Raw genomic sequence first — 71,758 nt, 5'->3', positions numbered from 1 at the left:
CACAGGAATCAACTACACACAGAACCTAGCCAACGGTCACACCGCGCACACCGCGCATGACACTGGTCAGACTGTTCCCTCTGTGTCAGCTAGACTGTGCCCTTTGTCGGCTAGACTGTGCCTCCTGTGGCCGGTCTGACCGTTTCACTGACTGCCGATCAGACTGGGTCCATGGCCAATCAGACTGGCACCCTGGAGCTTTCTCAAGATTTTTGTGCCACGTCTAATAGTACTGATTTTGATTGTTATTCATCTCCCATTAATAATGTTAGTCATGTTAATTATTCCACATACACATGCTATTTGCACCAATAATTATGAGACAATCCAAAATCATAGAGTACATGGATTGGCACGAGACAAGCATTATGGACAGCAGGGGGTTTGCTCTTAAGATCCTGTTATGCTCACACACTTTAGGCCATTAGATCAAGATGATAATGTTGGTGTGAAAACCCAAATTTAGTCGTTAACACATAATCAATTAAGTCCTGAAGTTTCTCAAGATACACATGAATGCACCATAATTAGGGAAGCTTGCATAATTGAGCCAAAAAAAAAAGGCTACTCGAAGGCCTTATCTTTATTTTTTTATATATATTCCCATATCCTCGTGATTTCAAGGTGCTTGAATTCTTAAAATTTAGCGGCCAGGATAATATGATCATATATAAACACCTAGGCTTTTGCTTGGTTTACTTCATTGCCTGCAAATTCTATCTACACTTGGGCTCAACTAGAGTGCAAATTTCATGATTATTTTTATACTAGTGAAACCAAGCTTTATATTATCTAAGTTAAACGTCAGTTAAGGAAGAATATGATGAATCTGTTACTGATTATTTTAAGAGGTTTAGAGATGCTGGAAACCGATGTTCTAGTTTGAATATAACTTAAAGAATATTCAAGCTCCTGGTCATCTGAATTGGATCCAGAAAAGTAAGTGAACTATGAAAGTTAAGGTTTTTAGATGGTTGCTTCTGATTGACAGATTAAATGCCCAAGATATGCTAGATAGAAAGCATTGTGCATCTCTGAACAGTTATTTAACTTGTGTTCTATGTTCTTCTGGAACTAGAGAAACCTTCGTGCATCTTTTCTTTCAGCTCTCAGAGTTGGGCTCAATTTGGAATAGTCTGGGATGTATCTATTGCTTTTGAGCAAATGTTGCTTCAAGCAAAACAAACTTATAGGTCTTCGCACTTTGTTGAAAAAATTCTCTATGCGGCTTGGAACATTTGGAAGCAGAGAAATGGGCATAAATTATCTTTGATGGTGTGATTCCATCTGTTTCTTCTTCTTGGAGAGCTTTCTTTAAGATTACTTGTAGAAGATAGGAATTTTCTTTCAAACTGGTTAAACCTGTTGTAAATTTATTCTTTTGATCTTTTAATAAATTTATTTACTATGGGGGATTCCCCTACAGTGTTTTTTTTCCAAAAAAAATATAACTTAAAGAGATTTTTGCATTACTTAAAAAATTATTTTTCCTGGCGGCCAAAATAGGTTTTCACACCGCTAGAGACCAAAGGCCAGTGATAATATAGTATTTTCGCTGGCATTTGCCAACTGCCAGCGTCGATCCACTTTCATTGGCAGTGTTCGTAAGGTAGCCGCCAGCGAAAATGAATTTGCAAAGGCGGCTATGTTGTATAATCCGCCAGTGATAATCCTAACCCGCGCTAAAAAAAGACGGAGCGACGCTGCTCCGTCCGCCTCTGTCAACCGAAAATTCACAAATCCACAATTTAAATCCATCACATTTAACGAATCCATTACAGTTAATAAATCCAGAAATCCATCACAGTTAACAAATCCACAAATCCACAAATCAACACAATTTACATCACAATTTACAACAATAAATTTATGTTCACAGGTTTTCAACTGGATCAATCCACATCTCCATTCAAACTAATCGGACTAACCAGATTGGATCGTTGTCGCCGTCGTCGAGAGACGAAGATCGAGCGCCACCGCCGCCCGTTAGATCTAGGATAGGGGAGGGGGTTAGAGGAAGCCGCTGGAACCTTCGAGGCCCAGCCGTCATCGTCGTGGCAGTCACCGTTGGATCCACCGCGACCGCCACTCTCATTCGCCGCCCGCCGCCGTATCAGTCCACTCCACTGTCACCGCCGATGCCCTCTGCTCGTGCTCCTCCAGGTTGCAGATCCGTTACCCACGCCCCTCTAGGCCGCAGGATCCGCCGCCCACACCCCTCCCGGCCATAGCTCCGCCCACCACGCCACTCCCTGCCACCAGATCCACCTCTTCCACCGAGACCGCCCCTCTCCTTCACCGCCCACCGTCGTATCCGTCCCCTTCCCTTCGCCTGCCAACCACGACTCCCTGGGCCGCCAGATCCGTCGCCCGTGGACCGAGTCGCCGCACCACGAGCTTCGTCGCTGCTCCCTTTGCGGCCGGGCACCACAAGCTTCGCCCGTGCTCCTCCCCATCGCCAGATCTGCCTTCCGTGTGCCTTGTCGCCGCCCACGTGCCTCCACACCGCCATCGCTGGTACCATTGCAGTCTTGCAGCTCCGTTCTTCTCCAAGGCCCAGCACCGAAGAGGAGAGGAGCTAGAGGCGGCCGGGTATGGGAGGAGTGGAGAGGGAGGCGGTAAGTGGTGGGTGGTGGGCTGTGGGGTTTTTAATAACGCGGTTGATTTTTTTTCTGTGGGCGGTGCTCTCTATGTACTTTTTTGCTATCGAAGCTACTTAGCAACCGCTAGAGAAAATTCGATTTTTGCTGGCGGTCACTAAAGAGGACCGCTTGCAAAACGACTTCTATTTTTACAAGCGGTCCTCTTAACCCGGCCACCAGCGAAGTTCTATTTTTACTGGTGGTTAAATTTTCACTGGCGGTTTTCACTTATGGCTGCTAGAGAGAAAAAAAGTCAACGCCATGAAAAATCGATTTTGTAGTAGAGTTGTTTCTATTAAAGAGAGATTGAATGTTTGAATGTTTCCTGATGTTAATCATGTGTTGCATGAAGCTCTTGCTCAGGAAATCCGAGTGGATGACAATAGTTTACGTCCTAGCTTAGATGATAATGCAATAACAAGTATAGCTAAACCAAGTGATGATTCGGATTGTGTTACTAGCTTAGACAATAATGCAACTAAAAATATAGAACGAAGTTCGGATTGTATTACAAATGAAAATAATATAATATTATCACCTAAGACCGAACCATAGATCGGTCATGTGAGCATTGGAAAAGAGAGTCTAAAGCAACATCGCATACATCTGAAAGGCCGTATCGTAAACATGTAGATTTGGTTCCATACCCGCAAGGATTAGATGTGCCCAATTTCACAAAATTTATAGGTGAGAATGCTACACCTACAATGCAGCATATTGACCAATTTATACACAAAATAGTCTGGAAATTTAGCTAAATTTATGGGCGTGACAATTAGAACAACCCAGTAATCGCTAGGACAATTTTCCCAATGTGGACCACTTCTCCAGCACCAGTGGGATGCCCCTCTATTTGGTGCACGCCGCTCTTTCTTGGCTCCATGTTATCGTGATTTCGGCCGAGGATATGCGGACATCACCCAAAAGCTAGGAGAGCTTGATCTCTGGACTAATGAGATGTAGAACACGCTGGATCAGCATGTCCAGGAGACCTACACATGGCAGTAGCATACCGATGGCCTATTGGCAAACATCAGCGCCACCATGAACCAAAGTCACGCTGACTTGATGGCCTACTTCCACTCGTAGAGATTCAATCCTTATGATAGACTATGAGCAAGAAGCTAGCTTGGGGAAGGGCCCAAGGTAAGTTGTATATTTTATTTCTTTGAATTGCATCTTAAAAAAGATAAAAATTTGTAAAATATAAAAAATACCAAAAATATTTGCTTTCCATACGTGGTAAGACTGCTCTAGTGCTCATGGTTGAAATGATGAATAGTTGCCCTGTTTTATTTCCCTCTAATGCTTAGTTTTACAACCTAGTCTTCACCTAAGTTTCTGAGTTTGTTGGACAAAAAATTTTACCTTGAACTTGAAACTTGTGGGTTGCATATGCATGATCTAAGTCTAGGTTGTTGTGTGGATCTGAGATGGTGAAATAGAGTTGCTATGGTCTTACTTCGGAGTGATACTTGACTTCTGAATGATTTAAGTTTTCAAAAGAATGAAAATTTATAAGTTTCTCAATGATGACAAATTCCTGCCAAAGCCATATGATGATTATATCGCAAAAGCCTTTACACATATAATGCTTGCTATTGCATTGAGCTTTTTCAAATTATTGTGACCCTTGTGAGATTCTTTACATTCTTTACACATATAATCATCATACGTGCACGTACCCACAATATATGCATGACCTCAACACTAGAGGTTAGCAAAAACATACCATGCACCCACCATAGTTGCTTTACCTCCACACTGGAGGTTAGCAACATCTCATCGAACAAATAAAATGCTCCATTACATCAGCCAAAAATATCTCACTTTATATATGCAAAAGAGATGGCTGTGATAAAAACAACGAGAAGGCGATAGAGAATAGAAAATATTCTCAAGCACTGTGGAAAAAAAAAGAGTAGTTGCAAAAGAAGTGAATGCTCATCAACGTTCTTGATCTGCATGAGAAAAAAATAGTTAGAAAAAAATGTCATATCTCAAAGTAGGAATAAAATATAGTCAATATATGACAAAGAGTACCACATACCACTTTCTACCATATAGCCACACACTTTGCACATCTTGATCAGATTGTATGATTTGTTTTCTCCTTGATCCTCTTTTCGATTTTGCAATATATGTGATGCAAGAGTATTGCCTAATTATTTTCCCCACCTTGAGCTTCACATATAAACCTTTTAGAGGTAGGATGAAAAAGAGGCAACACAATGTCTTGGTGAGGAATTATACACATTAAGCGATATGAGAGTGTCATTGGAGGAACTCTTATTTTATTTAGGAAAAACTACGAATTACCCCCCCCCCCCCCAACTATCATGGTCGACCGAATTACCCCCTAAACTCGAAAACCAGACATTCTTCACCCCCAACTAAAATAACCCCCCCCCCCCTAAAGCACTGTTTTGAGCTGTTTTTGACTTGAGCTTGGACACATGGCGCCAACGTGGCAATCCAGTCAGCAAAGAAATAAAAAAAAAACTACTGGAGCCACCTGTCATCTCTCTCCCCTCCCCAATCCCTCTGCTCTCTCTCTTTCTCGCTCGCTTGGGTGGCCGATAGCGGAGGCAGAGCTCGGGAGGAAGACGGGGTGCGACGCTGCGGCGGGGGAAAGGCAGCGGCCGCAGCAGCAGCTGAGGGGCGAGCTCCGCCGGTGGAGGAGGCGGAGGCAGAGAGAACTCAGGCAGTCGGCGGTGGAGGCAGGGCGAGCTCGGGTGACTGGCGTCGTCACGGAGGACATTGCCGTGCAGGAGACAGGGGTGGGGGACAAGCACGGCGGCCATTCACAGTGCTGGCAGGGAGAGTCGCCGAGGAAGCTCGAAACGGCGGCATGCTTGTCGATTCCTTCCCGCGAGATCCGTCGTGGGCTGCGATTCCTCCACTGACAAATACTTGCGCGGCATCGGCGTTTGTGGCTCGCCGGCGTCAAGATGGAACTCATAGAAGATCACCGACGTGAAGGAGAAGATGGAGAACGACGAGTGGATGCGCTCCGGCGCTGACGAGGCCGTGCGCGCGACTCTGCCGCCGCCGCCACTGCCGCAGCGCGGCAAGAGCGACTCCCGCGCACGCGACGACAGCACGCCGACGGCGCACACCCCCACGTTGAAGATGACGAACCAAACTGCGGTCGATCCTAGCATCAGCCACACCGGCAGCGGCCACCACCGCCAAGTTTGGGCCTCCACGCCACTCTCAACCCAGCTCCTCCCAGCGCCGCCGCTGCCGACGCCGAGGACGAGGGCAAGGGTGATGCCGAGGATGATGCGCAGTTGTGCTGCATCGTGCAGGCATCCGATGGAGGTGCAGCCGAGGTGCCCTCTGCCCCCTCGCCGTCCCTCTCCATCGTCGCTGCCGTGGCCTCCATCCCGACGGTCGCGCCCAGCCCGCTCTCCCCGTCGCCATCCCCACTCCTCGCGCCAACGCCTACCTCAACCCTCGCCTCACGGCCGCCGCCGCTGTCCACCGCCCGCCCCTGCGCACTGTCGTTCGCCGCCCACCCGTCCGCGTTGCGCTGCTGCCATGCGCACATGCGCCCGCGCGTGAGAGATAGAGAGATAGAGATTGGGAAGAGGTAGGGAGGAGATATGACAAGTGGGTCCCACCAACTTTTTTTAAAGAATATGCTGACTGGATTGCCACGCGTAAGCCACATAGGACAAAACTGCTCTAGGTTAGGTTGAGGGGGGTAATTCGTCCGGTATTGAAAGTTTAGGGTGTGCAATGTTTGGTTTTCGGGTTCAGGGGGTTAATTCGGTCGACCGCAATAGTTCGGGGGGGGGGGGTAATTCGTACTTTTTCCTTTTATTTATAAAATTCTTGAAAACCTCTAGAAATAAAGTTAAACAAAGAGTAAGTGATTGTGCTCTATGATTCGTTCTGTCTCTCAATTACCCAAGATGAGGAGAAGCTAAAAGCCCCAACGGGAGTAAGGTAAGAAAGGTAAAAGTACAATTGCCAATTTGTTTAATTTCTAGGTAGAAGGGTACGTTGTAGGCATGGTACTATTGTGGCATAAAACATGGTAGCAACTCCTGATCAACAACCTAAATTTTATCTTTACTTGAGGAGGAGCAAAAGTTTAGCTTGAGGGTGTTGTTAACGGTTGTTAAGTATCGGTTTTGACCGTTAACTACCTTAGAACAAATAAAGGGAGAACTAACATTTCTTACACGTATATTAGTACTAAATAATGTAGTTCCACTTGTTCTTGGAGAAATACTATGTATGCAGGGGTATGCTACAAATTAAGGAGAAATTGCAATGGCATGCGAAGAAACACACTTCCGACGAATCACGTGAGAGCACATGGATTAATGGGCATACAAGTCAGATCAAATAAAGCTAAAGTGGGGCCAAACCACAGTGCACCATTCTAGGGGTTCACACGTCAGCTCTTGAAGAAAGGCGATTGAGAGGGGTGGGGCCCAGGGTTCGGCCAAACCGCCATCACCTCCTCTCATATCCACCCTCCACGTGGCGCTTCATGGTTGCTTCCCGATGACGATTGTGCGAGTTACCGGCCTTCCCGTCATAAGCAACTATAAAAGGAAATCACTTCTTCTCTCTCAAAGCACACACTCAAGGAGCAATTCTCTCATTCCACATATTGTAGTTAGGCTTAAAGTAATCTTCGGTCCTCTTGTCTTCTCGGAGATTCCAGTATGTCTTCAGTACTTTACTCTTCTTGTAAGACTATAGTTGCATTAAAAAATTATCTTATTTACTTATTAGTGTTCATAGTTGATATATTAGTTTATTAATTTTGTGTTCTACAAACAAATTGTACTTCATTTAACTGTTTCACTTGATTATGCTAGTCGATCTATGCCATGGTAACGGTCCAATACTAATGGGTTGCACTAGCTCTAACTCATGACATTATTTATTAGCATAAACATGGTGTTTAGGTTAGTTAAATTCCATTGGATGCGGGTATACCCCACGGAAAGTGAGTTAGGCGGCAGGTGATGACAACTCTATCCGTCCTTTGTATTCCTCCACTTCTAGGTATGACATAAGAGTTTGTAAAATGTCATTACCATGTTGGCAGGCTAGCAGGGAGTGGTCTCTCAGTTGTACCAGGGTGCGCAGAACTAAGTCCTAGCCTTGTAAGCATGTATTTGTTAAGTGTAAACTGGATAGTAATATAGAAGTACAAATGAACCTTAGATCTCTTTAGTCCATCTTCACTGCCAAGTGTATCATTATTAGAGACGAATCTTCTGTGTCACACTAGCCTACTATTTATTATTATCTTAACCCATGTTTAGATTTTTGGTATATTAATTATAGCATGGTTACGATTTATGAATATATAATCCAACTCTGTATACCGCCGCATTCCCAGCAGAAAAAACAAATATGTACCCTTGGGATACTCCTAGATGAAAGGCTATAGCGGTATCTGTGCGCTTGCGGATTTATCTATGATCTTAACAAATACCAACACTATATATATAAGAATAGAATTCAATCAAGGACAACAACGGATGATAGGCTTAAGCTAGAGAGGATTCATATGGATTAATTAACTGTACTTAAGTTGAGGTAAAACTCTATCGATTGCTTTGGACACCGGCTCTCCCATGATCTGCCAAGTTGAGCCGGCCTACCTAATTTTCTACGAAGCACACAACAAACGAAGGTAACCACTAATCTAGACACCATGCCTAAGTTATCAATTACTACTCTAGTCTCGCGTAGAAACTTCATTCTTTATGGAGAGTGCTAGTACTAGAGTACTTAATATAATAGTAAGCAACAAACCCACGACGATGAGAATGTACCTCACTTACGTAAGTCAATTAAGTACGAAAAGGAAATCTCGAACACTTAGTTTATTAAAGAAGTATTCACTGAGGTACCGAAGAGGAAAGCACGCCAATAACTCCAGCACTCCTCCGGAACCTTTCTCACTCTCTACCCTTTTTCTCCACACAACTAAAATGATGCCTAATGTATGAAAGTGAGTTGTACTCTATTTTGTTGTGTGTTTGGAAGTGAAATTAGCTCATCCTTTTATAGCAGCTTAATGGTTGGTTGTAGGTCGGTAGTTAAGTCGGTAAACACTCACAACCACCATCGTCAACCAATAGGAGATCGCCACATGATCGAAAGCTGACAGTTAGGGGTGCCAACCCTGTTTCGTCCGAACCAAGCAAACAACCTCTAGCTAGGACCTCTCTTCTATGTCTGACAAGTCGGCCCATATGGCGGTGCACTATGGATTAGGTCAATTTCAGTCGTTTTGGACTGTCATGTGGGCCCTTCCAATCCTTGTGCTCCCATATGATTGGTCGAAGGTACATTTAATTCCTGGGTGAGTGCTAGAACTAATATGATAGATGTGCTCGGGCTCCTGAGAAAGAGGCCACTTGACATACTTGGGGTAGTGCCCCAAGGGTATTCCCTATCGCTTTTTCATAATTTTCTCTCTCCAAAATCGAACGGAAACAATAAAAAAGAGAGGCGATGTTCATCGGCAAATATCTATTTTTTTGATAGTGTCTTCCCTTAAAACTTGATTTTTGCGAAGTCTTCCGGCTAAAACCATGAAATCAAAGTGCCTTGTAACAAATTTAATTTGCCTAAATACAAAAAAGATCGAATGGAGATAGCATTAAACTTGCTCCATACGAATCATATTAGTTGGACCGTAACTCATAGAAAAAGTTGCAAGTTGGTTGACCTATCAACCCTCTTATGTTGACCCGTAAACCCTGTTATGCATTAAGGATTAAGTACCCGGCAGATCGTCACTACTCACGAATGCATAAATTTCCGGTACGTAGGATGGGATGAGATGGTCAGAAACGGGCTCACCACGTCGCCCAACCTGCCGCGATCGAGCCATTGGCCGGCGATGCACGCGCTTTGACACAGCCGCCCGCCGCCCCCCGGCCCGCCCCCGCTCTTTAATAAAAACCGGCCGCCCCCTGTCAAAGGTGTCAAAGTGTCAAGTGCATCAGAGCTAAGCTAGCGGTCACCCAGTCAGCTCACCCCGAGACGCACCAGGGGATCTATCGGATCATGGCAGGTGGGAGATCGGGATCGCGGGAGTTGCCGGAGACGCCGACGTGGGCGGTGGCCGTCGTCTGCGCCGTCCTCGTGCTCGTCTCCGTCGCCATGGAGCACGGCCTCCACAACCTCAGCCATGTACGCGCGCGCGCACGCGGTGTGCTCATTTCTCGAGTTAATTTGGTTGTTGTTGTTGTTGTGACATCTCAATTAACATCCGATCCTGGTCGATCGATCGCCCTGTGGTGGCGCTACTGCTTGCATTGCAGTGGTTCCGTAGGCGGCAGAAGAAGGCCATGGGCGACGCCCTCGACAAGATCAAAGCAGGTCACCCTCACCCTCAGCTCACCCTCAGCTAGCTATTACTCCCTCCATCCCTAAATATTTGACGCTGTTGACTTTTTTAAATATGTTTAACCGTTCGTCTTATTCAAAAAATTTAAATAATTATTAATTCTTTTTCTACCATTTGATTCATTGCTAAATATACTATTATGTATACATATATTTTTACATATTTCACCAAAGTTTTTAAATAAGACGAATGGTTAAACATGTTTAAAAAAGTTAACGCGTCAAACATTTAGGGAAGAAGGGAGTATTATATTGCTGCTCCCCTCTAGTCACTTTGCTGCCTCCCTCGTCATTTTTTCAAGTATTTTATGCAAGACTGGGTCCTCCAAATCAAACGTCACAAATAAGCCGTTTATAGTTTCCTTTCGCTTTTTAAGAGGGGACTACTTCTATTTAATCATGAAGGAAACTACCAGTCGGATGTCCGATTACTTAAAAAAAATTCGGGTGACTAATTTTTTTGGTTGATCATCGGTGAAATATTAGGTTATATATGTTGAAAAAAAATCAGCCACAAACAATGAAATATTTTGTGAAACACATATTAGACACGTTGAAACGTATCATTGTTACGTATAAAACATCGAATGTTAACAGATTAAAACATATGTTTTTCTTTCATCAGAATATAATCATGTGATATATTATTGTAAAGATATAATTACAACGAATACAACGGTGTGATCGGATTATATATATATTAGTAGTTTAAGAGAAAAATCATTTTAAAGATTACTAGATACATGCACGTATAGATGGATGAAGTGGAGAGAGATTAGAGATAAGTAGTATATGAATTTTGTGAAACACACTTAAGACATATGTTCAAACATACTGCTATTATGTATGAAATATTGAGTTTTAACGGTTTAAAACACATATTCTTTTAATTAGAATGTAATAATATGATATCTTGTTGTAAAATTTAATTACATCTAATATAACAGTGTGATTAGATTGTATGTTGGATAACATGCCCATCGGTTGGCTTATTTAGGGAATAAGCCAAACGGTATATTTACAAATGAAAAATAATTTGTAAATAAAACTTTTATGTATGTGTTCTTAACGATCTAGCAGCAAAGGCTGAAAAATAAACTTCAATGAAAAATCTCAAAATCAACTATTAAAATTCAAATTTTGGCTTATAAGTATAGTTCCTAACTAGTTTAGAAGAAAAAATATTTAAAGCGGGGAAGAGGAAAAGGAATAAACTAATAGCTAAATTATTGCATGCATGTAGCGATTTGAGGACGACCGAGTTGTTTTGTCTGGATCAGCCGACCGAGACAGAGCAATCTTCTTTAATCATAAATAACCAGAAAAACCATACCAGTTCATCACAATGGACCGAGTCAGAGTCATTACATATTTTTCATTGTTGCGCACAGGATTCACCATGTTCTTATGGGAAATATTTTTAACTCTCAAATGGTTATGATTTTGAACTCTCATTTTTGAGAGAGAATTAACAAGCGAGCGAGCAATCAGGCCAAAAAGGGAGAAAGAAAAATTATTTTTGTTAATTTGTTTTTTTAAGGTAGGGTGGAGGAGTCATTACATGATTTTTTTTTATATTCCCTCGTTGATTATATGCTGTTCAAATGGTTATGATTTTTTTTAAAAAAATAACAACAATACAAATTAGTATGTGATAGATCATTTCACGAGCATGTAGGATTAAATTTAACTTCTGTAAATTACAAAACAAACAAGTTTAACTGTTAATATACATTAAATTTGTTTTTTTTCAACTTAGGAATTGAATTTTATGTATATATTTGTAAAATGATATATTAATCTATTTCTTAAAAAAATAATTATTTAGATGACACGCAAACTAGAAAACCACCGCAGAAGTTCTCATATTTCTTGTCCTATTTGCACTTGCAGAGCTGATGCTGCTGGGCTTCATATCCCTGCTTCTCACCGTGGCACAGGCGCCCATCTCCAAGATCTGCATCCCCAAGTCGGCTGCCAACATCTTGTTGCCGTGCAAGGCAGGCCAAGATGCCATCGAAGAAGAAGCAGCAAGTGGTCGCCGGTCCTTGGCCGGCGCCGGCGGCGGGGACTACTGCTCGAAATTCGATGTGAGAATAACACCAGCTGCCGGCAAGCACAACCTCGATGCAATAACTAATTTAACTATAATTGATTTTTCTTGGGTTTTCTGCAGGGCAAGGTGGCGCTGATGTCGGCAAAGAGCATGCACCAGCTGCACATTTTCATCTTCGTGCTCGCGGTGTTCCATGTTACCTACTGCATCATCACCATGGGTTTAGGGCGCCTCAAAGTGAGTTTGTCGTTCTGTCCCTCATGCGCATGTTTTCTCTAGTTCTAGCAAGATTGTCAGTCCTTCAAATGGATTGTTTCGACAAGAAACCCAATTTATTAATTTGCCAGTAAATATATAATAATTGGTCTTTCTTGGTTTTAGATGAAGAAATGGAAGAAGTGGGAGTCAGAGACCAACTCATTGGAGTATCAGTTCGCAATCGGTAGTGAATTAAGAATCTCCCTAACTATTTCATTTCAGAACCTTTATGATAATGTCTTGAAAGAGGAGGAGCAAATCAGCTGAAAAATATGATCGATCCATGCAGATCCTTCACGATTCAGGTTCACGCATCAGACGTCGTTCGTGAAGCGGCATCTGGGATCATTCTCAAGCACCCCTGGGCTCAGATGGATCGTGAGTTATCAATCTCCGAATACATGCTTGTTTTTTATTCTTGCAACTGGCCTAGCTGTTCCAATTCAATCCATATTTTTTGAAAAAAAAAATATTCATGCCGTGTTTGTTGTTAGGTAGCATTCTTCAGGCAGTTCTTTGGGTCCGTCACCAAGGTGGACTACCTGACCATGCGGCAAGGCTTCATCAATGTATATACTAATCAAACCTGACCAATTCAACATTGATGATGCAAACAGAGACCAGGTTTTTTCTTCGAGTGTGCATTGAGTAATGGTTTTAGCTTCTTCTCTTTTGCAGGCGCATTTGTCGCAGAATAGCAAGTTCGACTTCCACAAATACATCAAGAGGTCTTTGGAGGACGACTTCAAAGTTGTCGTTGGCATCAGGTCCGTCCTCGCTTTATTAATTATAGGACTCTTATATTCAACATTTTTTTTATAAAGAAACATATTTAGTCTCCAGTTGTGTATGTGTATGTGGATCTTGACACATTTGGCTGGTTTTGCAGCCTCCCTCTGTGGTTCGTCGGAATCCTTGTACTCTTCCTCGATATCCACGGTAGTCCTTGTCCTATTTCATTCTGTTTTTTACTCTCAAAACCTTGTTCTGAATTGGTCTTATAATCACCATCGATTTTTTTTCAACTTTTTCCCCGCGTGTAGGTCTTGGCACACTTATTTGGATCTCTTTTGTTCCTCTCATCGTAAGAGCGAAATTTCCCTGTCCAAAGAAACAGTTAACATAATTAATTATGCTTTAATTTATCATGAAAATTAATATGATCATATACCTAATGAACAAACATTCATGTGAATGCCACCGTTGTCTCAGATCGTCTTGTTAGTTGGGACCAAGCTAGAGATGGTGATCATGGAGATGGCCCAAGAGATACAGGACAGGGCCACTGTGATCCAGGGAGCACCTGTGGTTGAACCAAACAACAAGTACTTCTGGTTCAACCGCCCTGACTGGGTCTTGTTCTTCATACACCTGACACTCTTCCATGTACATGTTTAAAACCTAAACCTTGCTGCTCAACTACAAATAGTACTTTATCTTTCACAATTAACACCTAATTAACTAACATAGCATCCATCCATTTGTGGCTACTGATCGATGGGACGACGGATCGATCATCACCAGAACGCATTTCAGATGGCGCATTTCGTATGGACTATGGTGTGTATGCTACTTGCTTAGTTGTTGCCATTATCAGTTCTTAAGCAAATTAAGTGTGATGCATGCACTGACTAATGAGACAAAAAATGACACAGCTTGTTCATCGATCTGGTTGTTTTGTGTGTGACAGGCAACACCTGGTCTGAAGAAATGCTTCCATGAAAATATTTGGCTGAGCATCGTGGAAGTCATTGTGGGGATCTCTCTTCAGGTGCTATGCAGCTACATCACCTTCCCGCTCTACGCGCTCGTCACACAGGTGAACAAGCCATTCACAAATTCTATTAGCCGTTTCTTAATTGATGACTTTTTTCTGTTAATTTTTAGACACACGTTTTGACCATTTATCTTATTAAAAATATTTATGTAATTATCATTTGAGTTGTTTTATCATTAAAAGTACTTTTTAAATAATTTATATTTTGTATTTGTACAATTCTTTTAATAAGATAATGGTCAAACATGTGTCCAAAAGTTAACAGCATCATCTATTAAGAAAATGAGGGGGTTTTTTTTGGAATTTTGCAAAATTTGTTCAAAATCAGTCCAAAACCTTTTTTTTGTTTCGAAATTTCAGTTTCACTACCAGTCCCCATAAAATGTCTTTTCTTTATTTCCACAATATTGAACCCATGAGATGCCCTTTGTGTTGGTATGTGTTTTGGCCATCACTTGCAGATGGGATCGAACATGAAGAAGACAATCTTCGAGGAGCAAACGATGAAGGCGCTGATGAACTGGAGGAAGAAGGCGATGGAGAAGAAGAAGGTCCGGGACGCCGACGCGTTCCTGGCGCAGATGAGCGTCGACTTCGCGACGCCGGCGTCGAGCCGGTCCGCGTCGCCGGTGCACCTGCTGCAGGATCACAGGGCAAGGTCGGACGACCCGCCGAGCCCAATCACGGTGGCCTCACCACCGGCACCGGAGGAGGACATGTACCCGGTGCCGGCGGCGGCTGCGTCTCGCCAGCTGCTAGACGACCCGCCGGACAGGAGTTGGATGGCATCCTCGTCGGCCGACATCGCCGATTCTGATTTTTCCTTCAGCGCACAACGGTGACGGGGGCGATCGGTTTCTGTATTGATGCTGTACCAAACATAGGAGTTTAATATATATATAATTGTTACGGTAAAATCTAATTATTGTGCGCGCACTTATATTAGTCTTATAGCGCGACTGGTTCGTGATTAGACAAGGTGATGCATGCTGTTTAGTTATAAAGGATATCAGCGCAGCTAAAAAAACTTACTCCCTAATAGATGACGTCGTTAATTTTTAACATCATTTGTCTTATTAAAAAAATTTATGCAAATGTATAAAACATAAATCATGCTTAAAGTACTTTTAGTGTACTTTTAGTGATAAAACAACTTACAACAAAATAAATTATAGTTACCTAATTTTTTTTAATAAATCGAATGGACACAAAAAGTCAAATATGTCATATATTAAAAAGGAGGTAGTATATCTTTTAAACTAGGTATTATTTTTTAATCCAATTACATCGATAAACCACCCATCTCTCCTCCCACATGGGTCCCACGAGCCCCACGGATTAACTCTTTGCGCATGCACTACTAGTACAGTACTAGTAGTACTCCGTACTATACTACTGCCTGCCATATACTACTGCATGCACTAGTAGTATAGGAGGAGTACAAGCACTACTAGTCTACTATTGTCACGATCAGAAAATGACTACTCCTGCCTTGATGATGCTATTTGCATCAAATCGAAGTTAAAGTTGCCAATGCCCATGAGCAAGAGAAAATGACTTGATTCTCTATTGTTATATGTGATCCTATGTGACCTGATGATAAACGGTCTTGTTTCAAGGTAAAATGCGTGAGTATATGAGTCGTATCTAGGTATCATATCTGGTACCTACATGTATCACGAGGTACCAGACATGATACCTGGGTATCATGTATGATACTTATAAGTATCATGTCTGGTACCTACATGTATCACGACTGATACCTAGGTATCATGTATGATACTTATAAGTATCAGACTTGGTAACTACATATATTATGATCGGTACCTAGGTATCATGTCTAGTACATATAAGTATCAGATCTGGTATCTACATGTATCATGTCTGGTACTTACATGTATCACGACTGATACTTGGGTATAATATACGATACTTATAAGTATCAGACTTGGTAACTACATGTATCACGACCGATACCTAGGTATTATGTCTAGTACATATAAGTATCAGACCCGGTACCTACAGGTATCAACATAATATATATATGTATCATGCTTAGTACCACAAATACCAGAGATAATAGGTATCATACGTGATACCTTGGTATCAGACTGGGTATATGTTAAAACTGAGACCCACATATACCAGCTGATATGTGCTTGGTTTGCTACCCACATGTATCATGATAGATACTTTACGATACTTTCGAGGTACTATTATAGATAATCATATTTTGACATGTAAAAAATAGTATCATAATATAAGATACTGAGGTACCAGCCCAACCACTGAGTATAGCTATAATAACAATAACATGTCGTATAGCTAAGCACGCAATTATAGAGGAGTTTGTAGTTATGTGTGACCAAAAGGATAGGCATTCATATAATCTATGGGTGCATGAGTGAGGAGCACTTGTCATGTCATGCATGGCAGATGCGCAGAGTAGTAATTAGCTAGTGTATTTGTGTATGTGAATTGCTTCCAAAAAAAATATACAGTATCCACGACCAGCACTAGCACATGCACGCAAGCTAGTGCACGCCCGCCATGTGCATTAGGGTTGAGGTGTCCGACTAATGATTATGCCGTTCTAACGGTATACCGTGGGTTAGCAAGCCTCTAAATTAATGGGGCATTTGTAAATTTGCCACCGTTTTTTTTAATTTTGCAAAGATGCCACTCGAATGACAGTTCTAGTGGTATTTTTGCAATTTTCTAGTGGCAGTCTTGCAATAATGATTAAAAGCAGTGGTAAATTTATAATTGCACCTAAATTAATTTGTGCTTCAGTTTGTCCTGCTGCATATGAACCATGTTTGAAAAACATCCTGTGCATGAAGATATGATTGCATACATATATGAGGAGAAAAACACTACTAGGTTAAAAAAGAACTGAATGCTAAGAAAACACTACTAAGGTTCAGTTGTATCATCAGACTCTGCATAGATAGTATCATCTTAACCATCGATCATTATGAATGAAAAAAATGAGAGAGCTCAATTACTGATGCATACCTGCAATAGGGCCATAAGGCACTTAGATAGCTATGCGCAGTTTGCATGGAGATGCTAGTTAAACTTACCCATATGAGAAGCTCACTCAACCTAGCATAATAAACTCTGTCTAGTTGGACGTCTCAACATGAACAACATGAGCGTAATAAACTGTCTAGTAGCTTTTTCCAAAGTAAAACTGGTAGATAGTGCATCAAAACTTGCTATGACCTAAATAATATGATTTCATAACTATGACCTAAGTAATATGATTCGATAATTATGACCTAAGTAATATGATTTCATAATTGCTCTCATCTACATACCACATTAGCTTGATTAATACGTAGCAAAATTTCAAAAACTGACAAAAAAAACAAGACAAATATGACACACCGACAAAATACAAAACATAACCTTTATGGTTCATATATCATGAAGGTGCACATATAATAGATTAACAGGTGCATACATACATAAAGTTCACCTATAATATATTTAGCGCACACAAATGACAAGGTCATACCATGGATCAACGTGTCCACACATGGTTTAGCACACAGCCAACAGGTCCATAGTCCTACAGATGATAGTTGCATACATGGCCCCGTTCGAATTTTCAAACTGCTAAAATTCTGGATTAAAGTGTCACGTTTTTCAAACTGCTAAACAGTGTGTTTTGTGTGAAAACTTTTTATATGAAAGTTGTTCTAAAATATCAGATTAATCCATTTTTCAAGTTTGTAATAATTAAAACTTAATTAATCACATGTTATTACCACCTCATTTTACGTGAAACACTTAATCTTCATCTTCATCTTCGGGAGATTCAAACACCATCATATAGATACATACATAGGAAAAAATCCATATTGCCCCATCAATGTAGCAGCAAGCTACATGTTTCATTTTGGCCACACGCCAGCTGCCCTTTCCGTCAGCATCATTGCCATTTTCATCAGCGCTCTTAGCTAGCTCACCTTGAAAGGCCACAATGGCATCATTAACGATTTCCTCCATGCTAACCAATATATTAATTTCACGAAATAGAAATTCTGAATCTACCAAACTTCTCAGTACTATTATGCTATATATTATGCTAGCTTTCTAATGGGTTCCCTATTAATAGTGTTCTTCAATCTCATTAATAGTACTATGGCTTGAATTTTCTCTTTGATAAGTACGATTCATGTCCCCAAAAAAAAAAAGAGAAGTACCATTCATGGTAAAATACACCAGTTGTCTCTATGAATTTCCAAATTTAAGGTCATATATTATATATTTCACATACTTTTACTTAATTATACTCATGTAACCGAAGCATACTTTCACTTAATTATACAAGTTCAATACTTTTCTTTTGCAATACTTAAGAATATATTAAATATTAATGCTAAAAGAGTAAAGGTAGTACTCGACCAGTACCAAACTTCTCAGTGAAGCATCACGAGTTAGCACAAGGTATTGTCCGGTACTATCAGGATATATTATGCTAGCTTTCTAATGGGTTCCCTATTAATAGTGTTCTTCAATCTCATTAATAGTACTATGGCTTGAATTTTCTCTTTGACAAGTACGATTCATATCCCCGAAAAAAAAGAAGAGAGAAGTACCATTCATGGTAAAATACACCAGTTGTCTCTATGAATTTTCAAATTTAAGGCCACATATCATACATTTCACATACTTTCACTTAATTATACTCATGTAACCGAAGCATACTTTCACTTAATTATACAAGTTCAATACTTTTCTTTTGCAATACTTAAGAATATATTAAATATTAATGCTAAAAGAGTAAAGGTAGTACTCGACCAGTAAATGTTGTATAACAAAACGGCTTTGCTAGAATTGTCTCGCCACTTTTTCTGCCTCATTACAGTCAGTTCTTGTTCGGTCAGATTTTTTCCAAGATTAGTGCTGCTTCGTGTGAGTAGCTTTCGCACGTACTGTTGCGCAACAACTACAAGCCAGGTAGGTAGTTATTTATATATTTATATAAATTTACACCATAGTTACACCCCACTTAGTTATGTAATTAGTATGTAATTTTAGGACTTACATATGTAATTTTAGGACTTGCATTGTAGATGCACTAAAATCACATATGTAATTTAGGGACTTATAATGTAAATATATGTCGACTATTTTTTGGTAAAAAATATGGCGCCGTAAATATAGTTACTCCCTATAAAAAAAATCACGACAGGACATGACATGCCGCAACTATCAAAAACAAAGCAAGCTTTGCTAGCAAGCGTATTGAATTACTGAACTAGTTCTACCTCCACAATTGCAAACAATCCTTTTTTTTTACTTTTGCTAGTTATATGCCCGCACATTGTAATGGATCAGACGCATATTGATATAACTAAGAAAATACTCGCGCGTTGCAACGGGTGAAAGTTATTTTAATATTTTAATCTTGTTATTGTTACACAGTTTAGTTAAGTTGAAATTCACTGTAGGAATTCGCTTGGATATATATTATTCTAGAAAATCATGAGCGATAATTAGGAGTCCGATTATCTCAAGTTTGCTTGCTAGTTTTTTAAAAAAGATTTCTTATACGACTCCTTCTGTATTTTTAAAAGCGAACGAACTTTAAAACCCGACTCAAATACATATCTACCAAAGTATCGGTGAAAACATTTTAATTTTTATAATAGTAGATATTAGGGGTAGACTAAAAGCTCGCATGTTAATAGGCCAAGCTGATATAATTAGAGAGATGATGGTTACTTTTTCATGCATACACATTGCACGTGTGGAGAACTCTGCATTTAAGATGGTAGAGATATACTTCTTTTACCATGACTGATTTTGATTGCAATACTTGTATGTTCGTTCTTTGACCATTATATATATGCACTCTGCTACTGGTTTAGGACCCATTTGAATAGTATCGATGAAAAAGCAGAGGAATAGAAAAATCACAGAATTCTAAAAGGAATACAATTGTAAAACAGAGAATTGTGAAACACAAGAAAAACACAGAAATAACCGTTTGATTGAACGACAGAAAAAACACGGAAATCAGATGAGAGAGATAGACCCAGAGAAAATTTTCCAAAAAGTTAAACCTCTTGCTAACTTTCCAAATATACATATGATTACCCATTCCATAGGATTTTTAAAGAATTGGATAGAATTCAATCATTTGTTTCAAAGACCTTCATAAGATTTTTTTTCCCCCATAGGATTAAAATCCTCCAAAATTCCTACATTTTTCCAACAAATCAAGGGGGCCCTTAGGAAAGATGATTTGGTATTTTTCTAGTACCAAGCTTTTAACTTTGGTATAGATTGAAATATCCTGTACAAATGAAAATAACTATAATTTCACCTTGCTAAAATAATTACAAATTACAAAGATACACCAGGCCTGACTTCGAACAAAATACAAATAATTTTGCTAACCAAATTCAAAATTGGGGAACTGATTTTACAGCGGGGGTTACAAGTGCATTGTGCATATCATTGTTGTCGGGTATCCTCTCTTCGTAACCTTTCATCTTTTTTGGGCAATGCATTGATCTGCTCCTCGAGCTGTAATGTAGAGAATACATCCAATATTTAGACAAAATAACACGGTGTTCATGATTCCAAATCTAAATTGGAGTTTAAAAATAGATTTACCTGAGTGTTTTTGAGCTTTAATCTCTGAACTTCCTCAGCAAGTTCGGTGACACTGGAAATATTTCATAAACTTCAGTCAAGTATTCATAAATATGCAAAAAGTTACTCCTACAAGAAATATTTTATACCTTTGCTGCAAGTTGGCGATGTACGACTGCAGTTCCTTCTCTCTGAAATGTACTCCAGATGGCTGCACATATATCCGCACTTATTATACTAACTCTGAATAAACACATAGGAGGAAACCTCATGTTTGTGCAACACTAAAATGAACCTAAAATTGAAATTACTACCACACGGCATGGTTATCTCTGAGCTGCTTAACTATCTAAAGTTTACACCTGAAGACCAAATGACAGTATAACCCACAGTTCGTGATACACACCTGAGATGAACCAGTTGTACTTGCATCAGCAGCATCTGTCAGAAACATGTCCCATTAAAACCATAACATCAGTATACTAATGAAATTATCTCTTTAAAGTCTAACAAAAGTAATTTTATCATACATACCAGATATTTCCTCAATTGAAGAAATCAGTCTACTTATCACTTCCTGTCAAAACAAAGAATTGTGAAAATTCTGAACAATTCTTGCCAAGTGAAATAACAAGTGTGTGAATACCTTTTGCATAGTATTTTGCTGTATCATGAATTGTAGTGTTGGAAGAATTGTCGATGGATGGACAGTTGATCGTGTTACTCCGATTGGTAAATTTGAGCACCTACTGCTGCTTGCGGATGAAGCTACCTAAGACATTTGTAATTGTCAAACTAATGTGAAAAAAATATTTGCACTTTACTAATTAAGCCTGACAAAAATATTAATATCAGAATAGCAAAAAAGGCCTTGGTGATAAATCCTTTTGAGGATTACCATGCAGGGACTGTGAGAAATAAATTTGAAGGAACAGCAATAAATAACATGAATCAGAAAACAGAATCCCATTTCTGCATCTTTTCTTTTGCAGTCAGAGAGCAGGCAAAACATGCTTGTCTCTTTGCAAGTCAACTAGCAAACTGATCAAATAATATTTCAGCAGCCATTGCTATATAGCAGCTGAAAATCATGAAACAAACAAAAGTTTCAAGAAAATATTTGTGTCCTCTTGCCCTCCACTTCAAAAGTCTTAAACATTGCCAATCACTACAGGTATCAATTAAATGATATTCGAATATGTTTTGACATAATATAAATTGTAGCAGTTAAAGGCATGCTTAGCATAAATATAAATAATTAAAAATCAAAGTCCTGAACTGCAACATACTGTGCTTAATTAATACTCCCTCCGTCCTATAAAAAACGAACCTAGTACCGGATGTGACGCGTATGTCCATATTCATAGTACTAGGATGTGTCAGATTCGTAGTACTAGGATGTCACATTTGGTACTAGGTTTTTTATGGGACGGAGGGAGTATTGATCAAAATAGTCAATGCATATGACGTCCCTCCATGTTAGTTTCATGTGACTGCTCAATTAACAAACCAGTACCTTTTGAGCAATACTATCTGATGTAACCTGAAAACGCCCCCTTCGCTGGATAACTTTTCCTTCGGATTGCTCCTCAGGTTCAACTGCTCTCAAAAACAGTCATAACAAGCCAAATTACATCAATGACAAATAAAAGAGACAGGTTTAAAGCTTTTTCTTGCTATTCTAAAAAAAGAAAAACTGTAATGTGTTAGTTGATAGAGTTCATGATTATCTTACCAGGCAGATGTGCGCGTGGATCTTTCATTTGGCGGAATAAAGGCCCACTGCGGTTCCTGTTGCATGTATTTTTCTGATGACACTCATTCCTAAATCAGAAAAGAAGCAAAAAAAAAAAATAGCATGTGTTACACCGACTAGAATATTAGACAATATGGGATATGTTAGTACGATATGATAAGAAGCAAAATGAGAGTGAAATATTAAGACTACAGTAGGAGGCCACGAAAAAGAACCAAAGGTTTTTTTTACAAGTGTTACTTTTGTCAAATATGTACATGTAAATCCATGCTTCATTCTTTCTTTTTTTTTTTTGGTTCTATCATGTTTTCTAGGTCCAATCTAAATTCCCATAGTAGTTTTTTTAGCCTATTCAGCATATCATAAACATGATTTTACAGGGCAAAGAGTACTTTGCCTATACAAATTGAATTGAGATTGTCGCATAGCTATCTAAAATGCACAATACAATATAAATCTTCTCACAATAATGACCAATTTCAATAGTTTGACTTCACTAGCATAAAAAAAAATGCATGCTAAGATCCCACATTTTTCATGCAGGTATTTCAAAATTTGAAGTGAACACTACAGTTCTCATATGGGCGAAGTAAAATCCATGTGTATAGAACTGATCCTTTTCGTTTCCGCCTAGCAGGATTACCATCCCCAATCTCGACAAGACCTAGTTTGGCCATGTGTAGCATGATGAAGGATCGCAATGCAAACCAGGCAGAATGACAGGGACAAAGTTGTGGCACAAGGTGAGCACAGTATCATAGGCACTAGGCACAAGCTTTTGAAACTGTACCTGACAACTCGTTTAATCTTAAATAAAAAGAACCACAGCTTGGTCCATCTTGTTTTCTATAAACATTGATTTATCAAGGAATCAAAGAAAAAAATACTAGACTGTCAACTGCAGAACACAGAGAATTAACCCTTGAATTCATGCAACCACCCACACACTTGATACACACACAGAGAGAGCTGGTCCACACAAACTGAGCTAGTTTAACACTGTTTCAGTTCTAGGCGCTAAATAATCTATCAAATCATTTTAAAATATATTTTTGAACTGAACAAAGCTTAATGCAAATAATCACTTGGATAATCAAGTTTGCTAACCACCAACAAAACTGTAAGCTGGTCAGCTGACTAGTTCACGTGATGACCTGATTTGGAAAAAAGAAAGCATGGGATGCAGTGGAACTTGTCCTCCTGTGGCAGCGGATCAAGTGAGCACATTGACAGAGGAATGAGATGACTCATGAGCTAGGCAAGCTCAGCGCTCAGCTAGGTGCTGCAGCAGAGCCTGCTGTATGCCACTGCAAATGGTTGCATCATCTAAGAGTTTGCATCAACGAAATAGAGTGGTCATTGTGCTTGGTTGGTAACTAGCAATGACTTGATTCAAAAAAAAATCTGTTCACTTTAAGGCATGTTTATATGTTCTCTTTGTAGGAGTGGGGTGGGGGGATTATCGAACTTAAACTAAGTTAAGCACATACTTCAGACTTGAGATGAAAACACAATCATAAGTTATCTGTTCAACAATAAATAAAGAAAACAAAGGAAATTAATTCACCTTGCTGGGTCATTGCCAACATTCCTGTAAGGAGAAAGAACATGTTCAGGTATCAGGGAACCACTTAAGAACTTGTGGGACCCACTATTGACCAAATTTGATGGTACAGAGGCACTTCTTTCCAAACTTTCACCATTACAGTTGGCACTTTTATGATTCTCAATTTGTTGGAACTGCTGCATAGGTGATGTAGATTCCATATTTGGTTGCTCCCTCAAATCAGTAGCAGTAGGGGGATCATCATCCCCACAAACATCAAAGCAAGATCTGTGTCACTGTAGTCAGTAAAGATTCTTCACAGCTCACAATTTTTTTATATCGAAGAGAACAAAAAATGCAAAATTGACAGCACATCAATACAGCGAACCAAAACAATTTAACGCGGCCACTCCAGTTCAAAATTATACTACTTCAGAATGGAGCAGTAGGATTCACACACTACAAGTACTAATTTATTTGCAAGCTACTCCCTCCGTCCCATAAAAAACAAATCTAGGAGCAGATGTGACACATTCTATTTCTACGAATATGGACAGATGTATGTCCAGATTCATAGTAATAGGATGTATCACATCCGGTACTAGGTTGGTTTTTTATGGGACAGAAGGAGTACACAACAAATTCATTATTACAAATGTGGTGCAATTAAGATACTTCACACCAATATATTTAGCAATTAAGATTTTCTTTTTCCTATTGAAACATGGCTCCATTGTTACCATATCACCTGATTGGGGTTAAGTTACCAAACTCTCAGATTGACTGCGAAATATTGATAAATCTAATGTAAATGAAGGTTCAAAAAGCAAGGAAATTATTGTTCAGGGTTCTGACAATTCAAACATGACAAGTAGATTATTTAAACAATAAGCTATAAACCACATCATTCCACAATATCAAAGGTTCTTCAAACATGATCGGAAAATGTTGCAAAAGACATGGATTTACTACTAACTTTAGTGCCTCAAGGGGGCGGCTGGGGAAAGAAGAGGCGAGAGCACCATCCAGATCTTCGACCTCTTGTATCTCATCCTGTAAAATTTAGAGTAAAGCTATAATGCAATAGATTTGTTGTTTCCAGCTAGCTCATGGGGTCTTAGTTGCATAAATAAGACGATGGGACCTCGGTACCTCAGGCCTTGCAGAAGCAACAAGGTTAGCCCGTCCATGGTAAATATTTTCTGGTTCATTAGCTTCTTGTAAACCATCCTTGAATTTGCTGTTAACACCATCTAAATGGCACGTTCCGTTTGTATTGTCTATCTGCGGAAGAACAAAATTTCAGGATTAGAAAAGGTTCACTGCAAACAAAAGTTACGGCTTAATTATAGCCCATGACTTCAAAATTTCAGTAGTAAAGATTTAGCACTTCGAATCAAATTCTTACAAGGGCGGCTGCATTTTTCAAGTCCTCCAGATTGAAGTTCCAACCACTGATTCCTCGTATGTACTCTTTCTGAAAAGCAAAAGTCAGTAATAGCCTATTGGTCAATAATACTTGAATCTATATGCACCGTGCAATTCATGACTACAATAAGTCATTTCTATACAACACAGTAAAATATATAAATGTGAGATATGAGCTTACTTATGGTCAAAATATGAGCTTGCTATTAGCTAACTATAGTTCTTATTATTATTTAAAAATATATATATTTGCCACAGTTGTAGAAATGCAGTCACCATTTAGATAATAAATCCAATAAAACTCAACTCAATCTAGCACATGTAGAAAGGAAATGATGAAAAACAAGCTAGCAAAACTATTTGTTTAATGATATCATTAAATCAAGAAATGTGGATGAACAGATCAACAACTTTAACATATATATCTATCTCTAGTCTTTGCTTCAACATAGGCAAAACCTAGATCTCTCATCACATGTTAACTCCAATGACATGAGATCTCTAGAAAATTTCACTGACTACTCCATGGAATGGCTAGAAATCAAGTCATTTTAGGACAGTGTCACAGAGAGAGTAGTATTCTGACAATATTATTTCTTAGAACAAAAGAGCAGCATCTAACCTGTGATAGTTGCTCCTTGCTCTCTGAACCAAGCTTATTACTAAGAAGCAAGTCAGCCTCTTTTCCCTGCAATTGAGTATAATAAAGATTAGACAAGTCAAATCAAATTGAATGCCATCTCATAAATAGTGATTTGCACCTTCAATGTCCTAAAGCGTTCACCCAGCGGGGGGAGGCCGTCAAGAATACTTCGTGCAAGAAATTCAGCTGTACGTGCATGCTTAAAAAAAGAATGCTTCAAGAGCTTTTCTGAAGATGGACGCTTGCGTGGATCCTTGACTAAGCAAGTTGCAACCAAATCCTTGAAAGACTACAAAAAAGAATAGTTATGATTAATATACAGTCTAAGTCGTCGACAAAAGGAACATGGTGAATACAACAAACCTTTGAAAATCGCTTGTCCCTCTCATAGTCTAGACCTGGTGGTGCATTTTGCAAGGTCATAAGCAATACCTACAATGTGATAAATGTACCGCTATCGTTATCTAACATCATGGAAATTTATTAAGAATAAGAAAACAAACTATACTTCAGTGCTAACCTTCATTGGAGGGTACTTTGAAAATGGAGCATGACCATGTGCTAGTTCCAATGCCGTTATACCAAAGGACCAAATGTCAGCTCTATGTTTTGAACATGATGACAAAAGGAAAACTTAATCAGTTGTGGTAGCTTAACAAATCAGATTTAGATTGCCAGTTATGAACTTACTTGTAATCATAACCATGCAGTTGTTGCATAACTTCTGGAGCCATCCTGCAAAAAGTATGGGGTTACACAATCTTAACATAAATATGTTTACATAAAATATAATAATGCAACGACTGGCATTCAAACTTCAAACTTCTTAAGTTTTTGGTCAACAATTTGGCTAACATATGTAGCCTGTAGGGTAGTGAAATAAAAGTTGTTCCACTAGATTTGTATTTCAATGTGATCTCAAATGGTCATGACTTTGTATCAATAACTACATACTGGAACAATCATGGTCAAAGTTCAATTAAAAGGACCACACAAAGTTAATTCATATTTTGTAAAAGTGAATGGAGGGAGTATCAGCAGAATATTCACCAGCAAGGGGTCCCTACAAAAGTGTTTCGTGCTCTTTGCCTATTCCCAGTATCAAACATGCAGGCTGACACTCCAAAGTCTCCTAGCTTGACAGCTCCATTTGTATCTATTAGGATATTTCCAGCCTGAAATGATTAGTCATGTGAAACAATCAGAAGGTATGCATGCATATGATAAAAGTAATTAAACAAGTTTAAACATCTAGGTTATAATAAACTAGTGACATCTAAATATCCACTAATGGCTTTTAGTTCACATAGAATCCATGCCCAATCTTCTGCTAGTAGCCTAGTACAAATTGTTAAGACATAATATTAAGATGAACAGTACTCTGTGGGGGACTTTGTTTAGAATAATTACTATAATATTGGACCATTATAGGTATTTTCATTCTTTTTTGAGAATAAAGCCCATCTAAGATTCAGATGTGGCACTAAACTTCTGGGTGCATAACCATCCCAAGGTGAGGCATATGCGAGTCAGTGATTGTTCCCAAGCCTTAAATCACACTGGCTGTCAATTAGCTGTACCCTCAATATAACACAGGAGCAACAAAAATGTGATGCCTCATGTCTCTCCATTAATCATGTGTCATCCCAATGTCTCTAAGTCTAAAACATGGACAGGTGAAATGTGATTGAATTTCATATTGAGTCCAGTGCAACGCATTATGCAAATTCTGTGCTGCTACATATTATGCTTCCACTCTAATAGAATGGTGGAGATTCAATATTACCTTTACATCTCTGTGAATATGCCCTTGGGAGTGTAGGTAGACAAGAGCTTTAAGAACCTCCCGCAAAAGAGTTGCAATGACTGGCTCCTCAAACCCATCTGGAAAAGAAGTTTTCATAATGTGCAGAGCAGATCCAGCGGCCATGTAAGGCATAATAACCCAAAGCTGATGACCATTTGTAAACGAGCAATATGCTCGAAGAAGATTTGGATGATCAATCAAGCTCATGGTTTGTACTTCTCGTCTTATCCCATCCTAAAGAATGGCAATTCCGTAAGGATAGAAACACAAGCTCACCAAAATGAAGCAGCTGATTTGAAGTTAGTATGTTTAGTGACAGGAAAAGCAATGAACTGAAGGAGGTGATACTATGCACTTGTGGCACAAAAAGAAATGCTACTTTCTCAGTAGCTTATAACATTTCCATCTATATTTCAAAGGACAATTTTTTTTATCTTAACACGAAAAGCCATGTTCCAAGTAAGGAAGTTTAGATTGTTACAAAAGTTAGTTCACTAAAAGATCAAAAGTCAAACTTTTTTTAAGATAAGTTATTTGAACGATGCCATTTGCAGGAATAACATATCCTGATATCCAGCACTTAAACCATATCACTGAAGGTAGAAAAATAGTTGTTCTGGAAAGAATGACCAAATTGTAGGAAGCCTAGTCTCAACCAATGTCGTAAAAATCGGCCAGAATGGCTGCTTACTTTGACGCTTATAAGTACGCAGAGTCGCAGAGGAGAACATCACAAACCAGCGAATTGGAAAGGAATTAGCTTGTGTGAATGCCAAAACAGCCACCTCACCTGATTAACCGACCAATTCCATGCAATTGCTTGATTAAACTGGTAATCCCCAACTAAGCCCAGAAACCCACTGAGCGATCCTGAATCAGCCCGATAACTAGCGGCCCAATTAGATGGCAAAACCAGCTACTTTGTCTACCTTGCATCTCTAGAACAGATAAGAATTTCTATCCCATCCCATTCATTGGATTCTACATCATAACGGGAGAGTATTACAAGTAAGTCTCATAATATGACAATACAACGTGTGCAGATATCTGATATCTTTAATACTCTAACCGCATCAATTATCAAATATAAACATATATTGGGATAAACACAAAATTAGTATAACTCGAATTATTTGTTAGTATTCTATTCATTTGGCAGTACCATGTCTGTCTAATAACTGCTAATCCATACTCTATAACACTTGTTGGTTTCAACAGGACTCTTCATGAATACTCTTCAAGGATTTATTATTAATCTACTTTCAGCATAAGGTGCGTACAATGAGAAAGCATGCGCAAGCTCTGATAAAAATCACTACCACATTTCACCAATAAAGTAAAGCATGGATATTATGTTATGCTTAACTTGTAAATATTTTGACAAATTTGTATCATATGTGTGCTTCCATTCTACTTGGGACAGTAGAAACTCACTCAAAAAATTGATGTTTAAAATAAAATGTGTTGAATATTGGTTCATCAGGGTAAATACCACACAGAGGATAACCAGGCAATGCCGGGTGCAGGTTGAAAAGACTAAACTAATTCATTTTCATTACTTAATGAATGACAGACAACCTTCACCAGGCAATGTCAGGTGCAGGTTGAAAAGACTAAACTAACGCATTTCCATTACTTAATCCAAATGACACACAACCTCTTCTTATAAAGAGGGGAGTCCATAATAATGCAACCTAAAAAAAGAAAGAATCTAAACAAACACTGATCCAACTAACTTACAATTAAAAAGGTTTAACTCTCATGTAGTAAAGTGTTACAGTGACAACTTAGAATAGTACTACAATGGCCCCTAACAAATACAAGGTATGTTCTGCTCAAATGATCGAATCATGTCAATATGTCATAAATATTCTGCAAGAACAAACTGAGCCTTCTGTTGAGATAGACATCCTTGGAAATGAGCTACATCTATTTATTTTTGTTGGCATCAATGTTTCTCTTCTTGTTTCATGCATAATAGAATGTCATGCATGTCAAGAATATAAAGCAGTAATAGGACAGTACAGTAGAAAGCGATTAGCAAGAAAAAAGTGAACCCATGTTCACAAAGAGCATCTGAGAATCGACAAAACAAATAAATATTCGAAATTTGTATTGCTTAAAATTAGGAAAGTATATAATACAAGTAAAAAATTGCTTTTGTAAAAAAAAGAAATTATTTTGTTGGGGGAAATAGATCAACAAGGCAATGCTATACAAAATGAAATTTGGCACAAAAAATGAACAAAGGACAAAACACTCACCAGGTCATTACTGCACTTCTCAAGGTCAAGAACTTTAATGGCAACTTCAATATTAAGTGGGATACAAAGAGCTTTGTACACCGTAGCACTAACACCATCTCCAACTTCCTCACATAATTTATATTCTTTGGGATCTGTTGGAAATCTCCTTGCATGCTCCATGGCTCAAATTCAAAGAGCATCATGCGCAATAACCACAGAGTTACAATTACCATAGCACACAGAAGCAGAAGGCAATAGCACGAACACCTTGTAGCAGCGACAGAGAACAACCAGCAGCATGACTAAGTCTATAGGCGAATGTACAGTCCAATATAGTTCTTAATTATCCAGTCTATCTTTCAAGCATCCTTTGGTCCAAGGTGTTGTATTGCCAAACACGATAGTTAAGTAGAAACCACAAAAGCTACCGAAATGGCTAGCAGCAAGCGTACTTTGGCAGTCCAGCAGTAGTACACGCTGCAAATAAAAGGTAGTCATATTCAGCATCATGTATACACCTAAGAAAGAGAAACCAACAGCTGTAACACTAGAGAAACTACAGAACCTACTTGCCCTGATAGAGAACATAAAAAGAAAATCACGAGAATACAAACTGATTGGAAGGCCACGCTTAAGCCAGCTAGCCATAGACCAAGTTCATCAACTCAACGATCGATCACACCGTCCTAGCTTAAATGGATCTTCCGTTCAGTTCAGTTCAGTTCAGCAAACCCAAGCTCAAGGAAACATGAGGCATTTACTTAGACGACGGGCTATACTCCAAACTCCTCTTTCTAAACTCAGCACTCCGATCAAGCTAATCGCCCCATCCATGACAAGAATCGCTAACGCCTTTAGTTCACTCTGCCAATACTACTAAGCTGAGCTAGCACAAAGCTCAGGGTTATACACTCGTCGTCCCCTAGCAGCAAGCAAGCAAGCCATAGCCACTAAGCTCTAATCTGGAAATCACGATCGAGCTACAAGGGCCACGCCCTTTCCGGCATCAGGCCGTAAAAAGTCGAGCTACCCCGGAATCGAAGCGCCGCGAGCGAGCAAGCAGAGCACCAAGCGAGCCGATGCCACGTCAGCATCGTTACCTGCAACGCGCTTCGGGGCGGCGGGGTTCCCCACCGGCGAGGGGGGAGGAGGACCGCAGAGACGGCGGCGGCGGCAGCGGATCTCGGGTGCCACGAGCTGGATGAAAAGCAAGGGGGCGGATCTGAGCAGAGGAGAAGCTACAGAATCGGGGGCGATCGAGCAGATCCGGGAGGAGGTGGAGTACCCTTCTGCGGCTGCTGCGGCGGGCGGCGGCGGTGGCGGAGGGGGACGACGCCGACGAGAGGGAGGCGAGGAGGAGGAGGCAGCGTAACGTGGGGAGAGGTGTCGACGGAGGAAGAGAAGGTGGAGTGGGGGTCTTCCCCGCGAGATTTTCTGTGGCTGCCCTGTGGCCGAGTGGCATCTGGACCGGACATTTTCAGGAAAGAGGCTTTTTATTTTATTTTATTTTATTTTAAACAAACACAGTACATGCACTCTCTGCACCTATGAGCAACAGGTGTATGGCTACCTCATCTATCAGTAAAAGAATAATTAATCATAAATGAAAGCATTCTATCATTAAAAGAATAATTAATCATACATAAAAGCATCCGTGTTAAAACTAGAATGTAAACTTGGATGGGCTGATTCTATCATTGAAAAACTTGACCAGTTAAGTTAATCTCACTTCGTTTTTTTATTTTTATTTTTTTCTTCCCCTGGGTTTGGTTGGGGAATATTTCTTGGTGATGGATTCGCTTGTGCTGCATGTGGCATGTGGTGTCGACCAGGATCTCGATTGATTCTCGCGTCATGGTCGCCGGCGGGGCGGCCTACACTGCAACTGAGCTAAACCAAGCGATTGTGTTGTGCTAGCTCCTGTTGTTCTTGGTGACCCTACAATTATATTTTTCTCAAAGGAATTATTGCACTAGCCGTACTTGTAAAAGCTTTCCACTTTATTCATCATACTATGACAACCATTTGCTCACGTTTTTAGAAGTAAGTGCTACCTTCGTTCTAAAAAGACTGCATTTTACACAGTTCATGTTTAATATTTGTCTGTCCATCTTATTTGAAAAAAAATATGATTAGTATTTTTATTGTTATTAGATGATAAAATATGAATAGTACTTTAGGTGTGATTATTTTTTAAAAAAAATTATAAATATTTTAGATAAGATAGGCGGTCAAACATTGGACATGAAAACTCACCACTGCACTTAAAATGGGACGGAGGTAGTATTTCTCAAGAAAAACAATTTCTTCTAATATATTGTTTAGATCAATTGTTTTAACCTCTTTATTAGGTTTATTTCTCAAAATATTTAATTTATTCCTTCCTATATTTAAAGTAGATAATTCGTATGAATAATATGGTGAATACTCTGTTCCAAACGTTACCTTAGGCTAGATGCAATGTGAAATCGAACCAACCGCTACGTAACTGAATAGAGGGTGATGATTTGTTGATCTGAACAAAGATTTTGTCCGCTTTTACCTAGTTCCATTAATATGGGTGGGGTAAAATCATGTGCGTGGGTTGCATTGTTTAGTCGTTCCTTCCATCCCATGTTAGAGATGTTCTTGTATAGACTTTTCAGATGATATGATTATATTACCATATATTATTTATTGTGAGATTAAAGGTTTGAGTATCTAAGACAATCTTCGACTGCCCTAGGTGCAATGTGAAATCAAACCAACAGCTACATAATCGCAGATGATGATTTGCTGGTTCAATCCAACATTTTGTTTTATTTTACCTAGTTCCATGAATGGCACGCTACAAGTAATTTAGTTAATGAGTAGCATAAATCATATGTGTTGTGGGTTTCATTGTTTGTTGTTCCTTCCATCTCATGCCGGAGACATTTTTATAGGAGTACATAGATTTCACGGACTACATGATTATATTACTATATATCATTCATCATGAGATCAAAGTTGGAGATCTAAACAAATTATTATGTAATGGAATGGTTGTTGCCCAATCTCCTTCTCCTTCATCTTAAAAGGTGTATCTTTTTGCTTACAAGCTTATAGATAAATGCAGGTAGGCACCACATCGTGTTGCAATTTTGTTAGCACAACCTACAAGCTACCATGCTTAAACCAATTTTGTTGTCACAATAGTTTTCTATTCCCTCTGTTTCAGAATATAAGTCGTTTTGACTTTAATCAATGTCAAATTACTTCAAAATTGACTAAATTTGTAGATAAATATGGTAATATTTACAACACAATTGAAATATTTTTATAATATATTTATCTTGAATTAAAAATGTTACCACTTTTTCCATAAACTTAATCAAACTTGAAATAGTTTGACTTTGATCGAATCAAAACGACTTATAATCTGAAAAGGGGAGTATTTCAATTTTAGTTTCTCCATTGAGCCACTTTAGTTTCCAAGTTTAGAAACGAGAGAGTTTTATGCGAACACAGTCATATTACCCTTGGTTTATAACCCTTCCATTTGATTTTTATAAAGCTATTTTAAAACACTAATAAAATACAATGTGCACAATACATCCATTCGCTCTTCTTTTCGAAAAATGAACTTTCCATTCTTGGAGGTAAAGCCATACTAGCTGGTACTATGCGGAAGGTATCACGTATTCAGATGACAACATTTGGATTGTTACTAGTGGTTCTACGCGAGGAACAAAGGGTAATTAAATGAGCAAAATCTTACAACATGGACCCATCACAAACCGTGGCATATATTGTTTGGTTACTTTGTCAAACCACACCTTGGGCAAGGTTACGTTTTGCCGCAGCTAGTATTAAAAAATGCATTTTGCTACCCTGTCATTTTTCAAAAATGCATTTTGCTAGCCGCAACTCAGCCAACACTACAACAAACCTTTGATATATAGGGTCCTAGCTATGAGTAAAACTTGTGGCTAGCCATAATAACTATGATAATGAACCAAATAATTGCCAAAGAAACAGTGTCAACAAAGTTGAGGTGTCCGACCAAATATAAATAGATAACTGGAGTAATAAAAGGAAGTTTGGTTTGTAATTCAATATAGAATTCCCATTTCAAGTAATGTTATGCTTGAGTAATACTCCCTCCGTCCCTAAATATTTGACGCCGTTGACTTTTTTAAACATGTTTGACCGTTCGTCTTATTTAAAAACTTTTGTGAATATTATTAAAAAAAACTTGAGTAGTAGTATATTTAACAATGAATCAAATGATAGGAAAAGAATTAATAATTACTTAAATTTTTTTAATAAGATGAACGGTCAAACATGTTTAAAAAAGTTATAGGCGTCAAATATTTAGGGACGGAGGGAGTATTAATTGTAGAAATATTCAAAATAATTCTAAAAATAATGAGATATTATATGCCATGTTCCAGGGATGAACAGAATCGATATAATGTTTTTACTATTTCCCCAATGATAGAGAAAACATTTTTTCTAATAGAAATAGGCTTAAAGTTACTGTATTTATGTATTTTCAATGTTTTATGCATTTTTAAATTACTGATCTTTCCTTCTTCATTGAAGTTTTACATTCGGATAAATTTAAAATGTAAAAAATTTAGTTGTATCCCTCTCATAGATCCGTATGTATAAGTCAAGTGAGGTAACAAGTGGCATATAATTAAGGAATTATCGAGTACTCACTTTGTCCCTAAATAAGTGTTATTTTAGTCAAAAATTTATCCCTAAAAGAATTTAGCTTTAGAGTGGTGTAGTAGACCACTTTACATCATTTTCTTTTTATTTGTAGTCATTAACTAAACCAATAGTGTTCCTTCATCCTCCTTGTTTCTTCCCCTCCTCATTTTCTCTTCATATTAGTAATAAATGTGTCAGGGTTACGGATAAGATATACCCTTTACCCTTGGATGTATGTTGTATACCGATACAGTATACCTGCGCGTATACGGATGTTTCCTATAATCCATCACGTAACAGAAACGGAGTCCACGGATGGAAGGAGTCCTACTCGGACAGAACTGGGTCGTTACTATATCGTGTGGGGTCCGATATCTCCGAGTTCTACTTGGAGATCAACTGACCCGCGGTATAAAAAGGACCCCCCGGGAGGACCTAAGGCATCGAATCTCACCGCCAACACAACGACCACAGCCTACGAAGTCGGAGCCTACAGGAGCCAAGTTCCGGGTGATCTAGTCGGACCAACTCAACTATGGTATTGTCGATATCATCGAGTTCTGCTATTCCCTTTGTAATATGTGGTTTCCACCATATAATCCCATACCAACTGGATTAGAGCTATTACCTATCAAGGGGCCTGAACCAGTATAATCCTTGTCTTCTATTTGCTTGATGTCGTATTACGTAGATCCTCGTACCAGCGTACTCCAATACCCTCTATATCCGGTCTACGGGTATCCACCGTCAACAGTGGCGCGCCAGGTAGGGGAACTTGGTGCTCAAGGTTCTACTACTATGTCATCAAGCTTCGTCGACAACAGCGTCAACCCCGGCATCAACCAAGGAGTTTCTACTTCAACAATGCTGGTGTGGACTCAAGTCAGCGAAATCGTCTTCCCGGTTTACACCACGGTGCCGATCTCAACTGGTCCATCAATGACCAGAAGCGAGAACGCCGTGGTTACAACCCTGGACGGCTCCATGTCGAAGGATCCTCCCGCAGAAGTGGAGAACGGAACATCGACGACATCCGAGCCTGAGAAGGATCCTAATGCGGCCAAATCTTGTCCTTCCGACGAGAATCACGAGCCGACAAGGACAACTTCCGAGGTGACAAAGTCCTGGTGTCATATCCACAAAACCAGGAAACACACCTTACAAGCTTGCTGGGTATTTCTCGACGCACAAGCTGAGATTCGTGCCTGCAAAGAGCGTGGAATTCAACGTACTTCTCCAACCCGTGATGTCTATTGTCCTATTCACAAGACAAAGAATCACGACCTCTCAAGCTGCAAGGTTCTTCTCAGCGCCATGAGGACGTCACCTCCTCCAGCAATCACAGATCTCTCTTAGAGATGCGGACAAGGAACGAGGAGCGACAGTTATCTCAGATCGATTCATCGGGGTAATCGACATCGATCCCCACGAGCCGTCAGTACTACACTTGCTCGAAGACCAGGCCTCATCATCAACGAGTACACCACGTGATGTGTTCGCTATCGATGGGACTAGCACGTCTGCGCACGCTAACGTAGAAGCGGAGGATCAAGTGGTTACACCAGCCCAGCACATCAGGGCTATCAACGCAATACTGAGGGAAACCCCTTATGATCCCGTTCTGAACGATGATCTCGCACAGTGGACAGAACGACTACAGGAATTAGTGGCTAACCTCAGTAACGCATTCGAAGAGGCCGCCACCGGAGTACTGCCAGAGCAACCGCCAACTGGCGGTGCCAATGGAAAACTACCTGGGCAACGGGCATCATCTCGTCAAGCCACTCCTCCACCTCACGGCACCAGTGATCTCCATGACCATTTGAATGTCCGCCGAGAAGCATGACGCGCGCGAGACAACAAAAACCGTTCCCGGCATCGCGTCTCTTCGCGACGTCGAGAGAACGAAGAACGAGGAGGACACCCGAGCGAGAACCAAGACCGTGATAACCGCCACGATTGCGAACAGCAGATGCCGGGCGATACTGGTCGAGGACGTCGCCATAACGATGACGACGTCGAAGATCGGCGCCGGGACAACAACGGTGGGCGACGACAAGATTCTCGAAAACCCAGACGTCATCCTCGTAATCGTACCCCGGAACCAAGTGACTCATCATCATCGTCATCATCGTCATCATCCTCGTCATTAGACATGCATCCACGGAGGACATACGATCACCGACAACCTGCCGCCCCCGGTGGCGGGTGTAGAGCTTTCAGTCGTGCTCTACGAGATGTCCGATGGCCTGAGAGATTTCGACCGGGAGCAATAGAGAAGTACGATGGGAGCACCGACCCTAAGGAGTTCCTTCAGGTCTATTCCGCAGTATTCTACGCTGCCGGAGCAGACGACAACGCATTGGCAAATTATTTGTCGGTGACGTTGAAAGGATCTGCACGTTCATGGCTAGTCCACCTCCCACCATACTCGATTTCTTCATGGGCAGATCTGTGGCAGCAGTTCGTCGCTAACTTCCAAGGAACATACAAACGCCACGCGATCGAAGACGACCTACATGCGTTGACACAGAATCCGGGCGAATCATTGAGGTACTACGTTCGGCGCTTTAATGAGTGCAGAAATACGATCCCCGAGATCACTGATGCCTCCGTGATCCGCGCTTTCAAGACTGGTGTCAGAGATCACTACACCACCCAGGAGTTGGCGACAAGACGGATAACGACTGCTCGAAAACTATTCGAGATTGTCGATCGATGCGCTCACGCGGACGACACACTGAGACGCAAGAACGACAAGCCGAAGACAGGGGGAGAGAAGAAACCAGCCAAAGACGCACCGGAATCAAGCAAGAAGAAGAGTCGCAAGAGTGGGAAAAAGAAAGCTCAAATGGAAGTCCTCGCAGCAGAATACGCGGACCTGCCCAAACACCCAGACCCATAAGGCGACGACATGAAGAAAATATGATGCCCTATACACAAATCGGACAAGCACTCCTTAGAAGCTTGTTTCGTTTTCAAAAAATCACTCACAAAGCAACTCGCATTGGGGAAGGGCAAGCGAGTACCTGTAGTCGAGAAGGCCGCGGAAGCAGCCACTCAGGACTCGGACTCAGCATACCCAGATTCCGATCTCTATGTCTCGCACATCTTCGGAGGTTCTATGGCGTACTCTTCGAAGCGAGAGTACAAGAAAGTGGAGCGCGAAGTTTGTTCGACATGGCAGGGGGCTGCGCCCAAGATGAAGTGGTCCGAACAGAAGATCGAATTCTCAGAGGAAGACTACCCCAAGACTGCTGTCATTCCAGGACGATATCCAATCGTGGTCGAGCCCACTATTCGGAATATCAAGGTCGCATGGGTTCTCATCGATGGCGGCAGCTCCATCAACCTTCTTTTCGCCAGCACCTTGGACGCGGTGGGAATCCCACGAAGCGAGTTGACACCTACTGATCAACCTTTCCACGGAATCACTCCTCAGTCATCGTCCAAGCCATTGGGCAAGATTACGTTGCCTGTGACTTTCGGCCAAGCAAACAACTTCCGAACAGAGCAGATCACCTTTGATGTCGCTGAATTTGATACAGCATACAATGCCATCATCGGGAGAATTGCACTCGCGAAGTTCATGGCCGCATCTCACCACGCATACCAAGTGCTCAAGATGCTCGGGCCGAAGGGAACAATCACTATTCAGGGGAACGCAAAGCTGGCGGTGCAGTGCGACAAGCGGAGCCTCGACATGGTCGAGCACACGTCCAACCCACCCGCCACAACTGAGCCACCCAAGAAAAGTGAGCAAAACAAACAAGACGCCGAAGCCAGACGGCGCAATCAAGATCGTTCCACTCTCCAGCGCCAACCCCGACAAGACCGTCAAGATCAGGGCATCACCGAACGAGAAATAGGAACTCGCGCTCATCACCTTCCTCTGCGACAATGCAGACGTGTTCGCTTGGCAGCCGTGCGACATGCCCGGGGTACCCAGGGAGGTGATTGAGCACAAACTCATGGTGCGACCCGATGCCAAGCCAGTAAAACAAAAACTGCGGAGATTTGCACCAGACCGGAAACAAGCCATACGAGAAGAGCTCGACAAGCTTCTCAAAGCTGGCTTCATCAGAGAGGTTCTCCATCCAGAGTGGCTAGCCGATCCAGTCATGGTGCGCAAGGCCAACGGGAAGTGGAGGATGTGTGTCGACTTCACCGACCTCAACAAGGCGTGTCCCAAGGATCACTTCCCTCTTCCTCGAATAGACCAATTGGTAGACTCAACAGCTGGTTGTGAGTTGTTAAGCTTTCTTGACGCCTACTCTGGCTACCACCAAATCAGCATGGCGAAAGAGGACGAGGAGAAGACAACATTCATCATGCCATTCGGTGTATTCTGCTATGTCAAGATGCCGTTTGGACTCATAACCACAGGAAATACTTTCCAACGCACGGTCTAAGGGGCACTTAACGATCAACTTGGGAACAATGTCGAGGCCTATGTCGATGACATTGTTGTCAAGACCAAGACAAGCGACTCATTGATTGACGATTTCCGGGAAACGTTCGACAACCTCCGACGATATCGCCTCATGCTCAATCCAGAGAAGTGCACGTTCGGAGTACCATCGGGCAAGCTGCTCGGGTTCCTCGTTTCTGGAAGAGGGATCTATGCAAATCCCGAGAAGATCAAGGCAATCGAGAACATGAAGTCACCCACAAGACTCAAGGAAATCCAGAAGCTAACTGGATGCATGGCGGCACTGAGCAGATTCGTCGCTAGGATGGGAGAACGAGGACAACCCTTCTTCGCTCTGTTGAAGAAACAAGACAAATTTGTATGGACACAGGAAGTCGAAGATGCGTTCATCGCACTCAAATGCTACCTGTCAAATCCTCCTGTACTTGTTGCTCCCCAACCTAATAAAGAATTATTCCTCTATATTGCCGCCACACCATATTCTGTGAGTACCGTCATTGTTGTCGAGAGAGAGAATGTGCAAAGACCAGTTTATTACGTCAGCGAAGCTCTCCATGACGCAAAGACAAGATACCCACAGATCCAAAAGCTGCTTTACACAGTAATCATGAGATCAAGAAAGCTACGCCACTACTTCCAAGCCCACAGGGTCACAGTTGTTTCCTCCTTCCCTCTTGGTGAAGTCATGAGAAACAAAGACGTTGTCGGCCGCATCGCGAAATGGGTAATCGAGCTAAGCCAGTTTGATGTCCACTTTGTGCCACGAACAGCCATCAAGTCCCAGGTCCTCGCCGATTTCGTAGCTGATTGGACTATGCCTGAAAACAGGCCGGACAGTCAAACCGACAGCGAAACATGGACAATGGCGTTCGACGGCGCACTCAACAGCCAAGGAGCAGGGGCAAGGTTCATCTTGACATCACCTTCGGGAGACCAGTTCAAGCATGCAATTCACCTCAACTTTAGGGCGACCAACAACACAGCCGAGTACGAAGGTCTACTCGCGGAGATAAGAGCAGCAGCCGCACTAGGAGTCAAGCGACTAATCGTGAAAGGAGATTCCGAACTAGTCGCAAACCAGGTGCACAAAGACTACAAGTGCTCTAGCCCCGAGCTATCCAAGTACCTCACAGAAGTCAGGAAGCAGGAGAAAAGGTTTGACGGGATCAAAGTCCGACACGTATATCACAAGGACAACATCGAACCAGACGACCTAGCACGGCGTGCGTCTAGACGAGAGCCACTCGAACCTGGCACCTTCCTGGACGTCCTGACAAAACCACAAACGGCGAAGATAGCACAGTTGTCCCCGACATCGGCTCGGGGGCTACAGAGGCAGAACGCGCTGTTGCCGACATCGAGACCACAGATGACTGGCGGACCCCACTCATCAATTTCCTGAGTAGTGACGAGTTGCCCGAAGATGATGCAAAAGCCGAGAAAATAACCCGACAAGCCAAGATTTACTATTTGATCGGCAACGATCTATACAAGAAGGCGCCAAACGGGGTACTTCTCAAATGCATCTCGCTCGATGACGGCAAACATCTACTCCTCGACATACACGAAGGGATCTGTGGGTCACACGCCGCCAGTCGCACTTTGGTCAGAAAAGCTTTTCGACAAAGGTTTTCTGGCCAACTGCGCTCAAAGACGCTTGCGACATGGTTAAGCGGTGTGAAGCCTGTCAATTTCACAGCAAACACACAAGGCTACCAGCGCAAGCACTCCAGACTATCCCCCTTACTTGGTCGTTCTCGTGCTGGGGGCTCGACATACTTAGACCATTCCCACGAGGACAGGGCGGCTACAGGTTTCTATTCGTGGCGGTTCACCAAGTGGATTGAAGCGACGCCCACTAGGGAAATCAAGGCCGACAACGCCATTAAGTTTATTAAAGGGATATTCTGCAGATATGGATTGCCCCACCGCATCATAACAGACAACGGCTCCCAGTTCATCAGTGCTGACTTCCAGGATTACTGCATCAGATTGGGAGTCAAGATCTGCTTTGCCTCGGTTCCTCACCCTCAGAGCAATGGACAGGTCAAGAGGGCAAACGACATAGTACTCCAAGGAATCAAGACCCATGTCTACGACAGATTGATGTCACATGACAAGAAGTGGGTTGAAGAACTCCCCTCTGTACTATGGGTTATGCGTACCACACCGACAACGTCCAACAAGGACACACCCTTCTTCCTCATGTATAGCTCAGAAGCCATGCTCCCCACTAAGCTACGACATCAGAGCACACGAGTATAGAAGTACTCTGACGAGGATCAAGAGGAGCAGCAAAGCGACGATGTGAATCTACTCGAGGAGCATCGAGAAAGAGTTGCCGTCAGAGCAGCCAGCTACCAACAGGCCCTTTGCCGATACCACGAGAAGCGCATCAGAGCACGCACGCTTTCGATCGGCGATTACGTCCTCCGAAAGGTTCAAAGCCAAGCAGGGCGTAACAAGCTCTCACCCAAGTGGGAAGGACCATACACGATCACGCAAGTCTTGCGGCCAGTTGCATTCAAGATTGCAGACGACGATGGTCGCGAGTTAGCAAATTCCTGGAACATTGATCAATTACGTAAATTTTATGTATAAATCAATAGTATCCATACTTGTAAGACATCTTACGACTTCAATAAAGTTGATTTCAGGTACAGACTACGATCAAAGTGTTATTTCCTGACGATCCCTTACCACGACGACACCTAGCGTTGAAACCTATCCTCATGTCCCTTTACGCCGTCTTGACAAGGCCTCTGAGGAACCTAAGGGAACTTCGGCTGGGGACGCCCAGAGCGAATAAGGTCTTGTCGGATCATGTAGAGACAAACGACCATGTAAGATCTGGTCATGTAAGAGTTCTCGCCGTGCGTATTAACCAATCAGAAACTAAGTTTTCCAACTTCACGGCTGGGGGCTAGGGTCAGTGCTTTTTCAACCGAGGCAGGTCAAGGGTCCAAGAGCCTTATCCTCCGAGAACGTTTCTCCGACGACAAGGCTGGGGGCTTGGGAGAGTGTATGACTCAAGTGACTGATCGAAGTCGCGAAATGAGAAAACACTCACACAGCACATCCAAAGTAAGAAAACTTAGTTAGATAGATCCCTTTTCTATTTCACGAGTACTTCTTACAATTCATAATTGCTCCAAAATATATTACACGTCTCCTTGAGATAATTTTTACAGGATATAAAGACTACCAGGAAGGCCAACGCCAGTCCATGGACTGGAAGACTTTCTCTTTAAGCGGTGCCATCGACTTCGCCAGATTATCTATCTCTGCGGGAGTCCTCCGAGAACATGAAAACCCTTCGTGGAGGAACTCGAGGTGCAGCTGCAGGCAGTGAGCTCGGATACAGGCCAGCACATGCCCTCCAGCATATCGGCTCGATCGACGACACTCCTGCTTCAGGGCCTCGTCGATACGCTTGCCGATGCCTTCAAGCTGAGCGTAGGCCCCGTTCAACCACAAGATATACCCAGCCGCCGACTCCTCGGGATTCCAACGGGGTACTCGGAGCTCTCTGCAGACTCCAGCCATCGTTGTACAACAGCTCCTGAGGTATGAGTTGAACCACACCTCGCGACCTCGGAGTGCTTCCACGGCTTGGTCTTTCTTCACTTCCACCATAGTCCTCTCAAGTTCGGCCACCTCGAACTTTGTCTTCCAATATTGGATTCGACGATCTTGGTCGGCCAACGCACTCTCGAGGTCTGCTCAACACGGAAATGACTAAGTCAAGTCGTTCTCCTCTTTCGAGAACACAGCAAATTAAGTCGATTCGAACAAAAGAATAAAGGAGATGAAGACTAAAGTACCAACCTAAGGAAGTTGTACCAACCTAAGGCTTTGATCGACATCGTCCCGCGGCACATACGGCTCAAGCGCAAGTGCCGAAACGACTACCGGCGACTTAGGTTGCCCACGCTGCTAGACATCCTCGATATCAACATCTCTACAACGACAACAAAGTACTCGGAATCGCCATGCTAAAGAAAATGAAGGAAACAACTGCATACACAAAGGCAGTTTAAACCTACGAAAGTTTTACAGGCATAATTGATTAAAGAGTACAAGGGAAATAAAATCCTACTCTTCAAAAAGGGGGAGAATAGACTCCCCCAAGTCACCGACTTCTTCCATCACGCCCTTGCGTGCGTCATTGGGGGTCCCCTGATCCAGAATCCTTTGGAGGTCGAGGTCAGGGTACGCCAGCTTCACGCACGCGAGGACGTGGCACGCCCCGGTGTAGATCCCATTTGACGTCTCCTCACCGATCCTGGCCGCATGCTTGGAGGGGATCTCCTCCATCACCACAGCCAGCTCCGCGAGCGAGGACGTCAGCAAGAACTCGTCGGGGGTTGCCGGGATGGTGGTCGTGACACCGCAGTCCCCGGCGAGTTGGTGTAGGCCGGTGTAAGACACCCGCAGCAAGCCGCGGATCTTCGACAGGTTGTTCTCGAGCTTCGACATCTGCTCGAGTCCCTACTGTTGCCTTTCATTGCCAGCCACCAACTCCCTCATCTTGAGGAGGTCCTCGCAGGTCTCTGACAGATAGCACGCCAGCTGCTCGGCGCGTTGAGTTGCCGATGACGCCGCCACCCTGGCTTCCTCAATCTCGCGGCCCACGCCGCGAGCTCCAGCCTGGAGGATGTGCTCCATCTCAGCTTGGAGCTCCCCCTAGGTGAGGGCATCAATAGGCGGGCCTCGAGCGGGCACAAGACCGCCAGCTGGTCCACTCAGCGTCGCCTCCCGATCCCTAGTTGTGACCACGACATCCGTCGAGGTCACCACAGGAGACACGTTGGAGGTTGCGCCGGACCCGTCTTGCGCCGCCTTCGCCCGCGCCGCCCTGTAAAGGATTTCTGCGATTTCATGAAGACAGGCAAGCAAGACTTCCAAAACATCTACTTACTTCTCGCCAAGCGTCACCAGCCTTTGCCTTCGCTAGGGCGGGGGAGACGCATCCGAGGCCTAAGCAAGATGGCACGATATGAGGTCAAAATATTCCGACTACATGATTAAGAAACAAGAGAGGCTTACCGACGGAGTAGGCGCTTTCCGACGGTTTCCGAGTACAGAGGAGAACTTCCTTCCTTTCTTCGGAACGTTGCTGCCACTCGTCGTAGTAGTAGCAGCAGCAGCAATGTCGGATGCCTCCTTGGCATGGCCCTCCTTTAACGACGCTGCCGCCTGGTGGTCCGCGAGCGGCCCAATGACATCCGTCAGAGGGAGAGCCTGCATACATGAAGTCACAATGCGATCCCAGGAAAGCAGAAGTAAAGGAGTCGTCAAATACACTCACGTTGATCACAGCCATGCAATCGGCCTTCCCCTTCTTGCAAATGGGGACGGGGATGTTGCTCGCCGTTGTAGGACCGCTGATCATCACTTGACTGGCACGGCGCTCCACGATTTCGCTGTTCAAACCTGTAGGATCGAGAACCAGCACTCGATAAGTCAGGAGGAACATGCACATAAAGACTGAAATCTGAAATACAAGAAAAATACCCCGAGGAGAAACCCGGGTCGCGTCCTCCGGCCCTGAATAATCAAAGGCAGGATGGGCTCGGGCCTGGAGCGGTTGGATCCGCCTACCGATGAAGTCGGCAGCGACTTCATACCCCGACAACCCTCGTACTCGGAGGTCATCGATAATGTCGATGAAAGACTGAAGGGAGGGAGTTAGGGCAGGTTTCGCGGTCCACTCCGGAATCTTGTCTGGTTGCTCCTCAGGAACAACAAAGACTGGATCCGAGTTCTCTATCTGGAGATAGAACCACCTCGCCCGCCATTTGCTACGAGAAGAGGGGCACTGGAAGGGGATGTATCGCGACTTCAGGCCATCCCGAAGTCGGAAACCGACACATCTGGATACCTTTTTCGGTTCCATCCAGCGCAACTCATAGTAAAAGCGAAAGAGATCAAGAAATGGCTCTACCCCAATGTAGGCCTAACAAAGATAAGAGAAGATACTGAGGAAGGCGATGCAATTGGGGTTCAGATGGAGCAAGGAAAGGCCATAAAAATTCAAGACAAGAAGAAGAAACTCGGAGGGCGGAGGAAGAAAACCGCAAAGAATGTAATCCTCAACCGCAACCATGCGGCCCAGGACAGGTTCGGGTTTAGTACCTCCTGTTTCTCTCTCCATGGTCCCGCGACCAAGGAGGAAACCGTCGTCCTACAGCTTCTTCAGGGACGCATTGGTGGAGGTGGACTTGTCGAGATCCATCACCGCCAGAGATCGCCGGAGAACAAGACAAGATGAGAAAGCTAGGGTTTTTTCTGCGGGAGCGGAGAAGACGAGGGGCGCTTGGAGGCTCGGAAGTTTTGCAGCAAACGGACTTCAAAATGGATCCCCAAAACTCCCTTAAATAAATGCACTACCGACGGTGCGAATTCCAAGGAAAGGAGAGAGAAGGCCGCTGGAAATTTTTGGATCCGTTACGCGCAGCAGTTTTCGGACTTCAATTTAAATTCACTCATGACCGTTGAACTTCGTGCAAAGTTATCGATAACTCTATGTCTCTACGGTTCTCATACCGAGATCGACCTGTTGAGAGTGATAACGATTCCGACATCAGAAGTCACGATCGGTCACATGAGTTCATTTAAGCAGAAGTCGGGGGCTATTGCCAGGGTTACATATAAGGTATACCCTTTACCCTTGGATGTATGTTGTATACCGATACGGTTAGGGATGACAATTTTACCCATGGGTCCGGGTATTCGTGGATACCCGACCCGATGGGCACGGGCTGGGTGTGACTTTTTACCCATGGGCACGCCCGCCCGAGACCCGAAGACGTTATGGGCAATAGGTGGGTTTCATTTTTTACCCGTGGGTAACCCATGCCCGACCTGATACATATGTATTAGCTAATTTTGACTCATTTCTTAATTCTTATACCATTTCTCTCGGTTCATTTGTGATGCTAACTGATACTAAGTTGTGATGTAATTCAAATTATTGTTGATAAACGATAATTTGGTAAATTATTGATTTTATTTCTCTTTGTTAAGTTACATATCTTTTAAGTTATTATTCATGTGAGATCCATTGGGTACCCGCCGGACATACCCGCGCCCGCCGGGCATGGGTACGGGTACGAAGTTTTGCCCGCTAACTCTAATGGGTAGGGTTTGGGTGGGCAATGTCGGGCATCGGGTCGGGCATGGTTTTGCTCTACCCGTGCCCGACCCGACCCATTGTCATCCCTAGATACGGTATACCTGCGCGTATACGGATGTTTCCTGTACACGTTAAGGAAATCCGTCACGTAACAGAAATGGAGTCCACGGATGGAAGGAGTCCTACTCGGACAGAACTGGGTCGTTACTATATCGTGTGGGGTCCGATATCTCCGAGTTCTACTTAGAGATCAACTGACCCACGGTATAAAAGGGACCCCCCGGGAGGACCTAAGGAATCGAATCTCACCGCCAACACAACGACCACAGCCTACGAAGTCGGAGCCTATAGGAGCCAAGTTGCCGGGTGATCTAGTCGGAGCAACTCGACTACGGTATTGTCGGTATCATCGAGTTCTGCTATTCTCTTTGTAATCTGTGGTTTCCACCATATAATCCCATACCAACTGGATTAGAGCTATTACCTATCAAGGGGCCTGAACCAGTATAATCCTTGTCTTCTATTTGCTTGATGTCGTATCACGTAGATCCTCGTACCAGCGTACCCTAATACCCTCTATATCCAGTCTACGGGTATCCACCGTCGACAAAATGGTCTAGTAGTTCTTTAACCTCTTTCTTAATATTTCCTTGACTTGCTAAAACTACACTAGGAACTATACAACACACTCACCATAGACAGATGAGCTAGCCTCTATCAGGCATGCTATGTTTCTTCCCAACTAATGGGCTGCGGAGGCAGTTATTTTTGTTGCAAGTTCTAGCGAAACGAAAGTATGGAGCCAAATAAATTCTAACTTATGCCACTTTTTTTGCCCTTTGGTAACTGAATAGTACTATCTAGATGAATGGTTTGGTACCAATTGTTGCTAATACTATCGATTTTTGAGTTATACCCAGTAGTGATCTCTACTAAATTTGGTAGCATGAAAACTTGTCTAGGTTTTGACAGTAACAACATTGGTAGGTTATAAAATAAAAGGCACTCCAAAATGCGATAAGTTTGGATACTGAAATTCTATTAGAAGAAAGGTGAGGAAGGTGGATCAACAAGTGGAGACAGATCATGGGCGCAGGAGAGAGAAAGGAGGAGTGGGTCGTATTCAGCCCACTTGAGATCATAAGGGAGTTTCTTTTAGTTATTCTGTTGTAAAAAAACTTTGATAAAGGTTTTAATTGTTCTATCAGTGTCCTAGGTTTGAGATATCCTACACACACACACTTAACTTGGTGGGACCACCATAGATCAAGTGATTTTATACGAAAACAAACCTTCATACACATAGATAAAGTCTAAAGTAGATAGGGAAGGAGTCCCAGATAAGGAAAGAAATGTTGAGTCTTTTGTAGGCATGGTCAGGACTACTCTGATCTGATTATATGCATACTTGTCTTGTAGTTTTACTTCGATAAAGGAGAACCCAAGGGTATAAATGTAAGTCCCCTAGGAGGAGAGAAGAGAATGTGTTAGAAACTAGTAAGCCAAGAGAGATCTAGAGCCACCTCCAATCTCGTTGAGTCAATACCCGAGAAAATTAACAATAGCTAGCCGCTGACCACCATTCCCGAGCTCTGCGCCAATAGATTGGTAGATTAGATTAGGTTTTCCTCCCTATAGTTTGTACTTGTAAGAGATTGATATATGATGGCAACACTGACCTCCAGTAAACAGGACTAGGGCTATTACCCATCTTGGGGGTTGGATAAAAATCCATGTCTCCTTGGCTCTTTCTCAGTTTCATTTATATCCTCAAATTAGCTGTTCCTTACGTCCTTAAAGATATGGCATATATATAGGTATGTATTTAGTGATGTATAGCCCATCGACATGTTCATCTTCAAGGCTTTTAATATTTGAACTAAAAGAAAGGTTCCATGAATAGACCAATTAATAAAATTGAAATATGGGGTTTTAACTAAAGCAATAAAATTTCTTGCACTTTAAAATTTGAAATATTTTTTTAAAAAATATTTGGTGCATGGGAAAATTATTAAGAAAATACCACTAGCCCAATTTGAGTTCACCTTCAAGGCTTTTAATTTTTTGGATGCTATCAGTTTATATCAATGTCTACAATGTATCACAAAATGATTCAGTATATTTTAAATAATCTTAGTGTGTGGCATGTGGTGACTCAAACTTTTTCTTCTTTACAATTACTAGTATACCCGCGCTTCGTTGTGGAATATATGGATGAATATAAAATATTATAGAAATGCTAAATGTTAAATATTGTGAAAAAGGTGTAAGGAAGATCATTTGACATACTTATATGTTGAGCTCTACAATATTATATTCTATATGACGTGTCATGCTTGCATGAGAGTTAAGATGCTTTAGAATAGTAATAATTACTAGTGGGTGGTAATGTGACGTACTTGCATGTTAAGCTTTAGCTTGTAATAATTGCTAGTGGATATCAACTATATAGAAGGTATAGATGCCATTTTTCTAATAATAATTTATCAATTTTGATCCTATTTAGTGTGCATGTATCTACTATTGGATCTGTATTTGTCAAGTGCAAGCTCATGTGTTAAAATATCTTTTTCACTAAAGGGTTATAATATGCTAGCATCGAAAACCTCCTTTGAAACTCTATCGAATGATGTGCATTTTGAGTCCAGTACTAAAGAGCACCCCATAGGTGCTGGTTGGGAACCCCTTATAGGTGTGGGTTTCCCAACTGTTACTAATTTGGAGGCACCTTTACCTATATGTATAGGTGCTATTCCAGAACCGGTACCTATAGAGATTATAGCTGCCAGTTCTCGAGACAGAACCGACACCTAGCCCCATCTGCAATCCCCCCATCCACATTGCAAATCAACAAGAACACAAGAGCATATGCATACATCAAAAAACAAAGAAGCACATCACAAACCAAAAAGACAAGAACAAGCTAATCACAGATTAGATCAAAACAATTCACAGTTACATGTTTCGCCATGGCTGACCATTACATGTTCAACATATCAGGCTCTCTGTCCCATTGGATCTGTCGCCTTCGTTCCCTTGCTACTCTCCTTCGACTGACCGCCACCGTCGCCATTATCTCCTTCTAGCCAGACCGCACCAGCCCCGAGCGCATGCAAGGTGATCCACGTCAGTGATCCAGTGAGCCCCAACCTCAAGGAGGCCGGATCCGGTGAGCCCTGACCTCAAGGAGGCCGGATCCGGTGGCCTCAGACCTCTAGGTGACCAGATCCGACGTGGTTGGGGAGACATAGCTCGAAGGCGGCGAGGAAGTGGTGAGGGGCGCTGCAAGGGAAAGGAGGAGGAGGAGGGGTGGCGGACAGAGAGGAAGGAGGAGGAGGATGGGCGGTAGACGGAGAGGAGGAGGAGCGACAGACAATGAGGAGGAGGCCAAGCGCAAGTGAGGCTGGAGCGGTGGCGGGGTTGTGTGAGTGGGATGGGGATCGAACGATGTGTGAAAGAGACAGCCGGGTGGGGAGAGGATAAAATGCAAGTGGTGTGGTGTATATGGACGGCTTGGCTCAATCTATTTTATGGGTACCCTTCTTTTTTTATAAAAAAACCGGTATATAGTATTGATGTCGGGTTTTCCTCTAGAACCGATACCTACAATGGTCAAAGTTGTCGATACTATATTTTTTCATCACGTGGAGGTGGGAAAAAAAATCCATAGATGCTAGTTTCATTTAGGGTTTTGTAGCAGTGGTCTTTACTTTGAAACAAGAGTGAGAATGCCACCTTGTTAAATGGACCTCAAAATTCGCCTATTTATGATCAACAAAATGGTGTTTGTTTTTTTATTTCAATAATACTACTTAAAAAATAGAAAAAAAAGATGAAGGAGAACTGTTTTGGCTATGAAACAAAAGCGACCATATTGGAACAATCACTATAGATGCATATGGAACAATAATTAGAGGCGGCTAGAGAGACTCATGGCTTTAGACTAAGAGTTGGTGAGGCTTATGCAGGTTCTGTGGAGGCGTCTACAATTTTTTCTGTAAAAATCGGGCGCTGTTTCACCAAGTAGATCGAAAATATTTCAATCTTATAAAAAGCTGAAACACAACCAAATCACCTCATGAAACATTTTGCTACAACATATAAAACAACGGTTTCAAAAAAAATCGAGCGTTGTTTCACCCTATATAAAAACAATGTTTCAGCAAATAGCGAAAGAATGTTTCAATTGTTAAAAAAAGTGAAACACAGTAAGATCACTAGATGAAACAATTTGGTTCAACATATGCAACAAACGATTTAAAATCATTGTAACACTTAAACCCCGTGTACATCAACAAACCACGTGTCCACTAAGATGAAATTATGAAACAGTATCAAAATCCACTGCAACTCATCCATACATAGTGAAACACAATGGCGGAGGCAGGGCCCGGCTAGCACGGGCAGCTGCCCGGGCTCCATGCCATCGCAACAATACACTGCTCCATGGCATAAACAACATTTATGAAAATTCTTGACCGAATGAGTATTATTTCTGTATGAGTAGTACCATTTCGACCGTTTCTGATTTTGGCCATATATAAAATTTGACTTTTTTTTCTATTTCTTTAGCACATAATACGGTCTACAATAAAGTTAAATTGGTAAAAGAAACTATTTTACTCATTTGAACTATTTTAGCAAAACACTTAAACCTCTAAATAATTTTTCATTTTGTTTTATACCTCCAATGTATTGAAAGTGGTTCCCCTTATTATTGTCTAACAACGTTTCTCCTTTTTTTCTCTCTCTACATATAAGTAATATACGTTTGTTTGACTACCAATTTTCGTTGTTAACTTTCTCAATGTTCATGCCGTGCGTTGCTGTACCAGTGCCGTGAGCCGGCGACTATGATTTGTGTGCGTTGTGCCATTACCTAATTAGGGCTAGCTCTGCCGCCCCATCTGTATTTTAAATTTATGTCCGCCACTGATTGTAATGGGGCGCGAATGATGGACATACATAGTGGGGGCGGCCTGCGCATGGGGGCGCCCCATTTTTTTCGCCGCATCAGGCGCCCGATTTTGAGCATTCGGAGGTTCTATGGCTGTGTTTAATTCACACTGAAGTTTGAAAGATTGGTTGAAATTGGTACGATGTGACAGAAAAGTTGTGTGTGTATGAAATGTTTGATGCGATGGAAAGTTGGAAGTTTGGAAAAAAAACTTTGGAAATAAACAGGGCCTACGTACATGGGTGACTCACGCAGCCTTTCTGTTTCTGCCACGGCTCCATGGCGCAAAGCTGCACGAAGCGTGCGTGCTTCCCTAGTGTCCTCACTTGTTCAGTCCCTGTCACAAATTAAAACCAGATTATTTGCTAATAAGTGCTTACATTGTTTTGGATGATCATCAGCAAGGCTCAGTCTTATCCTAACAACGCCAAGGGGCCACGTATGTGTAGCTTATACATATACTCCAGAAAATGAAAATAAATATCCTAATAGTGTGAGCAGCTGCAGACGCTGACAAATGGGGCCCACACAGCCTCTGGTCCCCAGCTGTCAGCCCGCCGCGCCCACCTACCCGCGTCCACGCGGCCCACCTGGCGGCGCGAGGTGGCGGGCCTTTATCTATCCATATCAATCTATCCCATCGAGTCGGCTGCACTGATCGATTCCATCACTCTCTCTCTCTCGCCTGCTCGCGGTTGCCTGTGCGTTCGTCTCGCGATTTCTCCTCCTCCTCCTGGGATCATGGCGATGTGGAGGGCGGCGGCGGGGCATCTTCTCGGCCGCGCGCTCGGCTCCAGGGCCGCGCACGTACGTACTTCCAACTGGATCGACCGGGGTTCTTCTTGTCTAGAGTATCTCTTTCTTTTTTGTTTCTGCTGCGAGTTTTTTTTTTTTTTTTTTTTTTTGGGTGCAGTTCGGAGGTGAATTTTGGGTTTTAGCTTTTACTTTTTGCGAGAGCAAGAGCATTCTATTGTAGATTGGGTTTTGCAAAAGCATGGATTCCTCCCTAATTTCGTGATTCCCAGTATGCTTTGTCCCCTCCCGGAATTTCTTTTTTTTTTCTCCTCCCAAAAAGATGTTTCTCCCCTTTTGTACGGGAATGGGTGATGAACAATTGCAATCGGTTTTCCTGATCTCTTCTGTGATGTGAATTTCGGTGTCTGAACAAATCTCAGTTGCTGCAACTCTGAAGAATGGTATATCTTTTGGTTTTCCCTCTCTGAATCGCAGACATCAGCAGGCAGCAAGAAGATCGTGGGTGTGTTCTACAAGGGCGGCGAGTACGCCGACAAGAATCCCAACTTCGTCGGCTGCGTGGAGGGCGCTCTCGGCATCCGCGAATGGCTTGAGTCCAAGGGGCATCACTACATTGTCACCGACGACAAGGAGGGGCTAAACAGCGGTAAGTGGTAGTATCCGCGAGAGATGTTCAGATTTTCAGAGCTTTCTCTCAAGTTTCTACCAACATTTTTTAGTTGTGCATGGTGTATGATTTGCATGGAGCCGCTTACACATGATGAATTGAGTAGCTAGCATCTCCCAGCTTGTAGTGTTGGCCCTGTACAGGCTGAATAGAGGTGGATGGAGTTGCCATAGGTGGACATGAGCGTTTACTTAACATCGCCGATGATTATTTTTATCTTTTGATCAGGAGAATTAAGGATGATATTCATCTGGTTGATGGAAAGGTGGAAAGGAGGTTCTTGATGTATGTGGTTAGGGTAGTCATGCTTTCACGTGGAGTGGTTGGCAGCCAAGTGGTTTCCTCTAGCACACGGCTGAAATTAACTCTATTCATGCTGGCATGCTGTTCTGTTAACTCAAATTCTTGTCTGTGCCTATGTTGCATACATGTTTCAAGTTTGAACTTTTTTTTTTCTTTTGCATATCTCTTATCGATTTGTTGAAAAACATGTAGCAACTATTTTTGTGCTTTAGTTCTAAGACAGATAACAACTACAGTATTTAAATAGCAACATAGCTCTGAACCTATCCTTTTAACTCCTCTTGTGCACATAACTGATGCTTTTCTTGTTGTCAGAGCTGGAGAAGCACATTGAGGATATGCATGTCTTGATCACCACCCCTTTCCACCCAGCCTATGTTAGCGCAGAAAGGATCAAGAAGGCAAATAACCTCGAGCTCCTTCTCACAGCTGGGATTGGGTCAGATCATATTGATCTGCCAGCAGCTGCTGCAGCAGGTTTAACTGTGGCAGAGGTTACCGGAAGTAACACTGTGTCGGTGGCAGAAGATGAGCTCATGCGCATTTTGATTTTGCTCAGGAACTTCTTGCCCGGGTATCAGCAGGTTGTTCAAGGTGAATGGAATGTTGCTGGCATTGCCTATAGGGCTTATGATCTTGAAGGAAAAACTGTGGGGACTGTTGGGGCTGGTCGTATTGGCAGGCTCTTACTTCAGCGTCTTAAGCCCTTTAACTGCAACCTGCTGTACCATGACAGACTTAAAATTGACCCAGAACTTGAGAAAGAAATTGGGGCCAAATATGAAGAGGATCTCGATGCCATGCTTCCAAAGTGTGATGTCATTGTGATCAATACACCTCTTACAGAGAAAACAAGGTTCCTGATGATCGTATTCTTGTTTGTTGCAAAATCATATACATAGTACATCTACTTATCTGAACTTTGTATGATTCTTTCTTCAGAGGTATGTTTAATAAAGAAAGAATTGCAAAGATGAAGAAAGGTGTAATCATTGTGAATAATGCTCGAGGAGCAATCATGGATACCCAGGCGGTTGCAGACGCTTGCTCTAGTGGTCAAGTTGCAGGTACCATCATCCTTTCATTTCTTATAGCCTACACTGCATACTAGCATGCCATCAGATTTGATCTAAATCTTTCTTTTTGATCCATGAAGTATATCATTTTCCTGGAGCCTATCATGCTTCACATTTAAGAGGGGTGATATGAAAAAACTTAAAACCAGGACAACTAACCCAGTAAAGCAGTATGTATGTCAAATATGATAACTTGTTGTTCACAATTATTGAAGAATCTTTTTTTAAAAAAATAAAAGAACTTCTCTGCACCTATGTAAATTAGCTCTCTTACCATGATATTCTTTAATTCTTTAATCTGTGACAAACTACTAAATGTCCTTTCCTTCCAGAGAACTAATATTGGTGTCCTATTGAAAAAAAAATTATAAAAATGATGCCGTATTAATATTTCTATCTTGATCAATATTTCCTTTAGCATGAAAACCTCATTCTTCCTTCTCAGGATATGGTGGTGATGTCTGGTTCCCCCAACCAGCACCAAAGGATCACCCATGGCGATACATGCCTAATCATGCCATGACCCCTCATATCTCTGGGACTACAATTGATGCACAGGTCAGCTTTTATATATGTTTTCTACTTTAACTTAGGGCATAGGAGCATAAAATTCTAGAATCTGATTCTGTGGGTACCCCCACAATGCTTTAACAAAACTGTAGAGCAATATGTCAGCTAGTGAGATGAGTAACTTAGTTACCCAGATGGCAGCGCATGTTTTGCATGATACATAGTACAAACCAAGGGCCACTTTATTGATTCATCAATAATTGTTTCTTAAGATCAAAATCATATAAGATGTTTTTACTCCAAGCTAGATTAAATATGCACAACTGCTTTATTCAGCCATAGGGTTGAGATTCGGCGGTCAATTTCTCACTACATTGGCAACGGGTCCTGCTTGTATTATGTCTAGCATAGATTATATGTGGGCATTTGGATTGGTCTTATAATCTGTTTCCTATAAGTATTGCTGACTGTGTCTGTAACGAAATTTCACGGCAAATGAACAATTGCTGCAGCTGAGATACGCGGCAGGAGTGAAGGACATGCTGGACAGGTACTTCAAAGGGGAAGACTTCCCGGTGCAGAACTACATCGTCAAGGAAGGTCAGCTCGCGAGCCAGTACCAGTAATAACCCTTCCTTGTGTGTTGGGTGTCCATCCTGTGGCCTTTCTACCTTCCCGCAGTGAAGGGAAACAGAGATTCGGATAGGAACCAAAACACCTTGTGTTGTTGTTGTTGCATGAGTGTTCCCTGAGAAACTATTGGACACCGGAAATAATGGATGCCTGCCATGGCAACCATGGCTCCGAAGAATAAAAAGCCCTCGGATTAAACAGTTCAGTTCAGTTCGTCTATGTATGATCTTTTATGTGCTTTCTGCTCTCTGTTTTTGATGTGAATTTTCTGGTCCAGTACTCCAGTTGCACATAACAATTGTACTTGTACCTGAGTACCTCCATGCCAGGGGCCGGGGGCACCCTTTGCCTTACTGCCTCGGCAGTCGGCTGGAGGGCTGCAGTCTGTTATCTATGGAATCTTTGGTTAGTTGTTGCCTAAACTTGTCCTTAACCAAGTTGTGACATGTTGCCCTAACAATGTGGTTAATAGATAAGTAGTAGTTATCTAAAGTGTGGCATGGCCAGCTTTAAAATTGTGACACGTGGATCCTAAGACTTAAAAACACGTGACATGACATAGTTGTACTTAAAACACGTGGCATGACATGGTTTTGATAGCGAAACAAACATACACAAAAATTATGGCAACAAACTAGCTGATTGCACATGAATGCAAACGTTTGTGCGTGAGCCCAGCGCCAGCCGCACGAACATGTTGCCCAGCCATCTTCTCTTTGCATGGTCGAGATATTTTCGATTTTGGTCCTTTGGAGTGGGCCATGAAAGGCCGAAACCAAGTGATGGACCGATAAGTAGCGGGCCTCATGACACATTTGGCATGTTTGTCTTTTCTCCTTCTCTTTTCAATTTTGCTATATATTTGTCGATAATTTTTTTCTAAAAATTTGACAGATGCAATTATAATTACATCGTAACTATAATATAACTTGTATATAACTTTCAAAAATCTCTCCATAACATGCTATTTCGGTAAAATGGAGGTCGTGGGAACAAATCCTTTCACACATGTGTGTGCTGTGATTTTTTTTCTTCCTCACCAGAACAAATCTTGTAATAAATCTAATGATTCAAAATTACGTGAAACTTACATACAAGTTATACTGTAGTTACATGCAAGTTACAGTGTATTTACATACAAGTTACAGTGCAATTACATTACGATTGTACTATAATTACATCTGTCAAATTTTTAGGTGAAAATTTGTCGACAAATGTTTTTTTTAATCTGCTTTTGCATAGAGTTTATATACCAAAAGTTTTACACAAAGTACAAATTTTTACATATGTATCAAAAGTTTCTACATACAAGTTTTATTTTTATAAACTTATCTATAGAATTTTTTTCTTCTTTTTTTATTCGCTACAAATTAATTTGCTCAAAGATTATATATCGAAAGTTTCATTTCTATGACATAAAATTGCCGTGTATAAAAATTTCATATATAAACTCTTATTTTTTTTTCCAACACTAACTTGCTAGGCAAAAAAAACCCATGGACTAAAGAGTAGGCATACGCGGCAAGGCTAGCCACGTTTCGCTCCTACCATCCACATTGGTTTATGTTTGAGCGGGGGTAAGCATGTGTGAGCCCTCATATAGTCCCCTCTCCCCCCCCCCCCCACCTCCAAAAAAAAAAAGTAGATCAGATTTCGAACACTCTTTAGCCTTTTTTTTTATACCTTTTACATCCTATAAACCAAAAAAAAAAGTTAGGGTTTGTGTTCTTTTTTTTTTATATTTAGGTGTCATTTCTTAAAACAGGCGTAATTTTTTCATACAGACTTGGAATCAAGCAAATAATATATCCACGGACATCTACAGAAAAAGTTACATCCAATTCTCCCCCGCTTTGTCGGGTTCAGCGAAATTAGAACCTCTAAATTCTGCTTGCAAGATTATATTTTCAAGGCAAAAAGCTTCTCGGTAGAGCTTTGGAAAATTCTACATGTCACATATTTCGTCCATTTGAGTTTATTTTTTCTATGGTTGGTTTTTGTGTGCTCCTAAGTGTGAAAAAAATATATCGTCCTAAGTGTTTTAAAACGGCCACCAAATTTACATACGAGCTTCGTTTGGACCTCATGAGTACTCATTGTAAAGATATCGTCGACTACTTTCAAATGAGACTGGCCTCACTATCAAATTTGAGTGGAGCTGCCTAGAATAATAGAAACAATGTTTGGACCAGAAACTTGGGCTTGGGCCTTGTCTTCAGTAGAGCCCATCAGGGGTCCACAAAGGATAGGGTTTGCTCGCACCACCCCAAAGGCTAGGGTTTGCTCCCACCACCCCGCCTCGTCGTTTTTCCTCTTATAAAAACCCCTAGTAGCCTCTTTTTGCAACCTGCGTTTTGTCTAGATACAGATTTAGCTTCAGCTACTTCATTGTAATTGTGTTTGCTGACTAGACCACCCAGATACTTGATTCAAAACCCCAACTTTGTGTGTATCGGTTTCATCATTGGCAAGTGATGTGAACTGTTTTTCTTATCAACTTGTTCTTACTTGTTCTTCGATTAATTGCAGGTTCAATGTTGTTCTTGGCACAGCAAGAACAACAAAAAACTGGAGTTGGTGTATTGGTTGATAAGGTGCAACACCCCATGTGGTAGTTGTAGTCGGACTGCCAACGTCACTCCTTCCCCAAATAGAAGTTATCTCCCTCTCATTGAAAGATTAAAAACTCCTAATAAAAAGGATATGGTAGGTTGGAACTCCAAGCTATCTGGTGCTTTTTACCTGCCCAGAAGGCATGGGTACAAAACCTAGAAAGTCATCCAGCTATGGCTGAAGCTGCTTGTAGTGATACCATCGAGAAGTAGAGGATGCAGAAATAAAGTTGCCCCGCCCAACGACGGAAAGGAGGAGAGAGAACCATGGAGGATTAGTGCTCACGGGCGCATATGTTTCCTTCGCTGCGATCATCGTGCGTTTTCCCCATGCTTTTGAATTTGATGCTACCAGACAAGATGGAGCTGCAGTCGGGGAGGTCAAATAAAATGCAAAACAACAAAGAGCAGGGAGAGAGCGCGTGCCGGGGGGGAGGGGGGTGTTGACTGTCGTTAGCGATCAAGTTTCGACCGTCAATATTACCAAAATAGAGGAGAACTAGTTATGCTTGCAATGCATATTTAAGTTAGAATAATAATATTCCACCAGTATTAGGATTACTAGCCTTTTACAGAGAATAACCATAAAGTGGAGGAGAATCGACATCAAACCAAATGATCAATCAATCGGACGATGTCGAGAATCAAACTTATGTATGAATGGGCCAAGAACTTAGAAATAACACGTCGAATTGGGCCAAAATTCACAAGTCTGCAGAGTAGAGCAAAAGAGGAGGCCACCTGCCGAAAATGGGCCAGGGAGGCCCAGCCCATGGTTCGGCCGAATCCTCTTTGGCGCCGTTGGATGCAGGGCTTCTTCTGGACGGTGTGCATTGCCTCCCTATTGTACCGCCCCGATTTTCGGTCGGGATTAAAAATCATTAAATAATGCATTTTCTAGAAATTTAATAAAAGTTAAATCAATTTAATCAAGTGAATTATTGAGGGAATTAAAAATTTCCTTTTAAAAATCATTGGCCGGGAATAATTTGCAATATTCTTTGTGCCTTCAAATACTCTCCGGATTTTTCCGTAAATTTTCGGAGCTCAAGAAATAATTTGAAAGTCACAAAGATCATTTAACCAATTAAAATAAAAAGAAAAGCAAAATAAAATCTCCCCTTCCTATTTGGGCCCCTTTCGGCCCAACCCTCTCCTTCCTCCCTTCCCCTTGGGCCAGGCCGCCCTCCTCCCCTCTCCTCTTGGGCCGCTCGGCCCCGCTCGGCTCTCTCTCTCTCTCTCTCTCTCTCTCTCTCTCTCTCTCTCTCTCTCCCTCCCTCAAGTCAGCATTACCTCCCTAGCCCGTTTCCCCCTCCCTCTCTCCCCGACAGGTGGGACCCAAGGGCCCATCTGTCATCCCCAACCTCAGGCCGGCTCCAACCGCCGACCACGCTGCCCACTCCCTCCGCCGATCCCGCGCCTCCCCTCGTCCTAACCGGCGTGGACTCGAGTCCCGTCCACCTCGCGCCCACATCCCGCCCCACTCCCCTCTCTCCCCGCGGGAACCGGCGCCACGCCGAGCCGCCACACCCGCCATGATGCCGCTCCACGTCGCCGGCCTCTACCGCCCACCACGGCCACGATCTTCCCCTCCCGAGCTCTATAAAACGATCCCCGCACCTCCTTCTCTCTTTTCCCCTCTCTCCCGAGCCCTCCCGTGCCCGGAAACCACCGCGACACCGCCGCACCCCATCGCCGCCGCTCGCCGGCAACCTTCGGCCGCCCGCCACTGCCGCCCTAGTGGTCGCTGCGCCGCGTAGCCACTGCCGTAGGCTCCGCCGCACGGTGCCGCACCTCGGCCCTCGCTCCGTTTCCCCATTTCATCACCGGAGCACTACTCCCACCGCACACCCGAGGCCGCCGCCTCTTTCACCACCTCCAGCCGCACGCTGTCGCCGCCTGAGCCGCTCCCGCGCCCTGCCACCACCGCAGTCGGCTTCGCCGCCCCGCGAGCAAGCCTGGCCACCACGCCGTTCCCCCATTCCACCCCCGAGCTGCCCTCTCCACGCTGAACCCGAGCCACCGTCGCCATTGCCGCCTTCGGCCGCCAATCGTCGCCGCTCTCGTCCGTCCCGCGCTACGTCGTCGTCTCCCTCGGCTCCGCAAGGACGAGAAGGTCCTCGGCCGCTGCTTCTCTTCACCGGAAATCCGCCGGAGCTCCACCTCCCTTGGTCGCCGGTGAGGTCTTCCTCATATTGTCGCGGTTGGCCGTCGTTTCCGGTCACCTCGCACCCGTCCTCACTTTCCTAACCCCTCCTTCATCTTCCTCAGATCGAGGCCGAGCCTGTCCACCCCTTTCCCGAGTGACACCCGTCGCCAGAGCTCCGTCGCGCTGTCCTCCCGGGGAGCCCCGCCGTCGTCGTTCCTCGCCGCCGGCCGCATGCTTCCGCCGTGCCGCTCGGTGAGCACTCCCCCTCCCTTTTTCCTCCTTCCCCCTTCGCCGGCCTCCCCCGTGCCGTGCGCCACCGCTCCTTGCGTCGCCGTCGCTGGCCGCGCCACCGCGCGCCACCCATCGCCATCACTCGATCGGCCAGCTTTGAGCCGTGCCGTGCCCCAACAGCACCGCCCGTGGCCATCCGATCGGCTCGGGCCAATCGGGGCCGTCGGTTCCCGTGGACCGGCGGTGGACCGCCTCGGTGGGGCCCGCTTGCCGGCGCCGCCCCTCCCCCTTATGACGTCAGCAACCCTTTTTCCTTTGGAAAAATAATTAATAATTGCGTCATAAATCGTATTTAATTCTAGAAATTCATTTAAATGGCTCAAAACTGCTAAAATTCATATCTAATTCATTCGAACTCCAAATTGAGCCGTTCAACTTGCAAAATTCATCTAAAATTGAGCTCTACATATTTGTTTACTTTTTATATATTGTTTCCTTGGTTTTTAGAGTTTTTTCTCGTTTTGCGTGCCAGCGTGTAGAATACGTCGTTTCGGAAGTTCGCAGTCGCGAGGAAAAGAGTTCAGAAGATCCAAGTGAAGAAGTAAGGCAAGTCACACATTCCCCTTGAGCATGTTGATCCCAATTTACAAATATTTTACCATTTGAAAATAAATATGCATGTTTTGCTAATTACATGGGATCAGGGTTTACCTATCTGCTCGCTTGCGCCATGTTTACTTGATATCTGCTCTTTATCAACCTTGGGTGATAAATCGACTAGCTTATGTTACTTATGTGACACAGCTAGAACCATATGCTTAGCCATGCTTAATTACCACTAGCTCAGTTGATGGGATAATTGTAGTATTAGACCTGTTAGTATCATGACGAGCTGCGTGCTCGAGACACCCGACCATATTTCATTGGTCGTAAGTATCCAACTAAAACGCGACTGAATAGTGGGCTGTGGGTGCATGGTTTTGCTGGTCGCACCCATGGCAATTAAGGACCGATTCGCGAGATGCACTGGAAGACATACAGCGCTTGCCACAAGCGGGAATGGGTAACTGCCTGACTTGAAGTATAGCTTTTCTCTGGCTGACGCATCCAGACAAGGGTGGGCGTGATGGAGCGGGGTGGTCCCTGCGACGGCCTCTGTTGCTTCCGGATTCACCTAGGCACGAGAGGGGACTGTCCACTGCCTGCTAGGGGCGGGGGTGAAACTTGAGGTGTGGTGTGGTTGGTCAGAGCGGGTTATATGAAGGGTCTTGTCACAGTCACTCGACATGGTGACGTGTCCGGCCGGGCACGGTGACATGCTGGTGGATTGTGTCTTGTGGGTACAGTTGTGCACCTCTGGCCAGAGTAAAACTATTCGAATAGCCGTGCCCGCGGTTATGGGCGATCGACCAGAATCACCGTGATTAGTCTCACACTTAAAAATCGACCCAATGCACTGTAGTTCAGGTGGATTGGTTGGGCCTGTTCAACGTGGTGTAGCGTTGATCAGTGGAGATTTAATATTACTTTAATTACTCAACAGTTTTACCGTTTTGCTTAATAAAATGTTTTACAATTGCCTTTATGCAAATAGCCACAAGCCATTCTTGTATCCCCTTGCACGCCTGCATCGTTGGTGTGGCTTGCTGAGTACGGTGGTTGTACTCAGCCTTGCTATTATTTCGCCCCTTTTCAGAAGTGTAGTGCTTCTGAGCTGAAGACGAAGTTAGAAGACCAAGGCTCAGACCCCAGTTGAGTTTTGCCTGTGGAGTGGAGCTGAAGCCCTGCTAGGATCGCCTTTTTCCGCTGCTGTCGTTCTCTTTCGGTGTGAGGACTAAGTGCCTCTTCTGTAAGTATTTTTACGCTTTATTTACGTTTAGAACTATTTATTACTTGTCGTTTTGTGTACCCTGGTTGGTCCTGGATAGGGATTTTATACACAAAAATAGTCTGGAAATTTGGGCTAAATTTCTGGGCGTGATAGGCGGTTGGAAGGTATTACCGACCTTCTAACCGCCATAGCCGTCATTACCTGCCTATTTAAGGAGCTCCTCTCTTCATTTCTTCACACACTTCAAGCAACAGCTATCTCATATTCTCTCAAGTTTAGTTTAGTAGTCTCAAGCTAGTGGAGTAGGAATAGAATAGAAATCGGAGTCCGGAAGTCTTCAGAAGAGTTCGGGTATGGCTCTAGTAGCTCTCCTTTTCTCTTTTGTAAGATTTGTACTTTATTTAGAATATTTTTCTTTATACAATTCTGGTATTGAAATACTTTCCGAGTATATGAATGCCAACTTTATTTTATGTTCATGTTATACTGATTATACTGCTAACTTATCTGGGAGATGCATAGGTACGGGTATAATATTTGCTTATGCAATTACTCTATGTCATGACGATGTTATTAAAGTAGTATCTGGTAGTTTAGGCGTGGTGTCTAGATTGTTGGGTAACATTATTTGGGTTTATATGCTGTGGATGAGAGGTAGGCCGCTGATGGTGATAGCTCAGTACGTCTATTTCTCTGCGCGTGTATATAGTCCTAAGTTAATTTCCTGGGGAGGGTACTCCTCCGTATTTAGCCCCGGTTGTATGGTCATGACGAGCTGTCCTAAGGAACTCGGCAGCTAGGGATGGCTTCTTGAAGTACCAGGAGGGCATCGGATAGAGGGTATTAGTTTGTTAATCGTATGACTAGAATGTATATATAGTATGTATACTAGAAGTATAGAAATATATTCTTTTCTACTTTCTTTCCACTTAGCTTAGATAATTTAATATGAGAATGAGTAGTTCTATGCTTGTGTGTCACCCTACCCTTTGGATTATACTAACCCCTACTTAGACTATGGTTATTACAAGTAATATATAAATTATTAGTACGGTTCTCTCTATTATAATCTTCCCACGGGATTAAACAAATATGATACTCTTGGAATACTCTCGGGTTAAATGCTACAATGGTATATCCGTGCACTTGTGGATAAACTCCGTAACCATAATATACCAGGAGTATTCCTGCGCCATTGCTGGGAATTATATTTCTAGTAATGTCGTTAAGAAATACCAACAGGGGCTTTTCGGTATAGCTTTGGAAAATTCTACAAGTCACATATTTCGTCCATTTGAGTTTAATTTTTCTACGGTTGGTTCTTGTGTACTCCTAAGTGTGTGTGTGTGTGTATATATATATATATATATATATATATATATATATATATATATATATATATATATATAAAGTTGCACATCTCTCTACACTTGGAGGAGGTGGGAAGGGGGGGGGGGGCGTCGGCCACATTGGTGCGCTCCCCCTGCCACCTCAGTGTCGCCCCGCCACGGTGGTAGGAGGACGGCGCCAGCTTCTCTAGCGCCCAAAAAGGACTATATTTTTGGGATAAATTTTTTCAGAGATCTATTTGCGAAATAAGTTTTTTAAAAGAATTAAATTGTGAAAAATCCAGACTGGATGCCACCACCTGACCTATAAAGCTCAAAATTCCCACATTCAATACTTGGCTAATACTGTATTACTGAAAATTTACATTAATGGTGTGGTAGCGAAGTTGTGAGTATATACTCTATCCACCAGGTTTAAATATTGATGCTTATAAATATTATGTTAATTTAATAAGGGCAGAGATTTATCGATAATAGTCCACGTCTTTTTAGTTAGGGTGTGTTTAGTTGAGGAAATGAACATTTTTGGGTGTCACATCGGACGTTTGATCGGATGTCGGAAGGGGTTATCGGACACGAATGAAAAAACTAGTTTCATAACTCGCCTGGAAACCGCGAGACGAATCTTTTGAGCCTAATTAACCCGTCATTAGCACATGTGAGTTACTGTAGCACTTATAGCTAATCATGGACTAATTAGACTCAAAAGATTCGTCTCGCGATTTTCTCCCTAACTGTGTAATTAGTTTTTTCATTTATCTACATCTAATGCTTCATGTATGTGTCTAAAGATTCGATGTGATGTTTTTGGGAAAAATTTTTGGAGAACTAAACGGGGCCTTAGTTACAGCAAACAGATTGAAACAACCATACTAGCTAGAGGGCGGCTAACACCTCGTGGCATCTGCGTTTTTAGGTTTTGCCTGCATGTGTCTCGTAGCTTTCCTCCTAGCTAGGAATCAAAAATCAATTCTTAGCTTTCCTCCTGTGAAACAAGAGCCATTCGATTGGAACGACCGCGAGAGACGTATGGAACAGAACAATTATTACAGGCGGCTAGCGCCTCATGGCTTTTACCTTGGACTCGGTGGTTCACTGGCCCTGGGCCCTGGCCTGTTGAGTACATGTCCCGGATGTCGGTCTGTGGCAGTAGGTGTTATGAACTTTTTCTCTAAAGAAGCAAGTAAAATAGAGTGGCTTATTATTAATCATTAGCTTAAAAAGCTTTAGAAAAATAGATTAATATAAAATTTCAAAGATACCTTTTAATAGTTTTTTTAAAAAAATATTAACTCTATCCCAAAATACTTGTCGTTTTGAGTTTTATTTAATATTTGACTATTTATCTTATTCAAAATATTAAGGAATTATTATTTATTTTGTTTGTGACTTATTTTATTATTAAAAGTATTTGAAGTATAACTTGTCTCTTTTTATATTTGCACAAATATTTTAAATAAAACGGATGATTAAGCGTTAAAAAAAGTCAAAACGACGTCTAATTTGGAATAGAGGAATTATACTGTTTAATAATCTGGAAAAAACGTGTATGTAGACAACGAGAAAGAAGTTGAGAAAATATAGATTAGATCGCACCTTTCACGCGAGTATTTGCCTTTCCATGAATCCACCTATGCTCAGGTTTTACCTGACAAAGGCAAGGCCCAGGGGGTATGCACTACGCTGACTGCACGGTCGCAGCAGCCGAGGGGCCACCACGCGGGCGGCGCGAGGTGGCGGAGGCGGAGCTACAAATATCCATCCCTTCCAATCCAGGCTTCCACTTCCATCGCATCGATCGAGTCGGCTGCTTGCCTGCACTGAATACTGATCGATATTCCATCACACTCACTGCCTCTTGTGCCACTCTCTCGCTTGCTCGCCGTTGCTGAGCTCAATTTCATATCCTTTCCTCCATGGCGATGTGGAGGGCACCGTCGGCGGCGGGGCAGCTGCTCGGCCGCGCGCTTGCATCTACGGCTGCGCAGGTACGTATCCTTCTCTTTCCTAGCTATGTTCCGCGCTTCCTATCTCAGCTTATAGCCCATCGCAGGGTTTACGATTCCGATGACATTAGGTCGGATTTCGCGAAAATTCGACATTTCGACGAGGCTCGAAAGTAGAAACCATCTGAGATTTCGAAGAGTTTCATTCAAATTCAAATTTGAATTGATAAAAAAAGAAAAAAATCAAATAAAATCTTATAAATACTATGATATTCATAGAACCTATTGGGATATAATTTTTCCAAAAAAATGATGTATTGTGTGTATTTACTGAAACTTACATCAGGAAAGAAAAGAATAAAGAATTAAAAAAAGGAAAACACTTAGATGGACCGGATTAGTGATCGAAATTTCGCCAAAACCGATCGGTTTTCAAGAACTTGTCGGCAAACTCAGGGAATTTATATTCAAATTTTGGTTTATGAAATTTGTTCGGAATTTACCGGTTTTTCACCGGATTTCACGAAATTCCGAATTCCGCTAGTGCCCGAAACGGAAGGGCCTGTTGGAATCGTAAACCCTGGCCCATCGTTTCTCAAGTGCGGGCTTTCTAAACGGTTGAACAATATGTTTTTAAAAATATTTTCTATAAAAAAGTTATATTAACTTTTATGTTTTTTACTAATACTTAATTAATCATGTACTAATAAGTTAATAATTATGTGCTAATGAACTATCTCGTTTTCCATAACGGATGAGATGAGATCCGAACCTCTAGGTTCAAACCTCTCTCTATATATATAGTTGCAACCCACTGAATATAATCCTATCTTACTATAAAGTTATGCCCCACTAACTCCTTAAGCTTAACATGCAAAGATGCCACATCATCATCGACTAACCATCATTACATTTAAACATCATGCAAACATGTTATATCTTTATAGTTTTTATAATTTAAGAGCTTTTCAAATACAAACATGTTAAATTATCATCCAATATAATTCATATAATGTTTCAATGCATATCTTTATTATGTTTTATGATATTCTATGGTCCAAATTATCTTTCTCCTTCTTTCCTCTAATTAAGTCATATCACATCAATTGTTTTTAGCTTTTAGATGATTAATCTACGGTCTAAACTATATCCCTACTTTTCTTCTTTCATAAAGTCATACCACCTTACTTTTTACGTTTGAATCATCATTCTACATACTATTTAAATTTATATTATCATAAACCACATTAATTTACTTAATCTGATATTATCTAGTTATCTTACACGTTATTTTTTCTATTGTTATCATACTAAATTCCCACAGCAATGCGCGGGGTTTCACCTAGTTACTCTGGTAAAGAAGCCACCACATTGACTCTTGTCATTGTCAATTTATCATGCGTTGAATTTCATTTGGATGTTTAGAAGTTCATTTCATGTTTGATTACTCATTTGCTTTGCTATTCACGTGTACTAAGCGCGTTGAGAAATAAGCAGTAACCTTTCACGTGTTGTCATATTCCAATAGAAGTAATTAATATTCTACTCCACATAAACAACTGTACAACATGATTTATACTAACAAACTTCACATTTAGAGCCCCACCAAAAAAATCAAAAAGCCATTATCTAGAAATTTCCGTAGCAACGCACGGGGAATCACCTAAAAATTCAATGACCAGTCTATGCTCCAGTCCTCTCGTTTCTCACTATTTAGGAAGGATGCGCGTGAAAAAGGGAAAGTATATATAGAAGTTGAAAAATATACAATCGAACATAGCCAAATGTTCTGTAATCAAAAAGAAAATGGCAACGAAAATCTGTTTCTGGTACACTTTTTGATTGTTTCTGTTTTTAGCTATATATAACATTTATATATATTTTTAATTTCTTTTCACTTCATATTGCAATCGCCACTAAATTGTTAAATTGATAAATATGAGATTTTTTGACCGATCGAGAATCGCTTCTGTATAAATAATATTGTTTCTGACCGTTTTCATCCCAATGTAATCGGCTTTTAACTATTGCTCCTCTTTGGTAGACACATTTAATTCTTCACACAGCACCAACCTTATAAAATAGTAATTACCTTGCACACGATGGGAACACACTATTTCATTCCATATTTTTCGGTAGGCCCAGACAGTCACATTTGTATCTGCACTACATATAACATATATGACCAAACAATGCAAGTAGAGTGTTAAAAACTATTTAATGACATATCAGAAAAAATACACAATATTGTTAATTTGTAAGCTCATCAAATGGTGATTAACAAATCTTTTATCCATGTTCACAAGTGAAATCATAAACTCATAATTTTTGTTGTATGTTTGATAATACAAAACATTTCGGCTAATACAAATTTTCCCATATCCTATTTCATATATTTCGAATTTGGATTTGGACACGGATCATACCAGGTAATCATTTTTCTTTACCGTATCCTTGCCATAAACATCTGGTCAGCAGACGGGCTGAAAATACCTGTCACGTTTATACCCCTGCTTGTCGGGTTTTCTTTATTTCCCGAGAAATGTTTCCTTTTTTTTTTTCCCAGGAATGGTGATGGACAAATAATCATAACCAATATAACTAGAGTGTAAGTGGCTAACCCGCGAAATCCATTTATAGGCTAAAACAAGCCATCAACCCGCTTATTTTGACCTATAAGTTGTTCACAACTGACCCACTTACACCCCTAAATATAACAAATCCACTTGATCAACAAATTTGTTCTATGCAGCTCGATATGACGAATGACACCTTTCGGTTTCCCTCTTTGTACCGCAGACATCAGCAGGCAGCAAGAAGGTCGTGGGTGTGTTCTACAAGGGTGGCGAGTATGCCGACAAGAATCCCAACTTCGTCGGCTGCGTCGACTCCGCTCTCGGCATTCGCGGCTGGCTTGAATCTAAGGGGCATCGCTACATTGTCACCGATGACAAGGAGGGGATAAACTGCGGTTAGTAGTACTCTCCCTCCGTCTAAAAATTAAGAAGTATGTATTTTGTTTCAGTACAACAAAGCCTTCACATAATACTTAAAGACTACTTTTGAATACAAATCAAATAAGATCAAATTTATGTCATGAAATTAAGAGTAATTCTTAGTCAAAGCTTATGTTGTTGAACTGAAGGAGTATTAGCTGTGATCAAGAGGTAGTTTCTACGAACAATTTCGATAAACTTTTTTTGAGCATTCCGTAGCATCTATCAGCATGTAGACGTGTATTTTGGTTAGCAGCCTGCTGGAATTAATTTTATCTTATGTTTTTCATGCTGGCCTGATGTTCAGTTAATTCAAATTCCTGTATGACCAGTTTTTTGCGCAAATGCTTCAAACATGCATTATATTTTTTTCCTTTTTTGTCTGATGTCTTATCTGTTCGTTGAAAAAATAAACCCTATAACAACATAATGGGTAATTTTTCTATCCTTAACAAGATATCAATAGGCATCACATTTTTTACAGTAAAATTTAGTACGTCTGAGTACATCTCCAGATACTAAATACCTTGAGGTATCTGAAGGATCATAAAATTTCTCTGACTAAATATATAGGTCTTAAGTCTGAATTGCGCACACAACTGACGCTTCTGTTGTACATTAATTCCCAGAGCTGGAGAAGCACATCGAGGACGCCCACGTCCTGATCACCACCCCATTCCACCCAGCCTACATCACCGCAGAGAGGATCAAGAAGGGCAAGAACCTGGAGCTTCTTCTCACGGCCGGGGTCGGGTCAGACCACATCGATCTCCCAGCAGCCGCGGCAGCAGGTCTAACCGTGGCGGAGATCACCGGCAGCAACACCGTCTCCGTGGCTGAAGACCAGCTCATGCGCATCCTGCTTCTTCTCAGGAACTTCTTGCCTGGCCACCATCAGGTAATGTGTTAAGCTTCACTAGTCCTTTTACAACCCTATCTAGCCCTCGTATATTTTTAGTTTAAATAGAAATAGAAATTCAGTTTATCCTATTTTAAACTCAGTCCTTGAATTTCACAGACTAAAATGTTAGGTTTTTTATTATCACCCATCAGATCGTTAATGGCGAATGGAATGTCGCGGGCATTGCCCACAGAGCCTATGATCTTGAGGGCAAAACTGTGGGCACTGTTGGTGCTGGTCGCATCGGCAGGCTCCTGCTTCAGCGTCTCAAGCCCTTCAACTGCAACCTGATGTACCATGACAGGGTGAAGATTGACCCGGAGCTTCAGAAGGAGATTGGGGCCAAGTATGAGGAGGATCTCGATGCCATGCTTCCAAAGTGTGATGTCGTTGTGATCAACATGCCTCTTACGGAGAAAACAAGGTTTATCGTCCTTCATTGCGTTCTTGTTTATTGTTCCAAAATTTCTGTGCTAGCACATTGTCTTATCTGAATTTGTATGCTTTTTTGTTCAGAGGTATGTTTAACAAAGAGAGGATTGCAAAGATGAAGAAAGGTGTGATCATTGTGAACAATGCTCGTGGAGCAATCATGGATACCCAGGCGGTTGCTGACGCTTGCGCCAGTGGTCACGTTGCAGGTATCACCATATTTTCATTTTTTTTTTAACTATCTTGCATATTAGCATGCCATCGGATTTTGGAGCCTGTCATGCTTCACATTTGAGAGGGTTGATATGAAAAAAAAACTTAAAAATCAGGACAACTAATAACCAAGTAAGGCAGTATATCTGTTTTTTTTCCTCGAATAACCAAGTAAGGCAGTATATCTGTTTTTTTTCCTCGAATAACCAAGTAAGGCAGTATATCTGTCAAGCATGATATTTTGTTTTTCCCAAATTATTGAAGAAAATTTTGTCAGAAAGAAAAAGAGTGTTGTGCACCTATGTAAATTAGCTGTCTCTGAAAGAACAAACCCTCATCCTTGTGTTGTCAGGATATGGTGGTGACGTCTGGTTCCCCCAGCCAGCACCGAAGGATCACCCATGGCGATACATGCCCAATCATGCTATGACCCCTCACTGCTCTGGGACTACAATTGATGGACAGGTCAGCTTCTATGTTTCCTACTCTCTCTATTTAAAAAAAAAACTTAAATCCTAAAAATGAATCTGTATCTAGATTTATCATTTGGATTTAATTCCTTTTGGAATAGAGGAAGTACTTTAGCTTAGGGCATAAAGGAGAATAAAATTCAGCATCTTATTCTTCTGTGTTAGTGGTACCCCACCGATGATTTTGACAAAACTGTAGAGCATCATGTCAGCTATTGAGACGATCACTTAGCTATTCACACCCCTACACAGATGCTAATTAGCTATACAGATGTTAATTGGCACATTTTTTTAATTAAACTACAAAAGTACGTGCACACACACAACACCAAACTCACAACCTCGCGAATGAGTCCCCTAACCCATGCTCTAAAAGACGGAAACCAACGACACATATTTTCCATAACACATAGATAAATAAGCTGTCTATTAGGGTCAGTTTATCGTCTATTAGGATCAAAATCACATCAGATGTTTGTTTTTGTTTTTACTCAAAGCTAGATGCAAGTGCTTCAAATCATATATGCAAGTCAGCCATAAGGTTTTACCGGCTGGTGTCTGTAACGAATTTTGATGACAAATAATGAAAATCTTTCGTGTAGCTAAGATACGCGGCGGGGGTAAAGGACATGCTGGACAGGTATTTCAAAGGGGAGGACTTCCCGGCGCAGAACTACATCGTCAAGGCAGGCCAGCTCGCCAGCCAGTATCAGTAATAACCCCCCCTTGTGTGTTGGGTGGGTGTCCATATATCCTCTGTTTATTCCCCAAGTGTGGAATTATTTCTCAAGGGAGAGAGGGACGGATAGGAGCCAACAGCCAAGAAACACCCTCTGTTAATGTTGTAGTAACTTGTATGAGTGTTGAAATAATGAATGCCTGGAAGGCTGGAATAAACAGCTCAGTCTTGTGTCGGCATCTTGCATGTACTCTATGTTCTCTGTTTTCTGTTGCGGTTTAGTTATCTGGTACCGCTGCACATCCCCTTTTTTTTATATAAATTGGTCATTTTCAAAAAGTTATTTCGAAACTAACCGTGCAAAAAACTTCAACCAAAAATAGGCCATTGGCTTAGCACCAACCGCCTTGGCGTTGAGGTTAGTCGTCTCAGCGCCATGAGCATTGGTACTAACCCCCTACCAAAGTGGCGGCCGATCCCCCCGCCGGTGTGGCAGGGGAGTCAGCGCCAACCGCTTTTGTGCTAACCCCTCTAACCTTAGCGCTAGCCACGTTGGCGCTGAGATAGGGGAGCCGTGCCAGCCAGGCATTCCTCTCTTCTTCCCTGTTGGCTAGGGTTTGCTCGTCCT

General features: G+C 42.1%; 3 protein-coding genes and 1 pseudogene across 7 annotated transcripts; 2 read left to right on the top strand and 2 right to left on the bottom strand.

Moving 5' to 3' along the window:
* Positions 1-9,695: 9,695 nt before the first annotated feature.
* LOC127777330 (MLO protein homolog 1) lies at positions 9,696-14,975 on the top strand. Its single transcript, XM_052303908.1, has 14 exons — positions 9,696-9,821; positions 9,953-10,010; positions 11,931-12,127; positions 12,214-12,330; positions 12,475-12,535; positions 12,641-12,729; positions 12,846-12,920; positions 13,030-13,118; positions 13,241-13,290; positions 13,395-13,435; positions 13,564-13,737; positions 13,876-13,911; positions 14,042-14,170; positions 14,590-14,975. Exons 1-14 carry the CDS (start codon positions 9,696-9,698, stop codon positions 14,968-14,970), a joined length of 1,623 nt encoding a protein of 540 aa, XP_052159868.1. The 3' UTR covers positions 14,971-14,975.
* Positions 14,976-20,376: 5,401 nt separating this feature from the next.
* Positions 20,377-31,614, bottom strand: LOC127776319 (uncharacterized). Of its 2 annotated transcripts, XM_052302673.1 has the most exons (22): positions 31,455-31,614; positions 31,270-31,366; positions 30,188-30,646; positions 27,903-28,157; positions 27,167-27,291; positions 26,807-26,851; positions 26,637-26,718; positions 26,480-26,548; positions 26,235-26,405; positions 26,096-26,161; positions 25,454-25,522; positions 25,198-25,329; positions 25,022-25,098; positions 24,067-24,333; positions 22,479-22,567; positions 22,260-22,342; positions 21,390-21,515; positions 21,278-21,320; positions 21,150-21,184; positions 20,893-20,954; positions 20,765-20,816; positions 20,377-20,674 (listed from the first exon to the last, which is right to left on the bottom strand). In XM_052302673.1, the coding sequence occupies exons 3-22, from the start codon at positions 30,347-30,349 to the stop codon at positions 20,603-20,605; spliced, it is 2,082 nt and encodes a 693-aa protein (XP_052158633.1). In that variant the 5' UTR covers positions 30,350-30,646; positions 31,270-31,366; positions 31,455-31,614; the 3' UTR covers positions 20,377-20,602. The 2 variants fall into 2 exon arrangements, with proteins under 2 accessions (XP_052158633.1, XP_052158632.1); XM_052302672.1 differs by lacking the exon at positions 31,270-31,366.
* Positions 31,615-43,772: 12,158 nt separating this feature from the next.
* LOC127776917 (uncharacterized) lies at positions 43,773-45,438 on the bottom strand (annotated as a pseudogene).
* Positions 45,439-52,004: 6,566 nt separating this feature from the next.
* On the top strand, positions 52,005-71,448 carry LOC127776661 (formate dehydrogenase 1, mitochondrial). Of its 4 annotated transcripts, none has more exons than XM_052303169.1 (7): positions 52,005-52,183; positions 68,239-68,410; positions 69,065-69,333; positions 69,489-69,760; positions 69,853-69,977; positions 70,334-70,446; positions 71,054-71,442. In XM_052303169.1, the coding sequence occupies exons 1-7, from the start codon at positions 52,118-52,120 to the stop codon at positions 71,165-71,167; spliced, it is 1,131 nt and encodes a 376-aa protein (XP_052159129.1). In that variant the 5' UTR covers positions 52,005-52,117; the 3' UTR covers positions 71,168-71,442. The 4 variants fall into 4 exon arrangements, with proteins under 4 accessions (XP_052159129.1, XP_052159128.1, XP_052159127.1 ...); XM_052303168.1 differs by lacking the exon at positions 68,239-68,410 and adding an exon at positions 52,607-52,778 and having other exon boundaries at positions 52,006-52,183; positions 71,054-71,409; XM_052303166.1 differs by lacking the exon at positions 52,005-52,183 and adding an exon at positions 65,279-65,481 and having other exon boundaries at positions 71,054-71,448.
* The last annotated feature ends 310 nt before the right edge of the window (positions 71,449-71,758 follow it).

The sequence above is a fragment of the Oryza glaberrima genome, chromosome 6, assembly GCF_000147395.1.
Source record: "Oryza glaberrima chromosome 6, OglaRS2, whole genome shotgun sequence".
In the NCBI taxonomy this organism is placed as follows: Eukaryota; Viridiplantae; Streptophyta; class Magnoliopsida; order Poales; family Poaceae; genus Oryza; species Oryza glaberrima.
Note: the sequence above shows the minus strand (reverse complement) of the source record. Positions and strands in the feature narration are given on the sequence as shown.

What these genes read in the sequence shown, in the direction of transcription:
- LOC127777330 (XM_052303908.1), top strand. Translation starts at nt 9,696, where the DNA reads ATGGCAGGTGGGAGATCGGGATCGCGGGAGTTGCCGGAGACGCCGACG. An exon ending in TGCGGCAAGGCTTCATCAAT is followed by an intron (nt 12,921 to 13,029) that starts GTATATACTAAT and finishes TCTCTTTTGCAG; the next exon opens with GCGCATTTGTCGCAGAATAG. An exon ending in TCTCTTTTGTTCCTCTCATC is followed by an intron (nt 13,436 to 13,563) that starts GTAAGAGCGAAA and finishes CCGTTGTCTCAG; the next exon opens with ATCGTCTTGTTAGTTGGGAC.
- LOC127776319 (XM_052302673.1), bottom strand. Translation starts at nt 30,349, where the DNA reads ATGGAGCATGCAAGGAGATTTCCAACAGATCCCAAAGAATATAAATTA. An exon ending in AGCAAAATACTATGCAAAAG is followed by an intron (nt 21,321 to 21,389) that starts GTATTCACACAC and finishes TTGTTTTGACAG; the next exon opens with GAAGTGATAAGTAGACTGAT. An exon ending in GTACAACTGGTTCATCTCAG is followed by an intron (nt 20,955 to 21,149) that starts GTGTGTATCACG and finishes ATATATGTGCAG; the next exon opens with CCATCTGGAGTACATTTCAG.
- LOC127776661 (XM_052303166.1), top strand. Translation starts at nt 65,410, where the DNA reads ATGGCGATGTGGAGGGCACCGTCGGCGGCGGGGCAGCTGCTCGGCCGC. An exon ending in CAAGGAGGGGATAAACTGCG is followed by an intron (nt 68,411 to 69,064) that starts GTTAGTAGTACT and finishes ATTAATTCCCAG; the next exon opens with AGCTGGAGAAGCACATCGAG. An exon ending in TCTTGCCTGGCCACCATCAG is followed by an intron (nt 69,334 to 69,488) that starts GTAATGTGTTAA and finishes ATCACCCATCAG; the next exon opens with ATCGTTAATGGCGAATGGAA.